The sequence below is a fragment of the Martes martes genome, assembly GCF_963455335.1.
Source record: "Martes martes genome assembly, chromosome: 3".
Lineage (NCBI taxonomy): Eukaryota > Metazoa > Chordata > Mammalia > Carnivora > Mustelidae > Martes > Martes martes.
The window spans coordinates 60831272-60903360 of NC_137890.1; the positions used below are offsets into that span (position 1 = coordinate 60831272).

General features: G+C 45.8%; 1 protein-coding gene across 1 annotated transcript; it reads right to left on the reverse strand.

The window, feature by feature from the left end:
• Positions 1–20274: 20274 nt before the first annotated feature.
• On the reverse strand, positions 20275–40287 carry LOC308340485 (uncharacterized protein C13orf42; the record flags this gene model as incomplete). Its single annotated transcript, XM_080799687.1, has 4 exons — positions 20275–20386; positions 21012–21252; positions 22785–22932; positions 39871–40287. The coding sequence occupies 4 exons, from the start codon at positions 40285–40287 to the stop codon at positions 20275–20277; spliced, it is 918 nt and encodes a 305-aa protein (XP_080655813.1).
• Positions 40288–72089: the final 31802 nt, after the last annotated feature.

Genomic DNA, 72089 nt, shown 5'->3' on the forward strand with positions numbered 1-72089 from the left:
AATATAAGGCTATATTTCATCTTTGTGTGTGTGTATAGATAGATATATTTGTTTCTAAGGGACTAGATTCTCAAGAATAAATTCCCTAGAATGAAATTACTGCTTTAAAGGATTTCATCATCGTTGCAGCTTTTGGGACATTGGTCAAATTGCTTTCCAAAAGGGCTGCACTGACTTACGATGCCATCAGCAATTACCCATGGCTGCATCTTCACCAGAACTGGTTGTTAATCACTTCAACGTTTTATAGATTTCACAGACAAGGCAGTGCCTAATTATTTCAGTTTGCATGCTGTTGATTAACTGAGGAAGCCAATCATTTCTCCATATTTTTTAAATCTTCCCTCTTTCCAGGACCAGGAAATCTCAGAGACCCATCACTCCAGTCTTCTAACATTTTAAGGCTGGGAGCCTCCAAGAAGGCGGACAGATAGCACAGGCTTTCAGGAGTCAGACAGGAGACCACTGAAGAGGTAAGTAATGGTATTCAGCATTTGCTGGGTGGAAGCAGAGAGGAAAACTGTAACATGTAACTAAAGAATGCCTAAAGAGGGGGGCACCTGGGTGGCTGACTCTTAATTTCAGCTCAGGTCAGGATCTCAGGGTCATGAGATCAAGCCCTGCGGAGGGGGCCCCATGTTGGATGCTGAGCCTGCTTGAGAGTCTCTCTCTCTCCCACTCGAAAAAAGAAAAGAATCCTAAAGAGGGATTATGGCTAAACTCCAAAGGAATACCCCTCTTCTGTGAGGTTTTGGCAGCTCATTTTATGTACATTGGAAATAATGTGGTTGCTTTTTCTTCTGTAATCAAGAAGAGCATATAAGAATTTATTCATGAAGTTAAAGGTAGAATACTTACTCACGTGGGCTGGGTTTAGGAATTGAGACAAATACCTTTCTTAAATGCAATACAGTATAGCAGGTTTTTTCTGTATCTAGTTGGTATGCTTAAAGTACTTGAACTGATGTCCCCAGTAATAACCATGTGTCTTAATCAAAAAGTTAGTAAAAACCCATGACCTTTAAAAGACTGGAGTCTTGCCACCGGGGATTCTCCATCTTTCCTTAAATATACTTACTTCAGTTTTTCCCAGGTCTCTTCACCAAATTTCTCTGTCACAAGGGATTGCAGACAGGTGTTGATAAATCCATACTAGAATACAAAACAAGAGGGAAAATGTGGATAATGAAGCACAAAATCCCTAGTCATAGACATTTGAACAGTTTCTTTTAGGAAAAGTGCAAAGGTATCTTCTTGAGAAAATGAATTATACTTCTTCCCTCTTTCTTATGAGTTTATTGGTTTGACAGTTCTGCTTCTTCTCAACTTAGAGAAGTCGTTTCACAGAGAAAATCTAGGAGCTAAATTTAAAATCAGACTAGAATTAGGGGCGCCTGGATGGCTCAGTGGGTTAAAGCCTCTGCCTTCGGCTCAGGTTGTGATCCCAGGGTCCTGGGATCGAGCCCCGCGTCGGGCTCTCTGCCCAGCAGGAAGCCTGCCTCCCCCCCTCCTCTCTGCCTGCCTCGCTGCCTACTTGTGATCTCTTGTCTGTCAAATAAATAAATAAAATCTTAAAAAAAAAATAAAATCGTACTAGAATTAGAAGAGGTTCACTGTCATCATCTCCAAAATGGGAAATCATTTCATTAGAACAAAGAGTTCAAAACACAACAGGGGGCATGTGGTGGGGGGTTAGAGATGGGGACCAGGAAGGGCACTCACCTCACACCATGTCAAAAAGGCAGCAAAAGGATGATTTTCTTTTCTTTATGAAAATGAGTTAGGGATGGTGTGTTTGTGTAGGAAGACATCAAAAGTGGAGGAAAATAAAGGGAGAAAAAACTAACAAGAAAGAAGGAGCAATGGGATTAGCAGAGTTTTCTACCCGGTTTGCTCATTAATCTGTGGTCTTCCTTCTTTCCTCCTTCATATAAAAAAAATTTTTTTTAATTAAAAAGGGCTAATCAGTGCCTCTGCTTGGTGAAGAGGAGTACAACCCATGCAGGCCACCCATCTCCACAGCATGGGGACACCTAACCTAGGGGCTGTGATGATTGGATTAGATTTGAAACCACCAAGGGAACTCAGTTAAAAAAAAATTTTTTTTTTCATCAAGTAAAGAATCCTTCTGTCTCACAAATATCAGGCTCAAGATTTATCTTATAAGTTTGGATCTTTATGTATGGGGATTTCTTAAAGGGAAAGAAGCCAATGCCACCCAGAGGAAGAGGGCTCTGAGCTCTGAGAGCTATTTCTAGGAACAGAATGTACACTGTGCTTGGCTGTGTTTCCAGGTCCACACCCCAAATGTAGTCTTCTCCCTTCACCCCATCTCATCCTGGCTCGACGTGTGCCCCCAACGTGTGACTCATTGACAAGACCACACCGTAGCCTGGCATTTAAAGCATTCTCTCAAACCACCGAAATTAATGTTTCCATGATTCCTGCCACTGCTGCCTTAGGCTTACCCAAAACACCTTCCACCTCTCCCCAAATACAGATGGCCCTTCCCTGACAGTGTTTTCTCCCCCATTGCTCAGTCACTCTGTGGCAAGTCTTGGCTCCATTGTCACCTTGTTTCGAGAACCCATCCCACTTCCTCTGCCACATACTGGCTGGCATTCCCTGGGTCCCAGACTCACCACCGGACCCCTCTGTGTCCTTATCACCCCAGGATTGTTATGTTACCATATCACATGTGCACACACATATTTCCTATTTATCTATCTACACACCCATCTATCAACACACCTTTGTAAGTTCCTTGGGGTCAGGAAGTAGGTGCAATTTATCTGTATTTCAACTAAAGCGGCAAGATGGCATCTGGTACATAGTAGGTATTTAATAATACTTACTGAACAAATGAGTACTGAATTGAAGCCTGGAGTTTGAAAGCATGAAAATGTTTGAATACCTCCAGGCATTTCAAATCAATTCAGCGTTAGCAAAGATAGCAACTGTTTATCCTAGCTATGTTGGCAGGTGAATGCCGAGGCCAATGAAACTATCATGCCTGCCGCCCAAGCCTCGTAGTGTGTGACAAGGGGAATCAGCCGGTGGGTCATAACCACATGGGATCACATAGCTCAAAGCTTAAGGACTTTAGGGTCAGTAGGTCGTGCACTCTAGGACCAGCGCTGGGTCTTCGGCATTCGGTGGTCTCTGAAGCCAGTGGCATCGGTTACCGTTTGGGGGCTCTGAACATCTAGGTCAGAGAACAGCCCCCTCACCTTCTGCTGGTCATAAATACGCTTTCTCCTGAATGTTAAAATCGGGGGACTTCTTCCACCCCTGGAGAGAGCAGAGAGGCAGGGGACAGGCTGGTCCTGCATCTCTGAGAGGTCTTTGGTACATGCCTCTCGTGCACCAGCTCACGGGGAGTCTCACTGAGACCCACTCTTTGGACATTTGACGGCATGACTGGAGTGGACAAAAACGACAGATAGCTCCCAAATTCTCTAACACTCAGGAACCAGTACCCTTAAACCAGTTACATCATTGGCTGGTGGCACCTAAGTCTTTTGAGGGCTCTTGGATAGTAGCTGTGGTACCTTTAAGAAGCATCAGTGTTCAAAAGAAGCAATTGTTTCCTTTTTAGAAAAAGTCAGAAAATGTTAAGTTTAGCTAAGTATTTCTCCTGCAAAGATCACTTTGCACCATCCCTATCTAATCCTGCTCCTGGGGCCTGCCATCTGCTGTCTGGGGGATGGGGGCCCCCTAGTCTAATCTGGCCTCACTGAGCCCAGAGAGGGGGTGTGGCTTAGAGGAAACAGCTTGCGCTTGCTCTGGAGCCAGATGGCTTTCCCTCTCTGTGCCTTGGAGCTTCGTGGCTTTGGGTAAATGGTCTACCCTCTCTGAACACGCTCTGTTTAAGAGCTAAGCTGAAATAGAATCGATCACCCTTGTAGTACTCTTCTTAGGGCGATAGAGGAACGCTGCCGGCTGCACAGGTTGCTAGGCGACCCCACATTTTACCAGCTGTTTGACCCCGCACCGTCACCAAGTCTCATTCATCCTCAGCTGTTTCGTCTGGAAAATGGGGATGAGCATGGTCCCTTCCTCACTGGTTTGAGGTGAAGATTAAATGAGGTTGTAGGTATGAAGCAAATGCTCCTGGAAAGGTTAGCCATTTTTCTTTGAGAATGTGCATCTCGAGCAAGAGGGGCTCCACACATGGACACGAAGGGGAAGGGAGGACAGAGGACACCGGGAGGCCCTTACCATGTTGCTGCAGTGGCTGCCTTCAGGTGGAAACAGTCATGGGGGAGCACCAAGCTCCCAACTAACCCGTCAGCCCCCAGTCATTCAGAAGAACGCCCGGCATCTCCCACAGCCTGTCTTGTAGCCTCTGGGCGTCCACAGGGAAATCAGGAGCTGAGCACTGACCCTGCAGCTAGAAGCTAACTGTTGAGTCCTTAGTCACGGAGGGAGGAAAAAGTAAAGCTGCCCCCACCAGCTAATGCGTGGGACCCACTGCCAGGTTCCCCTCGGGGTGCAACTCCCTGGTGCTAATTCCTTGGGGGGTTCAGCTGGAAACCTGAAATTCTCCCAGAGGTGCCAATACAACAACAACACGGTGCGGGCAGCTTGGAGCTTCCAGGACCTCGAGCCAGCAGAGCCCCCACCCCAAGCGCTCCCTGGCAGCTCCCCTCCTGTGGCAGAAGGCTCAGAGGGCCAGCACACATCCTAATCCTGCTGGACTCTGGGGCTGACTTTGGCTTCCCACCCAATCTTGCTGCAAATTCAGAAACTCACTTTGCTCCCTCTCCCACTCAATTCCCCCGCAGAGAGGTTGGCATCTCATGCTCTGTGACGCATTCTTTCCCAGCTTGGCTGAAGAGGGAGGACAGGATTCCTGAAGCCCAGGAGGCTTTTGCAAAGACATTTGTCCTTTCATTTGACAGATCGCAGCCAGTCACTTTCCTGTGTGATGTCACCATGGGGAGCACCTGGGGAGTACAGAGGCTGAGATGTGGGCTCTGCTCCCACGTGGCCAGCCACAGGGCCCTCTGCCCCCAGAGCACTCTTAGAACCCTGAACTTGACTTTCAGGATGCCCCTGGGATCCTGTTGGAAGACTGCCTTGCGGATGAAATGGCCTTTTGAGGTCTTTTTAGTTCTTCTCTAATTAAATCTCCTTGGATGTGGTCCCAAGTTGGCAGGTCTTGACCGGAACTTGACTCTATGATGTTATAATGTGAGACTCCCTGGTGCCTTAAAGCCTTACCTTCCTCCCCATCCTCACCCCATTCAGGCTCTGGTAACCTCTCTCCTAGGGGTCTATTTCCTCTGTATTGTGATCAGAGGGGAGAACCCAGTCCCCAACCACATCCAATGAATAGCGCCTACAACACCTCTAACAGTCATGCTGGCTTTGGTGTAAAAACAAGAGTAAAAGGGAATACAATGAAGCTTAAGGGGTTGGGGAACCCCTTGAGGTTGCAGGGCTCTGCGGAGGTGTAGGACAGCCCCATGGATGCAGCACATGGCCATGGCAGCAGCTGGTGAGCCTATGATGCCAGGGACAGAGGCATGTCCCTGAAATGAAGCCCTCCTTAAAGGACAAGGCATCTTTAGCTTTGTACGCCCAACACGGAACACAGACAGTCAAATTCCAGACAATGTTGAAAGATTTCTCCCCTCTCAGGAGTCTCTCCTTCCCCACCCCCTCCCTCACCCGCCCTCAGATCCCTCTCCTGGCCTGCCCCTCCCCCACCCTTTCTGCATCCCCCTTAGAAAACTCCCCTTGCCTCCCCACCCAGTAGGCTCCCTTGTCTGTCCCACGCCCTCCTGCCTTCCTCACGCCACCCGCTCCATGGAAAGACCTAATACTCAGACAGACTGGAACTCCTTTAAGACCCTTCTTCTTCCTTTCTGACACAGAGACTGCTTATTCTCAAAAGCTAGCCTCTCTCTCTGTTATTCCTGGGCGGAAGGAACATGTGTTCAGGAGGAGAAGAAAAGGCTCTGGACTAGGTGATTTCCATAATTATGCTTCCCAGGCCCCCACCACCATTCATCTGACAGTCTTTTCTCCCCTGCCAAGTGGGCCTGCTCCCGCTCTCTCTCTTTTGCACCCCCCAGCCCTCAACCCTGCTTTTTCAAACACGCCAGCACGCTTGCATTTCACAATAAGTAAATGGTAAAAAAAAAAAAAAAAAAAAAAAAAACTCTCCATTTTCTTTCTCATGCAGCAGATGGCAGGTCTCAGGAACTTGGTGGAAATTAGGCTTTCTGATTTTCTAATAAATTTCAGTATCTCACACAAGCACAAGCTGGTTCTGATTCTGATGTTAAGTGCCATATGGCCTAGCATTCGTGGGCTGTGGCCGCTTCATCCTCAGGGTAACAAGGAACAGGGGATCTTTCCTAGAACAACGCGACGGAGCTTGTACGGACCAACTGGATCCGTCGGTGAATACCGTTTGATAACAATATTGTATATGGCAGGGGAGCAATTATCTCTCTTTTATGGTATGTGTTAATTTCCACTGCCAGTTTTCCTAATTACAACTGTCACTCAAAGGACGACTCTCTGTAAATACCCTGTAAACATCTGAAAAGACATAGGCCATGCGTGCATGGAGGAAAACGTCCCTGGATTTTGAAACTGTCTGGAAATTGGCTGACATTTTTTGTGTTTTTCAATGGCATAGGCAGCCTAGTGAGGAACTTCCCATATATGGAAATTCCCTTCTCTCTTCTGGGACAAAAGGGGGCCCCTGCCCTGACTGTAACTGTTGGTCTGAAGGTCACTTTCCACTGGTACCTCTTTTGGTCTTCAGGGTGCTGCTGGGTGACCTTTGACGAATGCCTCCACCTGGGTGGCTCACCAGCCCACACCCCAGTAAAAGGGTAAACCGTCTCCATCATCGCAGAAAGCTCCCTCGTGCCTTCTCAATCAGCACCTCCCACCCCCAATGACTGTCATGATCATCTCAATAGATTAGTTTTGCTGGCTCTTGAACTTCAGCACTTCGTGTAAATTAAATCATACCGCATGTTCTCTTCTGTATCTGGCCTCACTTTTAACCTGTGTTGGGTGCATTGAAGAAACTCATTCCCCAAATTGGACATCACGTCTGTAAACACACACTCATTTACACATATTTTATGATATGGAATGAGATCCTATAAGGTTAACTCTCATCTCCTGTGGTCTACAGCCTAGGTCTCAGGTGTAATGAGAAACCTAAACCTTTCATTTTGTACATGACAAGGAAAGGGGGTGGGGAGGTGAGAAACCATAGAAGTTTGCTAGAGTCAATCTGTATAGTTTGATGAAAGAAATGAGAGCAAGAGGGCAAGGAGAGAGTATGTGAGCAGAAGATTTTCTCTGATAAAATATAACCATCATCTGGTTTTTGTTTGTTGGTCTTTGCATTTCTGGAGCTGTAGCTGCCTTACTCTTGGTGCACCCAAAAGGAGGAAACTGAGATTAGCTAGTATTCACCTGGCTTGCTAAGAGGGACTGGGACATAGATGGGAGCACATCGGAGAGACTGAGAGAGGTATTTCCGTATCAGCCCAAGTCACAGAGCGTTCTCAGAAGGGTGAGCCCTGCATAACTTTACTCACACCCCACGAGCCGAGGGCCTGGCCTAGATTTCCTCCGTGGGGGGACTAAAATCTCACTAAAAGATGGCTTGAGGTAGAGCTTGCTTGGCTGAGGCAATAGCCGCGAAATAGAACCAGATTTCTTTCAGGCATGGTTTCATATTTGGAACTTCGGCATGCAGAAACAACAGGGTCGGGGCGCCTGAATGGCTCAGTGGGTTAAGCCTTTGTCTTTGGCTCAGGTCATGATCTCAGGGACCTGGGATCGAGCCTCACATCGGGCTCTCTGCTCTGCAGGGAGCCTGCGTCCCTCTCTCTCTGCCTGCCTCTCTGCCTGCCTGTGATCTCTGTCTGTCAAGTAAATAAATAAAATCTTTAAAAAAAAAAAAAAAAGAAACAACAGGGTCACTTAGCAGTATGAATCTTCAGGGAAAACTTTCCAGAAGACAGGCTGGTTCCTTTTTTTCTTCCAGTTTTATTGAGAAATAACTGCATCTTGGTTTAAGGTATACAGCATGATAGTATGATTTGCATATGCTCTGAAACGATTACCACAATGGGTTCCGTGAACATCCATTTCTCAGAGAGATACAAGAAAAGGAAAGAAAAATAGAAAAACAATTTTCATCCTGTGAGGAGAACTCACAGAATAGACTTCTTTAAGCACTTCCCTACACACCATGTGGCAGGGGCGGCTAGTCATCATGTTGTACGTTACGTCCCTGGTGCTTATTTATCTCATAACCAGAATTTGTACCTTTTGACCACCTTCCTCCAACTTCACCTCCCTCTCCCTCCCCCTCTGGTTATCACAAGTTTGATCTCTTTTTCGGAGTTCTTTTTTTTTTTTTTTTTAAGATTTTGCATATATGTGAGTTCATACAGTAGTTTCCTTCCTTTGTCTGACATATTTCACATAGCATAATGCCTACTGGGCCCATCCATGCTTTTGCGGATGATAGGATTTCCTTGTTTTTAATGTCTGAATACTAATCCACGGCGTGTGTGTGTGTGTGTGTGTGTGTGTGTGTGTGTGTGTATGTGTGTGTGTATGTGTGTGTGTGTACCACAACTTCTTTATCCTTTCATCCACTGGTGAACACTGAGGTTGTTTCCATGGCTTGGCTATTGTAAATAATGCTGCTGTGAACATAGGGATGCAGCCATGTTTTCAAGTTGGTGTTTTCGTATCTGTTGGATATATTCCCAGAAGTGGAATTGCTAGATGATTCGGAGGTTCTATTTTTACTTTTCTGAGGCTCCTCTATACTCCATACTGTTTTCCATAGCAGATGTACCAATTTACAATCTCACCAACAGAGCACAAGCATTCCCACTCTCCATATCCACGCCAGCATTTATTACTTCTCGTCTTTTTGACGATGGCCATTCTAACACATGTGAGATGATATTTCCTTATGGTTTGGATTTGCATTTCCCTATTGCTTAGTGACGCTCAGCATCTTTTCATGTACCTGTTGGCCTTTTGTATATTTTCTTTGGTGAAAGATCTATTCAGATACTTTGCCGGTGTTTTAATTGGATTGTTTCTGGGGTTTTTGTGTTATTGAGTTGTATGAATTCCTTATATATTTTGGATATTAACCCTTCATCAGATATACGATTTGCAAATATTTTTTCCCATTCTAAGATTGTCTTTTCATTTGATTGATGGCCTCTTTTGCTATGTAGAATTTTTTTAGTTTGATGTAGTTCTATGTGTTCATTTTTTATTTTGTTGTTTTGTGCTTTAAGTGTCATATCTTTAAAAAAAGGTCATTACCAAGACCCAGGTCAAGGAACTCTATTCCTATGTTTTCTTCTAGGAGTTTCATGTTTTCAGGTCTTATATTTAAGTCTTCAATTCATTTGAGTATAGTTTTGTAGGTGGTATAACATGTGGATCCAATTTCATTCCTTTACATGTGAATATCCAATTATCCCAGCACCATTTATTGAAGAGACTGTCTTTTCTCCATTAAGTACTCTCAGCTCTCTTGTCAAATATTAATTGACTCTATATGCTTGGGTTTATTTCTGGGCTCTCAATTCTGTTTCATTGTTTTGTCTGTTTTGATGCCAATACCATGCTATTTTGATGACTATAGCTTTATAGTATAGCTTGAAATAGGAAATGTGTTGCCTCCTGTTTTGTTCTTTGCAGGATTTCTTTGGTTGTTTGACATCTTTGGTGGTTCCATATAAATTTTAGGAATGTTTTCTCTTTCTGTAAAAAATGCCATTGGAAGGATACCTGGGTGGCTCAAGTCGGTTAAGCATCTACCTTCAGCTCAGGTCATGATCCGGTCCTGGGATTGAGTCCCACATTGGGCTCCTTGCTCAAAGGGGATCCTGCTTTTCTGTCTCCCTCTGTTTCTCCCCCTGCTTGTACTCTCCCCCACACCCTGACAAATAAATAAATAAAAACTTTTTTTAAAAATGCCATAGGAGTCTCGATAAGGATTTCATTGAATCTATACATGGCTTTTGGTAGTATTGACATTTTAACAACATTAATTCTTCCAGTGCCCGAACACAGGAAAACTTTCCATTTATTTGTGTCTTATTGGGTTTCTTTCATCAGTGTCTTATAGTTTTCAGAGAAGAAATCTTTCATTTCCTCAAATTTATTCCAATGGATTTTATTATTTTTTGATGCTATGGAATTATTTTTTGGTAAATGAAATCAATATATTTCTTTTCAGAAAATTCATTGTTAGCGTATAGAAATGTTACTGATTTTTTAATGTTAGTTTTATATTCTACAACTTTACTGAATTCATTGATTCAATCTAATAGTTTTTTGGTTGAGTCTTTAGAATTTTCTATATATAAAATATCATCTGCAATAAACACAATTTTACTTCTTCCTTTCCCATTCTAATACCTTTTATTTCTTTCTCCTTTTTTGTGCCTTCCCAACACTTACTGTTATTATTATTTACTTATTTTTACCTGTTATTTCTTTTCCTTGCCTGATGGCTCTAGCTATGACTTCCAATACTATGTTGGAGAAGAATGGTGGGAGTGGGCATCCTTGGTTTGTTCCTGATCTTAAAGGAAAAGTTCAGCTCTTTACCACTGAGCATGACATTATCTGTGTGCTTTCCTATATGGCCTTTATTATGTTGAATTTTTTCCTTCTGTAGCTAATTTGTTAAAAGCATTTATCGTGAATGGTGTTGAATTTTGTCAAGTGCTTTTCCTATGTCTGTCGAGATGATGATATAGTTCTTTTCTTTCATTCTGTTAATGTGGCATCTCACATTGATTGATTTCTGTATGTTGAACCATCCTTACAATCCAGGAATCAATCCCACTTGATCATGGTGAATGATCCTTTTAATGTGCTGCTGAATTCAGTTTGTCATTATTTTACTGAGGATTTTTTGCATCTATATTTATCAGGCATATTGGCTGGCGATTTTCTTTTCTTATAGTGTCTTTTTCTGGTTTTGTATCAGGATGATGCTGGTCTCTTAAAATGAGTTTATGTTCCTTCCTCTTCAGTATTTTAGAAGAGTTTGAAAATGATTGCTCTTAATTCTTCTGTAAATATTTGGTAGAATTAACCAGTGAAGCCATGTGGTATGGGCTTTCCTCCATTAGGAGAATTTTTATTACTAATTTAATCTCCTTACTAGTAATTAGTCTATTAAGATTTTATATTTCTTTCTTTCTTTCTATTCTAGTTCTTTCTTTCTTCAGTCTTAATAAGTTTTATATTTCTAAGAATTTTTCCATTTCTTCTAAGTTGTCCGGTTTGTTAGCATATAGTTTTCTCATATAGCCTCTTATGATCCTTTGGCTTTCTGTGGTATAGATTGTAATGTCTCCTTCTTCATTTATAATATTGCTAATTTGAGCCCTTTCTTTTTTTCCCCCTGGTTAGTCTAGCTAAGACTTTGTCAATTTTTTTTTTATCTTTTCAAAAAACCAACTTATAATTTGGTTAGTCTCTTCTATTTTTTTCCCATTCTCTACTTCATTTATTTCTGCCCTAATCTATATTATTTCTTTTTTTCTGCTAACTTTAGATTCAATTTGTTCTTCTTCTAGTTCCGTAAGGCTTAGAGTTATGTTGCTTACTTGAGATCTTTCTTCTTAATGTAGGTGTTTATTGCTATGAACTTCCCTCTTACTACACTTTTGCTGCATCCCACAAGTACTTGTATGCTATGTTTCCATTCCCATTTGTCTTGGTTTATTATCTAAATGTCCATAATAAGTGCTTGTTGGACTCTTGTCACGCTGGTTGTGATACTAATAGCTCACTTCTACCAAGCCTCACTACGTGCCTGGCACAAAACACTGTAGGATGAACTACATGAAATTGCTGTTCTTATGAGCCGGAGACTTGAATACCAGCAGTTTCATTTGGCTCCAGTGAATATTATTTCATCCTTATCACAATCCTACATAAAGTAGGTCTTATTGTCATTAAATCCCTTTAAAGACGACAACATTGAGGTACAGAGAAACTAAGTAGCTTCCTTAAGCCAGTTAGTTTAGGAGGTGGTATGCAGAGTCAGTCCCAAGTCTCTATAGCCTCCAAGAAAAGAATAAATATGGTGGATAATAACCACCACCCCCCCCCTTTTTCTTTTACAAGAAACTGAGGACTGTCTTGAAATCAAGAGGTATCTTCAAAAAATCTTTTTCCAAGGAAGTCAAACTCTGGCCCATGGAGGCCCACTTTCTTTCATCTTCTATGCTGGTGGATGACATCCTACTTTGGACCTGGAGTTGCTGCAGTGTTGTGAAAAAACCCTGGAAAATGGGTTCTGAATGTGGAACTCTGGGTCTTTCTATCACAGACCAGAGCCTTCCCATTAGAACTGAGGAAAACAACAAAAGCTGAAGTTTTTCCTCTTTGAACCCAGTTCATTTCCTCCCTCCCTAGGAGCCCTGTGCTTTCTGGCAATGGTATCTAAGTCATTCTTTTTTTTTTTTTTTTTTTTTTTTTTTTTAAAGATTTTATTTATTTATTTGACAGACAGATCACAAGTAGGCAGAGAGGCAGGCAGAGAGAGAAGGGAGGAAGCAGGCTCCCTGCCGAGCAGAGAGCCCGATGCAGGGCTCGATCCCAGGACGCTGGGATCATGACCTGAGCCGAAGGCAGCGGCTTTAACCACTGAGCCACCCAGGCGCCCCTGGTATCTAAGTCATTCTGAGAGGGTGTGTTTCTTTCTCTTTCTGTTGACATTTCAAGCCTTCAGGGATATAGAAAGAGGGCCAACAGAATTATTAGGCGTGAAGTGCCACCATGTGGCCAAATGACCACATACCAACAAGCCCGCTGTGTACTTGCTCCACTGCAAGGAGGCCATGGGATGTGGCTTTGAATGCCCACAAATCCAGACATGTGGTAGAACACAGCTCAGCACACCGAACTCAGGTGTGAGTCCTCCCTCTGGAACTGTTTCCCAAGGTCTGGATTAATCATGAAAATGTCATTCGTCTTCCCTGAGTGGCAGTTCCCCTCAGTGTCATACGGTGCTATGACTTCCGAGGATGGGAGTCCAGGAACAGTGAAGTGAAGACACATCTGCCTTTCCAAATTACATACAGAAGCCACGCAAGAGTGGAGATGAGGGGTCAGATCAAACAATAGCTCTGACACTCCTGTTAAGGCTCACTGAAGACCAAATTCAGTCAGCTTCCAATCTACCCTAATCCATACTTCCATTTAATTTTGGGGACAGCTGCAAATGAATCAGATGATCAGTCTGGGGGCCATGATCATTCTGTAGAGGAAGCATGACAATTAGGGATTGTCACATTGTAATCAATTGATCATAACTGATACACTGCTATTTTCCGTGGGCCTGTAATAGTGTTGGTGGCAGTATTTTCTGTGTGCTTGCTCTGTGCCAGACACTCCAGTGTTTTAGGGGCTCCTACACCCCCACAAGGGAGTTACTTGTGCCATACCACTTGACAGTCAGGAAACTGAGGCTGAGAGCAGTTGAGTATCACATCCAAGGCCAACTGGCCACTGAGTGGAAGGACCCCAGCCAGACCTCTGACTCCAGAACACATTCTTAATTTCACATTGGTTCCGTACTGTCTTCTTGCAGTTATTTCAGGAAGCTGTACTACCTCTAATCATGTCTAACACATTTCAGGATTTCTCTTTTACTGGCAGAGTTTTTGACTCTCCTAAGTGATGGCAAGTCATCATCCCTTAATATGGCCACAGTTAACAATTACCGTCTACAAGGCACTTTACTGGGTGGCCATCATTTATCCCTCCCTGTAACACTGCAAGTTAAGAACTAGTATTATTGTGCCCTATTGTCATTTGAGAAAAGCAAGGCCCAGAGAGCCTGCGCCACCAAGCCACATATACACCCCAGGGGTGGGGGGTCTGTAGAGGGCCTCCAAGTGAGAGCAGGTGGTTGCTCGGCAGAGGAGGTGTGTGAGGGCCTGACCACCCCCTCCCCGGGCGAGGGACACCTAGCCACTGCACCTGCCTGCCAGATCCTTGCTGCCCTGGTCTGTTACACTCCACTGCTTCTTGGGTGCTCTTGAGTTCTAGAAACAGCCAGAAGGAATCTGGAGCTGGGTTTTGTGAGTAGGGTCAGTGAGCTCTCTGGATGTAGACAATACCATTTTGAATCAAAATCAAGACTGTTTTTCTTACCCGGCTTTGGTGCATGGCCTGCTGTCCCCACACCACCTCCCTCCACTCTCTGTGCTCTCTTCCCTCAAACTCGGAGCATTATCTTCACCTCATCCAGTGTTTTTCCTTGCACCACAGACACTCCTTCTCTCCCGAGCCTCTAAATGTTGGCATACTGCCACTCTGCCTCACAGCCCTTCAGATCTCTCCTTGATATCATAGTGACTCCATCTCTCATGACTTCAGATTCTGTCTCTGGGGTGGCAGCTCTGGGTTTTGTACTTCTAGATCCAGGCACGCCCCTGAGCTCTACACAGAGGTGTCTAATCTCCCACCTGGAAGTCCACAGAAAGCTCTGAGTTAACAGCTACAAAATAGAACTCTTGATTTCCCTCCCCCGTCCCCCTCCAGAAAAACCCCTGCCGACCAGCCCCTCTGTTAATCCACTTCATAAATCATACCTGTGGTCACTAGCACCTCGAGCTAGAGCCCCATGTCTCTGTATCTAGTTCCTGGCCAGCCTAAACACCTATAAGTACTGCTTCAGAGTCTCTCCCAACCCAGCCATCTTGTCGCAGCCCAGTCCTCCCATCCATGCCGCCAGCGACACCTCCTGTCTGGCCCACAGAGAGTGACCCAGCTGGTGTCCCAAGTTGTCCCTTTGAGCCCTTCAGTAAAACCCCCACCCAAAAGCCACAGATGTCTTTCAAAAATTAAATCCGACTGTGCTACCCTTCTGTTCAGAACCCTCCAAGGACGACCCAGTACCTTCCATCCCGCATCCTCAAGGTCCCCCGATGCCTTCCTGCCTGGGGCCCTCATGCAGGCTCCTTCCTTGGCCTGACCAGTCCTTCTCTTGGTCTCACTCAATCCCTTGCTTGTTCAGAGCTCTGTTCAAGTATCACCACCTCTGCAGGGCTTTCTCTGACTAAAAATCCCACCTCCTGCCCTTCCCATTCTCCATTTTACTTCACAGAATTGATCATTCCCTGACACATTATTACGTTTGAATATATATGCATGTAGCATATGATTGCTTGTTGCCTGCACGCCCCTTCCCACCAAGTTTGTATAACCTCTGAAGGCAGGGAGTTGGTTCTATTCCCAGGGCCTGGAAGATATTCTCAGGGCCTGGAAGATTTCTGAGCACATACGGGGGCTAAACTAAGCTACTGCCCTCACGGAGCTCCCAGTCTAATGGGGGCAAGCGTGCACAAGTGAATGTGTATGAGAGTATGTGTGTAAGTATGTCTGTGTGTGTGTGTGTGTGTACACAGTCATGTGTTAGATCACAGTAGACACAGAGCAGCCAGATAATACATAGTAGAGGTTAAGATCAGTGATAGTTGAGATAGTGTGGTCAAGAAGACCTCTCTGAGGAGGTGACATTTGAGTATCTGAGAATGACAAATGAAGCTATGTGGGATCTAGAAAGCCCTTCCCAAGCCACCCTGCCCCAGCCAGCTCAGATGCCCCCCTTACAAGTTCCCTGTGACACCAAAGGCCTTCCTTCCAGAACTTACTTCAACTGTGATTCATGTGTGCTGGTGTAACACTTGGATGAAGTTATGTGTCTCCCGCAGACTGAAAGCTCGGTGAGAGATTCTGTTTATATTATAACTCCAGACACAAGCTGGGACATAGTAAATGCTCAATATTCTTTTTTAAACAACAAACAAATGGATAAACAAACATGGGCAGTTCCCCCAAGAGAATGACCAGAAAGCTTTGACACACTCTGTGGCCTGGGAGGTCAACCAAAATGGCTACATCAATTTATTTACAAAATGTGCCTGCCCAACCTCTCCCCTTACCACCATCACACTCCTCCTGCCCCTTTCAAGGAGAACTGCCCTTACCCGTGCTGTTGATGAGGAACTGGGGGATCCAAGGCAGCCATATTTGATTGGAAGGAGGTGGGAGCAGATATCACCTGAGAATGCATGTGACCCACAGGGGACCATAGGCAAGATCCACCACAGAAGTCAGACCAGGGGCCTGAGGGCCTCTCTTCCTGAGGCTGTGAGGAGCTTAATGGTTTAATCCCACAGCATTTCAGGGCCCACTTCCGGACTCACCACCGCCCGCCCCCACAATACACACAGCTATACTGCATCTTCTGGGGCTTCTTCTCTCCACTCTTCAGCTCAAGGTGTGGTAAAGCTTGACTCTTGGACCCGTCTGATCAAGTCTCCTTGATTTCTGTCAATCCGACTTTCCATGGCTGCTCAGTAGAAATCCTGCCCTTCAGTCAAGGGCATCCCCTTGCTGGCTACTATCCTTTCTGACTTTTCTGGTAACTATCCTTGTGCATGAAATGACAGCCTTTAGCAGTCCTCTGTCAGAGTCTAAAGCTGTCTTTCAAGAGAACCTCCACCGTGAAGCTCTCTGTGATACCTTGAGCTAAGTGCATTCTCTGCAAGTGCAGAGCTCCTCTCGTGGGTAGACTGAGATCCTCGATGAAGCAATAAATGCCCAGCACTATCTGCTCCATGTTCGTGCTATCTTCCCCTATAGGAAGGTTGCCTATTACCAAATGGCAGAAAGTGTGTCTTATATTATTTTGCTTGGTATATAGCAGTTGCTTACTAAGGACTTGATAGGTTGATTGAAGGGAAACATCCCTCTTGACCATCAGCAATGTTTATATAGACTGGCTATCCATTCCTCCCCCTTACAGGATTGAAGTACTATGTGTTTTCACCTGGTGATTTTGTGTAATCAGAAAGTCTTTCCAAAATAAGAGGCTGTCAGACAAGACAGAATTTCATTTTCACAAAACTAGAGGGTAGGGCACCTGGGTGGCTCAGTGGTTAAGCCTCTGCCTTCGGCTCAGGTCATGATCTCAGGGTCCTGGGATCGAGTCCCGCATCGGGCTCTCTGCTCAGCAGGGAGCCTGTTCCTCCTCTCTCTCTCTCTCTCTGCCTGCCTCTCTGCCTACTTGTGATCTCTCTCTGTCAAATAAATAAATAAAATCTTTAAAAAAAAAACTAGAGGGTAACAAATGGAATAAAGAAACTGGGAAATGACAGCTAAGTCAGAGTTCACCATGGATTTGAGCAGTTAGAATCAAGCTTAAAAGGAAAGTGGGCTGGGTTACAGAGAAGGACGAGAACACTTTGTGACACTGTGTGGGGGGGGGGGCTGAATATGGTCTCCCCACAGGAGGTTCCGCATCCCCAGAACCTGTGAATGTTACCTTATGTGGCAAAAGGGACTTTACAGATTTGATTCAGTTAAGGTTTCTGAGATGGGGAGGTGATCCTGGGTCATCCAGATAGGACCGATGTCATCACAAAGGTCCTCAGAAGGGGCAGGCGAGAGATCAGAGTGAGCAGGTAGAGATAGGAGGATAGAAGCAGAAGACTGGGGTGATGTAAGGCAGAACCCATAAGCCAGGCACGCGGCCAGGCTCTGGAAGCTGGAAAGGGCCAGGGGAGGGATACTCCCTTCAAAGCCTTCCGAAGGAGTCAGCCCTGCCCAGACCTTGATTTATCCCAGTCAGATGGATTTAGGTTCAGACCTCTAGCCTGTTAGAGGATAAATCCGTGTTGTTTTAAGCCCCTAAAGTTGTGGTAATTGTTACAGCAGCAGGAAGAAACTAGTTCACCATGAAAAGGCCATCAGTGAGGAGGGGAATGGTGTCTCCTGTGAGAACCGCTCTGGGCTCTGTGTCTGAGAGTGGGCTCCAGAAAGTTCTGTCCTGGAAGCCCCACGTTCTCAGTGGCAGACCTACCAACAAGGGGCAAAGGGCTGGGGATATACCACTCCACCTAAACTCTCCATGTATCTTCCTCTGTGAAGAAGACATTTTGTGGTGAGAGCTAGAAAGCAAGGTCTAAAGAACAAGCCCAATGCCAGGAACTCACATTCTCTTTTTGGACATTCTGTCTAAAGAAAGGTCTATTTCCATAAATCAAAACCAAGACAATCTGGAGAACCACAGTGCCTCGAGGAGCAGCTGATTGAATAATTGGTCAGTTATCACTGGGAGAAGAGAATCAATCAAATGAGCCGATTTTGCTGAATTGACTTTTATTGTCTTAAATTTTATTTATCTCAAGACCCCATCTCAGGATTCCCTAGACAAAGCCCAGACCCTGGGGTTTATCACCAATTTCAAATACCTAAAATCATCCCAGACACGCCAGCCTTCTGTTTCTGAATCATGGAATTTTTCAGGCAGTCTGTGTATAGTCTCATTAAAGGCAAAAATATACAAAATGTGAAGCAAAAGAGAAAAGTACAGCTTCATGCCCCATAAGCAATATATGCTTAAAAAAAAAATCAAGACTCCAAACATCCTCCCTGTCCTGTTTATTTTTTTCTTATCTGTAAAAGCAAAATGTACACAGAGTCTTCACCACATAATGTCAGGGTCGAATCCATGATAAACTGTAGTCTGATAAGAGGCAGGGTCAAGAGACCTTCATCCTGCAATGATCCTCAGTGGTGAATTTTCATTTGTGGGGTTTCAAAACAAGGCCACATTTGGGGAAAAGAAAGGTCTGTGGCAATGTTAACTTGGTGTGCTTTAATGCAGTTTATAAAACAAATCTCCCAAACATTTATTTTTCAGTCAGGCTTCTGGCTAGAGTGGGTTTAGGATAAGCAACAAAATGAAAGAAACCTCCCAAACATTGACATTGGCACTCAAAAAGAAAATAATAATAAAGACAAGTATTAAAACATTTCCAGTATATTTTCATCTAAAATGTGTTGACATAAAATTTCTAAGAATGCCTCGTAATTATTAGCGTGTTGTTGTTTTTTTTCCTTCATGTAGGAGTTACAAATACTTAGATTTAGACAGCTGGGTTCACACAGATAAAAAGTTCTTTATTAAAAAAAACTCAACAATGAGAAAATCATTACATGAGCCTGGCAGAAGAAAAGCTCTCTTCTGCTCTCAGACTAACCTTAGCCTAGAGCATTCTGGGCTTACTTTGGATTATTGGTTTGTCCTCATCTGTCTCCCTCCCTTATCCCCATGAGCACTCTTGCATTTATGAGTGTGCACCCACCAGGTGACTTCTTTATAAAAAAAAACACCAGAAGAAATAGTAAGAACGAACAAAATGCAATGTATTCTCCGAACCAGCGGTCCTCAAACTCGAGCAGGCAGAAACGCAAAAAGTATGTGAGAAATGCAAAGAATAGGTTTAAAAGGTAATTCGGATTCAGATAGTTACTAAACTCACAGGTCCTTTCTAGTCCAAAAGAACATAAGGATGCTGATTTTCCTTTTAACTGGGGGAGGGGAGAGGCACAGCCTGCCATCAACTGGTTGCAGGGGTGTCTGTGAGGACTGTCCGAACAAAAATTCGAAGAAAAGCACCGCTCACCTCCCGCCATCCCTAGCCCACCGCCTGTGGGAAATGGAGCTGGGTTTGGGGGCTGGGGGAGATAGTGGGGTCCTGAGGCAGGGCCCTAACACACTCCTTCCCATGCCAGGGGACTGGCCCCATCTCCAGGGTAATCCAGCAGAGGTTTCTAGAACACCGTGAGAGTGTTAGCGCAGAAGGAGCTGCTTCCTGAACTGCGATCTGCACGAAGGAGGGGAACCTCTGTTTGTAACCAGAGTGTTTCTGAGCCCCGTAGAGACCGGAGCTGCCTTCCTGAGGACTTTGGCCCAGAGACCTCTGGGTGGGCTCATTTCCTGTACTGAACACAACATTAGCAGCCGCTTGGACAGATGCACAGAGAACTGAAAGGGGGAGGCCAGGTTAGTGAGCTGGGACACTCCCACTCCAGGCCTTCCATTCCTCCTGCTGGTAGACCACCCAGGCTGTTCCTACCTGCTAACCTGCTGTGCCAGGCGAGCCGGACTCCACAGTCTCCCCAGGCAGGTGCTCTGGGAGGCCGCAGGTGTGTTTGGCACTAACTGGGCAGCAGCGGGCAGTGCTGCTGGGCTCATGAGCTTGACTTGGCTCCAATTTCCATTTTCAACCCTTCCAAACCCCTTGTGCTGTGCTGAAAGCAGCCCGCTTCTCGGCGACCCAGCCTGAGTCAGGCTGAATGTCTCAGAGTCAAGGCACTGTTCGCTCCCAGAGTTTCTCTCGAAGCAGCCACTGCCCTTTGGGGTTCTCAGCCTCATGGTAGTCCCCCCCCAAGAGACGCCAGGGGCTCCGGCGCGAAGAGCTCCGTATCCCATTCCATGTCTTCTCCTGAGACGTTGAAGAGGATTTGTCGGGGGCTCCCCAGGCTGGAAGGAAGGAATGAGGCAGACGGTTTAAGCGTGGTTTGGCTAGTTGCACAGAGAAGGGACGCTCTGAGCCACTATTCCAGTGGAGTTAACAATGGTAACTGGTCTTGGGAGAGTTGGATCTGGAGGGAGAAAGGCCAAAAGATGGTAGCAAAGTGGCCAGGAGGGGCCCAGCCAACAAGAAGTTCTCCATCTAAGTCAGGCCAATGCCTTTCCAAGGCAGGGGCATCTGATTAGTTTGGTGCTGGTTCCCTCTTGGTGCTATGCCCAACTCAACCCCAACCGCTCATTAAAAATCTGTAGCACAAGGTTGTCAGTGGCACAGCGGGGGTGGGGAGACAACGAAAGAGGGTGGCACAAAGCATGTGGCCCAAGAAGGCCAGAAGGAAGGGAGGCAGATCCACAACCGAAGTGACCATGAGGAGTGGTGACAGCAGTGAACCAGGCTGGAGTGTGAACATAGCTAGGAAAAAAACATCTTTAACAATGATCTCCCTCCCCCCAGAAAAGATAAGAATAATTTTGGGTATATAGGCTGGGGACTCAAGTCACCTTAAAGACCACCCCCCAGGAGTCTGGAGGACACGAAAACATCTTGGCTGAACGATGTGGTCCGAGCACTTACTCTTTTTTGCAGGCTTTGGGCTTAAATTTCAAGGTGTTGAATGCCCCTTCCACAGCCTTGGGCAAGTAAATGGGGTGCCTCTCGAGCCTCCTCTGAGTGCCAATGGTCCTGCACTCCGTGGTCCTTCGAAACTGGCCATCTGTCGCATGCACAGCGTGCACAGTGATGTCCTCGGAGTGCCGGCGTGGCGCCCGCAGGATCCAGTTGGAGTGCAGGCTGTGCACCCGGGAGCTGGTGGCAACTGGAAGAGAGAAGCCGGAGACCCGGGAAAGGAGGACTCTCCCTCAGGGAGGAGCAGGAGAGAGTGCCTCGGGCTGAGAGCCCACGACAAATGCACAGATCCCACAGTAGGTTCTTAGAGAGGATGGGAAAGGCAAGCAGGGGGGACGATCTGTCCTGACCCTGCAATTATGGTTAGGGAGACGGCGAAATATTGATGTGTTCATTAAAAATAAGGACACAGATCTATGTGTACTGACTTGGAGAGCCACCCACGATGGACTGCAAGTAGTGAAGTGAAAAGAGCAGAGGACAAAATAGCAAAGAGATCCTGTTTTCCGCATCCTTGGTGGATTTTTGCTGTCCTTTGGCCCATGTCCTGGCTTTCCCAGGCCCTGCTGTCAAGAAGAGGGCTGGCCTCTGTCTGGGACTGAGGGGCTACAGTCAAGGAGGAGGGCGAGCAGAGGCCCCTGCAAGGAACAGTGAGCTCGGAGAGTGGAAGGGATCATCTGTGAAATTCCATGAGAACCTAAATGTCACAGAGACAGGGCTTGGAGGCCCGACCAACTAAAAACCACAAGGATCTATTCTTTGATCTTTTGAGCATTAAGTAAAACACTCAAGAATTATGTAGTACTGGTGCCAAAAGTTGGTCCCTCAGCAACTACGGCCAGTAACCCCTGAATAAAATCGTCATCAATGACACCAAGGAGGGCAAGTCAAAGATGGAAGAAACTGACAGTCAAGTAATGGAATTTAAAGGTGGGATGAGCTCATGAAGTGGTAGGATTGCTTGCTTTCTACCAGGAGAGAGCCAGTGATGCAGGCTGGCAAGGACAAACGCGTCAACCGCAGCCCTTAGCTCAGTCCCTCTCCAGGCACCCAGGTGGGCCCAGCAGGCCCCCTGCTCCTCTGTGCATTGTCCTCAGAGCCCTGAGCATGAGGGCCTCAGAGGGCGCTGTGGGCAGAGGCAGGACAAAGCAGATGAAGGGGCAGTCAGGTCCAGCAGAGAGTGCCAAAGGAGCTCAGGTAGAGGGAGAAGCTAGATTTTTAAATACAGATTCTCTGCTCCTTTTTCTTCTTAAAAAAAAAAAAAAAAAAAGTGGTAAACTACAGAGAACCTAAAATTTACCATCCGAGCCATCTTTCAGTGACCAGTCCAGTAGTGCAGAATATATTCCCACTGGCCAGGGACGGCTCTCCAGGACTTCTTCCTCTTGCAAGACTGAAACTCTGTCTTCACACCCATGTCACACCAGCTCCCCCTCTAACCCCTTTCTTTAGTGCTTTGTCTCAGCCTTGGCCAGTGGACCACAGGAAGGAGTTTGGGTCCAAATACGTGACAGTTGTCGGGTAGGCTGGGTGGCCGCAGGGATAGCTAAAGCAAAGCCCCCTCCCCCCGCCCCCAGGAAAAGAGCAAGCCCTGGGCGGGACTCCGGAGTGCAGTGTGGGTTTCCCTTTACTCGGAGTTGGGGTTCCCCATAGCTCTTCCACCAGCCCACTCCAGAGACCATCCCCCACCCACCTCCTGCCCCGCCCCGGGCGAGCGCTCACCATCAAAGTCCACATCCTCGTTCGGGGGCTCTGCCTCAGCAGCCTGGGGCCGCTTCTCTGTATCCAGCTCGGCAATGATGGAATCAAAGAAGGCCATGGCCTCAGCCACATCAGCGCTGAACTGGGAGTACTTTTTTGCGGTTGCTTTCTGCTAGAGGCAAGGGGGCAGGAGAGAGAGTTGCCTGAGCCAGCCTCTGAGCACCCACACACAAGCAAGCCACCACCGCCAAAAAGAACGCAGCGTCACTGAAGCTGAATGTACGTGGGGTTATGAATTTGCAGAGTTTAAACAGTGAATTTAAATGAGCGCCCTGGGGAAGGAGGGTGGATGGCCCCATCCACAACTGTGGTGTGTCAGTGGGTTTCTAATTGCCTCAAGGAGAGACAAGTAAATAGTAAGATCTACCTCGTTCTCACTGTTATGGATCTTTAGGCAAAATACTTAGTCTTCTTTTGGCCATTTTCCCCTCAGGTAAACACCCGATTAGGGGACCGTGCAGCTCCTTCCGGGAGGCAATGAGGGGCTCCCAGCAGGAAAGAAAGGACAAGGTAGATTGGAAATGCTCTGAAAGAGCTTTCAGGACCCAAAGTGGCCAAACTTGGGCTCAAGTCATGGAATAAATTGAAGAAAAATTAGTATGATTGTTTGAAAAATATAAGGAATGATAAAATACGGAGTTTAAAAAAAAAAGTCTACAGTGTGCCTAACCAGCTTCCAGGCTCTGTCCCGATCTGTTCTTCTTCATGATCTCATTCCTCACCACGGTCTTCACAAAATCCCACCAGGGGAAGTTCAGGCCCCCTGGTGCACCTCCATGGAGAACTCTCAGTGAAAAGCACAGAATCATCGTGGGAGCCCATGAAAGACCATCAGAGGAATTTAGGAAAGAAAAGAACTCAGGGAGGATAAGAAGGGACAATGTGTGTTAACTCCGGCTGTTTGATCTCTGTAGAGTTATTTATTTTATGTGAGCATTTTTATTTTATTTTTGCTTTATTCGAGTAGAGTGAACACACCATGTTACATGAGTTTCGGGTGTGCAATGTAGTGATTTGACAAGTGTATACAGTAGGCTATGTTTACCGCAGATGTACCTTCCAGCTATCCCATTATATTACTATTATAGTATCATTGATGGTATTCCTTATGCTGTGCCTTTTGTTCTCATAACTTATTCATTCCATAACTGGAAGCCTGTATCTCTCACTCTCCTTCACCCATTTTGTCCAACTCCCCATCCCTCCCCTCTGGCAACCATTAGTTTGTTCTCGTATTTATAGGTCTGCTTCTGCTTTCTGTTTATTCATTTGCTTTTGTTTCTTTTTTGGATTGCACTTATGAGTGGAATCATATGGTATTTGTCTTTCCCAGTCTGATTTATTCCACTTAGCATAATACCCTTCAAGTCCACTCATGTTGTCTCTTAATGATACAATATTATCTTTTTATGGCTGTGTAATATTCCAGTGTGTGTGTGTATGTGTGTGTGTGTGACCACATCTTCCTTATCCATTTGTCTATTGATGGACACTTGGATTGCTTCCATAATTTGGTTATTGTAAATAATGCTGCAATAAACATCAGGATGCCTATATCTTTCCAAATTAGTGTTTTGTGTTCTTTGGGTAAATAATCAATAGTGGAAATATTGGGTCATATAGTACTTCTATTTTTAATTTTTTGAGGAACCTCGATACTATTTTTCACAGTGGCTGCCCTAATTTACATTTCCACCAACAGTGCACAAGAGTTTCTTCTTCTTTACATCATGGTCAACACTTGTTTCTTGTCTTTTTGATTCTAGCCATTCTGATAAGGATAAGGTGATATCTAATTGCAGTTTTGATTTGCACTTCCCTAATGATGAGTGAATTGAGCATCTTTTCCTGTGTCTGTCGGCCATCTATATATCTTCTTTGGAAAAATGTCTATTTAGGTTCTCTGTCCATTTTTTAATTGAGGGTTTTTTGTTGTTGTTGTTGTTTTGAATTGTATAAGTTCTTTATACATTTTGGATATTAGCTCTTCATTGGCAAATATCTTCTCCCATTCTCCCATTCACTAGGTTGCCTCTTCATTTTGTGGATGGTTTCATTTGCTGTGTAAATGCTTTTTATTTTGATGTAGTACCAATAGTTTATTTTTACTTTTATTTCCTCTGCTTCAGGAGGTATATCTAGAAAAATGCTTCTATAGCCAATGTCAGAGAAATTACTGCCTGTGCTTTCTTCTAGGATTTTGATGGTTTGGGGTCTCACATTTAGGTCTTAAATCCATTTTGAGTTCATTTTTGTGTATGTTGTTAGAAAGTGGTCTGGTTTCATTCTTTTGCATGTAACTGTCCCTTTTTCCCAACACCATTTATCCAAGAGACTGTCTTTTCCCCATTGTATATTCTTGCCTCCTTTGTCTTAGATTAATTGACTTTATAACCATGAGTTTATTTCTGGAGTCCCTATTCTGTTCCATTGATCTATGTGTCTATTTTTGTGCCATATGTGGGCATTTTTAGAGGGCGATGGTATTAAAAGTGAATATTAAATTACAGGCTGGAATGTTGGGAAATGAAATGATGACATCTGTAGGTACATACAAGATCTTGGTGAAATGTATACATTTCATACTACTAAAAACATTTTTAAACAGAAAGGTTTTTTTTTTTCCTTTTATATTTGTAAGGCGCTTTCTTAGAGAAAAGTTTGAAAAAGCCCAACAGACACTTGGATCTTTTGTGTTATAAGTGGAATACTATCCACATATACTTAATCCTCCCCCTTCAAAGAGCCCACTAAAATGAAACCAGGAGGGCAGAGAGAAGAAACCCTAATGACAAAGGGAAGAAGAAAGAGGCCATCAGTGAAAGATATATTTCCAGAAACTTCTGGCAGTTGCAAAACAACTGAAGTGGGGGAGATGTGAAAGAGCAAAGGGACCAGCCTTCTGGAACATCATGGGTTGGGGAAGTAAAAGGGTTACAACTGGACCCTTGGGAACTTGAAATGCACCAGACTTGGCAACACCAGGTACACTAAGGGTTCAGAGTGGGGAGCAGGACTGAAATCAGAAAGACTGGTTGGCATTCTGTATGAGCACAGCAGGCCAGGCCACCAGGCATCCTTCCTGCAGGCATATGACAGGAGGGCCCATCTCTAAAGCAGGTCTTGATACTTGTCCTCCCTGTGGTTTTTCTTAGTGGTCCCTTTGCCTTCAATGTCTCATCAGGGCTGATTCCTACTCATCCATCAAGATGGGCTGGGTCAACTCATTCTCCACTTGGACACACTCCTCTCCTGGACTGGTCTCTCCTCTAGGCTCCACGGTCTTCAGTCCCTAACCTAATTCTACTATGACACCTATCATTTTAGAATTTTTTTGTGTGAAGTGAAAGATAGAGAAACAAAGAATGGAGAAATCCACACAATCTGGACTGAACCCCAAAAGAAGGATGAATATTATTTAATAGGGATGCAAAGTCTGTAGGTCTTTGTATCTCAGCGCCCGTGGAAAGGGTGTCTCTGAGTCTCTGACTCAGAAACTTCCATCAGTGTTGGGTTTAAGGCAAGAGTCTCAGTCTCATATGTGGGCATCAGGTTCTTTTTCATGGAGTCACCCTGCAAAATGATCTAAGCTGCTCATTCCTCAGTGTCTCCAGGAAGTAGACTTTGGCCAGTAGCTCAGAGCAGCCTGAATCCATCACTTTCATTTATTAAAGAATTTAGAAAAGAGTCAGCTTTGGTGTCTTAACTACCAAAGGCTCAGAAATGAGAGAGACCGCAACTATTAGTTATGTTATGTCAAGGAACTCTTGACTGTGGCCTCTCGAAAATCTCGTAAATCCAGAAACTCCTCAAGTGTTGTCCTTCGAGGATCACATTTACAAGTTAAAAAGGAAATCATCAGCATATATGACGACTTTAGCCACCACACTTTCTGTCCATCAAAACCAGCGGACAAAGGTCCTTTTAGCTGCACACTTGCTGGTCATCCCAAATATTTAAATGTAGCGTTTGCCTCCAAAGCCTCAAGCTTTAGGATTTGAGACTCGGGTCTCCCTCCCACACCTTGCCCTGTCTACGAGGTTGAGAAGCGATTGCCTTCAGGGCCACCCTGACATAGAAGCCCCTCAGCCAGCCCAGGAGGGTCCACTCTTCCAGGTCCTACTTCTGGGGTCTCTGCTGCTCCGTCCAACACATTCCCATTCTAAAACTTGCTTCTGCTAGAAGAGCCTATAGATCTCAGTGTGCCTGGAGAATGAGACATTGGTGACTTTATCTGTGGCTGACCCATATTTACCTGTGTGGCTGAGTCTTATCCCAAAGAAGAGCTCCCCCACTTGCCACAACTGCCTTTGTCCGTTCCCCCTAAACCCTTCATGGAATGAAGTAGGGACATAAATAAGTGCAAATGAATAAGCTCCGCTCCTCTCCCTGTACCAACAACAGTGTAGAGGAGCCCCCACAGGGGTGCACCCCAACATCTACCTTTCCCTTCCAGTCCCCAAACTTGACCTAAACCCCCTCCTGGGAAGGCCTTCCCTCAGCTTGTCTTCCTGCAGCTTTGATTTGCTTCCTGGGTTTCATGGCTGGGTAGGAGTCAAGGATCTTGCTTATCTCTCTATTCTTTCTTTTTTTTTTTTTTTCATATAAGCAAATGTGAATTTATATTTGTGTTTACCCACTTCCTTAAAAAACAAAATGAAGCCTACGAGATAGGGCTGTAAACATTGCTTTCTTCACTCTGTGTAACCTGAGGACTACTTCACAGCAGTAGACAGAGACCCCCCTCCGCTCCGGGAACCCTGCCTGGCTCCCCATCGTGCGGACCCACTGTCAGAACAGACCACAGCCCCCTGTCGTCGGCTCTTTGGCTTCTCAGTAATCTTCGGCTATCCGAGTTAGTGCTTAATGCATATGCCATTTTGCATTTTGCCAATAATACCCTCGCTTGGGGTAGGCGTCTAATTATAAGTACTCTACTCTCTACGTATCTGCTTGATGGAGAGAATGGGAAGCATCAAGCCATCTGGCAAATCAGTCATACCTTAAGTGCACGTTCACGTGTCTCCAAATGAAGGCACCGTGGTGACTTTCTGAGTCCCAAGGCTAAGCTACACATCTGAGCCTTTTCCAGTCATGGTTTAAACCCAGGCTGACTCTCGGTTTGGTTTTTTTCTTTGCGTCCCCACAGTTTCTGTTGGCCTTTTCTGCCTCCACTGCCACATTCTCTTGGTCTCTAGCACAAGAGAGACAACAACCGAGGCTCAGGGTTCAGGGCCCAGGCCAATATCACAGGAAAATCTACTTCACGGGGCAGTAGTTGTACAAGAAGGGACACCAGGCGTCCACACCCCTGGGTGGGATGCAGTACAGTGTTCCCTCTCTGAACTCAGAACTCTGGCTAGAAGAGGATTGCTTCACTCCCAAACTTGGCTTTTTTCTAGCCCAGAATTTTTTAACTACTTCTCTGGACAACCTTCCCATTGCACCTGCCCGGGGCCCCGTGTCACAGGCCTCATGTTCCCTCGCTGTGGGCCCCACAGCAGCCCTGGGGAGGAGGCACGTGGGCTGAAAGCAGCTTGCCGGCTCCATTCCCCTGTGCCTTTCCCATGGAACCTTTGGTGGCCTCGGGGTTATCATTTTCCAAGCCTTCCTATCCCACCCCCTTCACACCAGGCCTGGGTCTCCAATTACTTTTCCCTTTGCACTTTCCCCAACTGAACTCCACTACATTTCTCATTGTCATTTCTGAGACCCCCAGTGCAGTGTATGATATTTTCCTGCATTTCAATCATCGGCCATCCTGCCTGGTTTCACCTGCTGTTTGGGTGCCTGGGTTTCTCCCATCCATTCTTTTTCTTCTAGGATCTGTCACTATTTGTCTGCAACAGGTCTGGATTCTACAAATTGACCTTCCCGTTCAAACAGGAATATCGTGTCAGAGGTTAGGTTGTGGGGGACGTTCTAAACCCACCCAAAGCCCAGAGGACCACCCCTAAATGTCTACCCTCCTCTCACCTCTCCTACTTGGGTATCCCCTCACCTCCTTTGGAGGGCCAGCTCCCATGTCACCTGCCCCCACTGCAGCAGACAGACAAAGGCACATCTCGTCCATGCCCGTGTTCTGACTGGCGCAGACAATCCATTACCGCCCATTGTGTTCTCCTCATTAGCCCCACATGAGACCAGCAATCTGTAACCTCTTCTTTGGCAATGCTTTGGCAACTAACACTCATGGATAAGACTCCCATGATAGCTCACCACCAGCCCCTGCCTATATAAGAAAGGTTGTGAGATATACACAACTCCCAATATTCTGATTGAAATTCTACCTGTTTCTCTGCCAAGGAAACTCAGCATATCAGTGTGGTTCCAACAGTGATGCTGAGGGTTGTAGCTTGAGACAACGGGCCATGTCAGGGCAAGCAGACTGCCTTTCCACCTATGAATGCTAAGTGCCTAGTTCAGGGTCAGGCATGGAGTGGTAATCATTCATTGAGTGAATGAATATATGTTATATACACGCCATTACCTAAGGTTTATACTCTCCAATCAGCTTGCATGTTGCCTATGTATCCTTTTGGATTTAACTTGGCAAATATTAAGAACTCCGTGCTCTTGATTTTTATGGAGTACTGGTAATACTCTGTTGAACAAATAATATCTGGAGATATGAATGTCAGTAAATTTCCAGGACCAGATGTGGAACTGGTGAGGACTGGAGAGACCACTTTCCCTTGGATCATTCTGTTGTGTGAAACTATTGCAAAACAGCTCATACTTATCCACAAGCAATTTAATATCACCCAAAAAAGGTGGGGGCTTTTGAGGACAAGCCCTAAAAGCTCTAACACATCTTCTTCACCCTCTGCCATCCTTGGGATGGATATTTAAGACCAAGTCCAAGGTGATATTGACCTTATCCCTTTTATATTACAACACCTAAGAAAGTGTGTACCCGCAATTGAACAGGGGGCTGTGAAGAAAGAATGGGAGTTTATGGAACAAGGACTGAAACTATGAGAAACAGCAACTAGGAAAAGGGTATATCATTGGAATTTAATTACATACATACATATATACCTACATACAAAATTTCAATGAAATTTAAGCTAAATGTTACACTTGCCTGAACTGAAAAAAAAAATGGTGAAATAGAAAAGAGAGCTGAGAAAATCAATCCAAAGAGATAAAAAGAAGGAAGAAGTTGTCATAAACTCTAGTATAACTCGGCTTTGGCATCACCTATCATAACTAAAGGCTACAATCATTTTGGAAATGGAGCCACACGGCTTCTGTCTTGATCTTAGATATCACAGACTCATAGGTTGATAGGCTTGGTCTTTTTCCTCTCTGCTTTTTAATCTTAAGGACACTATTTCTTCTGCCCACACCTGGGAGCTCCTCTCCTTATATGTCATCTAAATGATCATTCCACTTTAACAAAACACCGAGCGGGAAAAAAAATTGCTCACACTTATCAAACAGTTAGAAACCTGATTAAGTTGATTTGAATTCATATCCTTGAAGCATTGTATAAAACCAACACATGCAATAAGTGAAACATCACAATCTGCAGAGAGAAGGGATGAATTTATCACTAAATGGTGGGAAACTTTGCTTCTTGGGGAAAATTCAAGTTGGATTCTCACTTCCCACTTCCTGTCAAAATACACTGCTGATAGGTAGAAGACTTGGTTTTTTTTTTAAATGGAGCTATCAAAAAAGAAAAAAAATGGCAAATACCCAGCTGACCTTGAGACATAATAGGCTTTCCAAGCAGAAAAGCAATGGAAGAAATATCAAAGATAAAAATGGGTATCTTTGACTACATAAAAGTCAGTAGTATTTATATACCAGAAAATGTCAAATAAAATTAAAATATACATAGTAACTTGGAGAAAATATTTTTAGCACCTATGGCAAACAGTGTGCTCATATTCTTAATATGAGTTCATAGAAATAAGAAATCTTTAATGGATCCAAAAGAAAACTGTAGAAGGCTTGAATGGGCAATCCCTTAAACAGGAAGTACACATTGGTTTGATAAGTTAAAAGGGTCCTTCTTTGCTCAAGCAATAATCAAAGAAAAGTACATAAAATAATGCAATTTATTACATCAGTGAACTTTATAAATTAATGCAATACTAGGTGTTAATAAAATGCAGTAAGAAGTGCTTTTTAACTCACTACTGATGAAAGTGTAAATTATAAAATGTTTCTGGAAAGCAATATATAGAAGAATCTTTAAAATTGAATGACCTTTAAACTTTGTCCCATTAGTCATACTTTTAGGAATCACTAAAACATGCCTTATAGATAGGATGTATTTATTTGTAACTCTTCACAATTAAAGAATGTGAGCTGTTATATTTTTTGTCATTAAAACTTTAGTTTTCAAAAACTAGTTAATGAGGCAGGAGACAATCCACAAAATATAATATTAACCGAAAAGAGATTATAAAAAGTATGTGGTATAAGCCAGATTTAGTAAATTCATACATACACATACATTAGGGTTGTCAAATTTAGCAAATAAAATTATAGGACAGCAGTTAAATTTCAATTTCACATAAAAAAATGAATAATTTTTTAGGGTTAATATATACCAAATATTGCATGGACATAATTATACTTAAAAAAATCCATCACTTAATCTTAAATTCAAATTTAAATAAGCATCCTTTGTTTTAGCTGGCAACCCTAATTTACATATATGTAAATATGCAGGAAATAAATGATTGAAAGAGAATATACCTAAACATTTTATAGTAATTATCTCTAAATGGTAGGATTCTAAGTTATTTTTATTTCTTATATTTCTCTGTGTTTTATAAATTTTATCTAATATAATTTTATCACCCAAATTTCTTTTTAAGTTTACCCAAAATGTTTTTTTTGATGGTGGTGAACTCTGATCCATTACACACTGGATATTTTAATTATTAGGATATGATTCCATATGAATATACTCAAACTATATTCTACTCCACTAAAAATAAAAGATAATTTTCTAGTCAGTGAAAACAACAAATCTACTATTCTTTCAGATCTTCCATCAAACTGTGTAAGTTTTCTTCTTAACTTTCTTAAGGGCGCCTAGGTGGCTCAGTGGGTTAAGCAACTGACTTCGGCTTAGGTCATGATCCCAGGATCCTGGGGTCCAGCCCCGCATAGGGCTCCCTGCTCAGCGGGGAGCCTGCTTTTCCCTCTGCCTCCTGCTCCCCCTGCTTGTGCTCTCTCTCTCTCTGGCATATAAATAAATAAAATCTTTTAAAAAATAAACCTTCTTAAATTACAGCTGGAGTTTCTCAGGTTATTGGTTTATTGAATGTCTGCTATGTGCCTGGAGCCACGCAAGAGGCTGGAGATAGAAAGATAAATCAGATGCAGTCCTCTCACTCAATGAGCTCATGGCCAGTAGCAGAATGTACAAATGAACAGACAATTACAGTGCTGGGTGCTAAGTGCTGAGATGGGGGGTTCAGACTCAAGGAGGGGAGGAAATCCACTCTTCGCTTGTGGATGTGAGAAGTGGCTTCCTAGGGAAATGCTTTCTCCTCTGTTAAAAGACAAGAAGTTAGCCAGGTGAATTGGGTGTGGTAGAGAGGAAAAGGGGAAGAGGACGTATTATTTCTAGGCTAAGCAAACAGCATGTGCTTGCAAGATAGGTTGGGGAATACATTTATCCATCTTGCGGTCTGACTGAGAGGGGCTGCTGGAACTATATGCTTTGTTATCAATCATCATCATACTGTTTGTCATCTTGTGGAGAACTCTGCCAAGCAAAATAGAATATTCGTTGCAGCTCATATTGAATTAGTACCGCCTTTCAACTCTGCAAACCAGATATAGGCCAAGTGATAGAGACTCTCCCAGTAACTGACACTCCAGAAAACCTGCATTTTAATAGCACTGTGTTTGCACAAAGTCTCCCCAGCAGATCTGAAAAATAATTTTCAGAGGTGTAAAAACAGATCTAGAATCTGCCTTCTATCTGTATGAAGTTATATATGCATATTATACATGAAAGATTTGGAATCTTTTTAGATGAATTGGATTCAGATCCTTCTGCCATAGAGGAGGAAGAAGTTTCTATTTGCTGTTGACATGGTCTTATATGATGATTCAGGATTGGGTGGCCTCAATAGAAAATTGACTCTAAAAGCAAACTATTACCAGAATAAAACCACTTGAAATAAAAATCAATCACTTTTGGCAAACATTCTCCAGAACTCCATTGGTTCTTTTTAAACCATTGTAGCAGGTGAATTTCTTTAGCTGGGGTGGGGTAGGGCAGGGTGCAGGGGTGGGGTGCACTTTGCAGTTAGTTCATCCAGACAAACATATCAGGAATCCAAGCTGCTCAAAATTAGATGACCCATAAGAGAATTAATAATGTTTTCTTCTGCCTGCGGTGGCTGACTGGTAGCCCTCACTTCAGAAAATGTCCAGCTCAAGCTATCTGGGCAGTGTTCAACGGGGCACTGCCGCCAACCCCTGCTAACAAGAACTCTGGGCAGAGCGAGCCTTGTCTCGAACTCTTCCTCTTCACCAACCATCAAAACCCAAGCTGTTCAGCTCTACAGAAGGAAGTAAGTTCTGACACAGGCAACAACATGGACAGACCTGGGAAACATGCTGAGTGACAGAAACCAGTCACAGAAGGACAAATGCTATATGATTCCATTTATCTGAGGTTCCAGAGTTAGGCAAATTGATAGAGACAGAAAGCATGACAGAGGTTACCAGGAGTGGGGGTAGCAGGAAAATCAGGAGTTACTCTTTGGGAAGGAGACTTTCTGTTTGGGGTGACAAGAAAGTTCTAGAAAGGAGAGTAGTGGGCAATACACCATTGTGAATGCACTTCATGTCAGTGAATTGCACCTTTAAAAATGGTTAAAATGGAAAAAAATGACTAAAATTGTAAATTTTTTAAAAGTTCATTTTACTTAAGAAGACTTTCACATCTTAAGAAATAATCAGACCTTTTATAAAAAAAAACATTCTCTTGATTTCCTAAATGAAGTACTTTAGGGCCTCCCTGACCTCTTAATGGATTCATTTTCTAGTGTACTACTAATACATTGTGTAAAGTAGTCTAAAAATGTATTAACTAAGGCTTCATAGTCTTTCAGATGAAGTAAACGATCATTTGGGAAAATTCATGAAAGACTAGTGTGAAGAACTCTGATTATTGTCTGACAAGTAACAATTTGAAAGGGGTCCAGTGTTACACATTTCTCTCTAAAAAAATTTATATAAAATCCAAAGAGAAACACTTAATTTCTTAAGGATTCATTGACTGTGATATACTCCATTATCCATAAGCTGGGGACACCTAAAAAAGCACTCATTTAAGGGGCTAAGAAGTACCATGTGGAAAATGGTAAATATTATGTTCATTTCACCACAAAAAAAAAAAAAAAGCTGAAATGGGTGATGAAATGTTCTAGAATTAGATATTAGTGATAGGTTGCACAACTCTGAAGATACTAACAACCACTCAGTAATACACTTTAAAGGGTGAGTTTCATGGTATGTAAATCAAAGCTATTATTAAAAAAAAAAAAATCCAAGCTGAGAGAAGCAGTCTTTATGAGGAGTGGAAAGATAGAAGTCAAGTATCTCAGAGCCCCTCCCAGCAGCTGGAAGAAATTACCTAAAGAACTAGGTGAAGGGGGGAGACACAGGCTGAAGCCTGTCATGTCCCAGACAAGACCCCCAAAACAGATGGCAGAAGATGCTGAGACAAGGGGGGCAAAGAGCAAGAAACACGACAGGATAGCTTTCTGCTTTTTACAGACATTTTTCTGTAATGGAGAACTCTCTCATGGAAAGAGTTCTAACAACTTCAGAGGCTTTGGACAAAGATCGTCAGGCGTCTGAATTCCCCGCTGGGTCCATAAGGGATGGTCAGAAGTTAGGTACTCGGGTGCCACTGCCTGGACCCTCACTAAGATGCAAGATGAGCTTGTCGCAGCAGAGGCTCTGAGAAGTCACCACCAGAAACGTGTGGACTGGTTTATTACCTTCCTTTTCCACAAGTGCGACCACCCACAAGGACAGGGACTTTGACATGCTCACCAGTATTTAGAACAGCTCCTGACACACACCCTGTTCCTGACAACAATAACGTGTTGAGGAAGGGAGGGAGGGAGGCAGGGAGGACATAGCTATTGATGAGCTGTTACTTAAAAATTACTGAGGGCATCACCAGCCCCATCTCTCGTGGTTTCTGCACCAGGGCCCATATGAGAAATTCTGCAACGTAAAGCTGGGGGAAATAAAATCTCACTTCCACTAACCAAAGGGTATGAGTTCTTCCTCTTAGAATTTTAATAAGAATCCAGCTCTCTTTATGGTAGCTTCCAAGAGATACAGAGCCAAACTCCTCCGTAGCTGCTGAATTATGATCTACACAGCCTTGATTTTCTGTTGATGTTTTATTCTCTCCCAGTTGTCCCATTTCTGCGGCTGCTTTATTCTGCCGGTAGGTGGCTCCTCTCAGATACTTCGTAGGATGAGTGAGGAAGAATGAAAGTGTTTCTGTGGAAATGGTTTGAAGATACAGTCCGCCCCACTGTGAAGTTCCCCTTGTAGCTGAGCTCACGCTGTCTGCCCAGCTTTCTTCCTAGTGCAAAAGTAGACAACACACACTCAGGGTTTCGGTGCTGCAGGGACCAAGAGTAAAAATGGAGTCAGAGGTAACCGTGTGCAGGAATTGTGTTGAGACGGAGGGAAATCTGACTCACAGATGGTGGGGAGGAGAGAGCTCGATGCTTTGGGTCCGGGTTTCTCCTGCACAGGGGAGCCCGGGCCACGCAGCCCCCATGAGAGAGCTTCTTCCCTCGCACGGAGTCCACGCGGGACAGGAAGCACGTACCTCCCTGATGACTCTCCCTGGCCAGGGTGTGCAGGATAAAGTAGCCTCCTCACCTCATCCTGAGGGGCCACACACTCTCATCTGACAGATATTTTACATTTTCTGATTGAAAGGCACAGTGGCTCCATGGGCAAGCGTGTGAGCTCTGGCACAATGCAGACACAGTTTAAATCCTGGCTCTCTCTTCACCAGGTGCACAGCCTTCCCTAAATCGCTTCCTGTCTCGGAAACCCAGTTCTCCCCTCTGTGGACTGGGGCGAGTACTTGGCACGTGTGGAGAATGGTTAGAAGTCAGGACTAACTGCTGATTGTCACTGGCTGGGCCTGGGGGCCATGGCTGAAGAGCCCGGCTGGGGCACGAGGAGGAGACTGGCGGGTGCCTCTTTGCTGACGGGAATGTCCGAGGTGCCCAGGACAGGGGCTTGGGTGGCTTTGCATTATTGGTTCAGAAACTCCGTGCTCCAGGTCAGGACCCACTTCCAATATGCTCTCCTTCTGACACTTGAATTTTGCACCATTTTGCAAACTCTAACACTGGAGCATCTAAACAATGAGTCCCAAACTATAGCTCATACCTGATGCTGATACAAAAATTCTCCGTGGTAGGTTTTTTGTTTTGACTTCAAAATGTTGCAAACCATGTGTTTCATTCATTTTCGTAATGACCTCCTGTTTGGAGGGAGGAACGGACTGTCACAGGGCCTGGCTAGGACCCTCTCAGTGCAGGGGCTCAGGAGGGCTTCCCCATAACCACCCCCAGGCTCGCCTCCCTTCTGGCCTGTCCTCACTACGATCCACACGTTACTCGTCCCGGCTCGCTCATCTCCACGGGGCTGGGACCCCAGATCATTTGGCACCCTGATGTATCGTTCCTTAGCCATTGTTAACATTTCAGCAGGCCCTACTGCAGCGGCTTACCAGGGTGTGAGAAAATGTGAGTCTGGACCCTGGAGTGGCTTGGGGAATAAATTTAGTGTGTCATGACCAACATGCAAAACAACTAAAAAAAAATAGTATCAAGTGTTTTGGAAAAATATCAGAGTACCAAACAGAGAATAGGAATAACTGTATCTTGTGAATTTTTGTTTTGGTTGTATTGAATAAACTAAGTTAGTATCTAAAATACATATTTTTTCTTTTTTTAATTTAAATTCAATTAGCCAACATATAGTAATCATTAGTTTCAGAGGTAGTGTTCAATACTTCATCAATTGTGTATAACATATATTTCTTACTGACAGTTTTAAACAGAACAGCCTAAAAACCATTATCTTTTCAGAAAAGAGAGACAGACAGAGGAACGTAAGTTCTGTGGCCAGGCTGGGGGCTGGTCAATTCATGAGGAGGGAGGAAAGGTCTCCACGGTGCTGTGGTGCCCAGAGAACACCGCTCACTCCCTACCCCAAGGCCAGCGCTTCCGTCATCTGTGCACAAAAGACCAGACTTTATAAAGCATTCATAAGTGACCAGTGGTTGTGCTTTGGGGACAGAAAAATGACAAAGATGCTGTTTCAGCTTGATCACGCATACCAAAGTGGCTGCCATGCACCAAGGAGACACACAAGCAACATGCCACGGGAGAATATGATAAAGGCTAGAACAGAGACGTGTTTAGACTAATGGGAGAGAGAAGAAAAGGCTAATTCTGCAGAGAGCTGTGCTCATTTCCTAGGGCCACCATAACAAAGTCCCACCCCCTGGGCCACTTGGAGCAACAGAAACTTATTGTTCCAGTCTGGAAGCCAAAAGTCTGAGGCCAAGGTCTTGTCAGGGCCATGTTCTCTTTAAAGCATTAGGGAAGGATGTGTTCCAGGCCCCACCCAGTTTCTGGGAGGTCCCTGGCTTTGTAGCAGCCAACTCCAGACCTCACCTAGGGTTCCCCATGTGTGTGTGTGTGTGTACGTGTGTGTGTGTCCATCGCAGTTTCCCCTTCTTATAGGACATTGGTGTTGTCAGATTAGGGCCCCACCCTAATACCCGCAATCAACTAGTTTTATCTGTAATCAACCTAGTTCCAAATAAGGTCACCCTCTGAGGTACTGGGGGTTAGGACTTAAACATATGATTCTGGGGAAACACAATTCAGCATATAATAAGGGCTCAGGGGAAGGAATGGTGTTTACCCCAAACCTGAAGATCAGCAGGCATTTTCTACAAATGCAGGAAGGGGATGACATTCCAGAAGAAAGGAGCTCTCGGGTCCCCTGCTCCTCCCACCCAACCAGCCCTGGAGAGGGCACCCATTATATCTCAGGTACACCCAGCATCCTGATCTTTCTTTAGGAGCCACAAAGGAGAGTGCTGGTCTGCCGGAGGCTAAGAAGCCTCCCACACCTTCCATGCAGAGTTAGTAAGCCTTGGAAGGCCTACTGTGTGCCAAGTCCTATCACAGACAGGATCTTGCTTTTGCCTCAAGGGGTATGTTCTTATTTCCATTTCTATGCTACAGAAACCAAGGCCCAGAGAGGCCAAAGGTTTGCTTTGACAAAGGTACACAGCTGGTAAAGACCCCACTAAAATTCAGGTCTTGGTCTGACGAACAATAAAGCCATTTTAAAACATTTTTCTGGGGGTGCCTGGGTGGCTCAGTGGGTTAAGTCTCTGCCTTCAGCTCAGGTTGTGATCCCACGGTCCTGGGATCGAGCCCCACATTGGGCTCTCCGCTCAGCGGGGAGCCTCCTTCCTCCTTTCTCTCTGCCTGCCTCTCTGCCCACTTGTGATCTCTCTCTCTGTCAAATAAATAAATAAAATCTTTGAAAAAACAACAACAACACTTTTTTCTGGTCACGTCATGGTGAGAGGCATCTCCCGAGGAAATGTGCCCGTTGTGTCCACAGGGCCAGAGCTGGTGTTCTGTGCCTCCCTGGGCCCTCCCTGGGGCTTCAGACTGCTGAACTAGGAGGAGTGCAAGAAGGAGGGGAGCCAGGCTTTCAAAAGAGACAACTGCATTTGTTTTTCTTTTTCAGGAAAATGTGGTGACTGGGGGGATTCTAACCAGAGTCGAGAACCCCACGATATCCAACTATGAGGGACTCCAGAGCCCCCTGCAGCCCAGTCTGTCATGGGAGGTGACCCTGAAGGAACTGTGCTGGCCGGTCACAGGGTCCGTTCTGGAACTCAAGAGTAGGTACGGGGACACTGATGTATTTGGGGGGTTAACAAACATGGTTATTTAAACCACTGCCACCTGGGATAAAATGCAGACAGCTGAAACCTGTGGGGGGAGGCCAAGTCCTAGAGATCTGATAGCTGGCCAATCAGTCATTCAACGGTAATGGGGCCTCCACAGCCCACAGCGCGCTCTGCAGAAACAGGATGTGGGAGAGACAGGTCCGCTGTCCAGGCATCAGGGAAACTATCGGTGGGAACTTCAAACAGCCTCAAGCCTCAGGCATTTGAGGGGGGAAAAAAAATTGAAGACTGAAGGAAGGAGTGCTCCAAGGAATTGGAGGTCCTGTCAGAACAGGTCACCGAGCCTCCGCTTGCCCCTCCGGGACACAGGAGTCTGTCGCAGCTCCCCTGTGGCATTAGTGGAAAGCTCAAGGAGGGATACTGTGTACAAACACCGGGGTGAGTAGCAACCACGAAATAACTGCCGGGACTTGCGCTAATTTCCTGCTTGGACTGCCCGGGCTTGAAGCCTCCAGGGCCCTGCAAAGCTCTCATGCCCTCTCCGTGAAGTCACAGGGTGTCTGGAGACTGCGCCTGAGTCCCCAGGAGGCCGGGGCCCAACCCGCAGATGGAGCCCCTCCTCCAGCCTTCGGCTCCCGTGGAGCCAAACACCTCGATGTCAGAAAGCATCTCGTTCCCGGGAAGAGCGCACGTCTCCCTGGGATGTTCAGGGGCCGCCCAAGCGTCCTGCCGTCCATCAGGCGGGCGGCAGATGACAAACACGACATGCAAACATGCAAACGCAGCGCGCTGACCCCAAGCCCAGGTCTTGCCCCAGGCTGCCCTGCACATACCGCGAACTCCCGTCCCCAGGGCCTCCCCCAGGAAGAGAAGCAGCAGGGGACGGCCACCCTGCCCCAGGCCGAGGGGAGGGCGGTGGAGAGTCTCTAAGGGAGGAAGAGCTGGGGCTCCGAAGGTGCAGATGAGTTAAGTGGCGCGCGCGAAGGAAAAGGGGGCGAGCCAAGTCCCCCGCGCGCACCTGGGGCTCTCGGAAGAATTCTCGGCGCAGCTGTGCGTCTCAGCGGCGCTTACCTTTCTTTCTTTGGAGGTGGGCCGGCCGGGGCCCCTTTCCGCGCTCTCAGAGGCGTTGGAGGAGGGGGAGGAGAGGCCGGGGGCGCGGCTGGGCTTCAGGTCGTGCAGGCTGCTGAGGTACTTCTTCCGCAAGGCCAGCAGCTCCTGCAAGTACTGCAGGCAGTCCTGGGGGCGAGACAGCAGCCACGCCCGGTCCCCCTCCTGCTGCAGGCAGTACAGGCTGCTGTCCATGCTGCTGGTGCTTGTGGACGTCTTCAAGGACTCGCTGAATTTCTCCCCGTGGTCCCCGACCACGTACATGGAGCTGCTGCGGGTCAGCCTCACGGTGGGGCTGGCCGGGTCGCAGCCGGGACCCGTGGCCACCCCCGCCTTCCTCTGCGGGCCCGAGTTAAAGATGGAGTGCAGCTTTCTGAGCATAGTGCTGGATTTCTCCCCGCGGGTGCCTTCCAGCTGCCTGCGCCGTGCCACTTGATCTAGCTGGGGGGAGACGAGCCAACACGCAGGCCTCCCGCCATCTGCCTGCCAGGAGGCCTCGGATCTCCGGAATCCCAGAGACGGCAGCCGGCTGGGTCAGGCGGGCAGGCTGGGCAGCTCTCCTGGGGGGCACATTTCCATGCCCCAACCACGGTGCCATCCACCACCTGGAAACACAAGGTGGGGCCCCGGGAGCTTACAAGCAGGAGGCCTGGTGGCCTCTAAGCCCCGTTAGATGCGAGGACCTTCGATGCTCTTCCACGGGAGGCCCCAGCTGGATGTGACCTTGCATTTCCTGCTCCGCTATTTTCTCTCCTGCTCCTTTTCCATGTCTGGATGTGGTCTCCCTCCGTCTGGTTTGATCTCAGTCTGGATTTGTACGTTTCCACCTGGGCCAAGCTGGCTCTGGTCCTGAATGCCTAGCGAAATCCTACCGGGCGAGAACACCGCGAAGCCAAAACTCCTGTGTTGCTTGAGGTAAAATCCAGTCCCCTGCGAGAGGCCAGGGTGGACAGAGCCAGAGCCGTTGGCCCGAGGCTCTCAGATCTTCGATAAGCTGGGCCCTGTCCGCGTCCTGCAGGCGCGTCACCCTGCCGTAACGAGACCTTGCCGCAGTTACCGGATAGCAGCCCATTGTGGAGACAGGAGGATTCAGGTGTCCAGACCACAGCTTTCTGCACAAAAGCCTTAGTGAAAGGAGGGTGGCCACCGAGATGGGGCAGACCCGTTCTTTAACTTAGCTAAACACATTTTTCATTTAAACAAACTAGTCAGAATCAGACACAAACTATTTTTCCAAGAGCATCCTCTGAGTGCACTGGGATCTCAGGGATGTCCCCTCAAGGATTTTTCTCAAGCTAATAGGACACATGGTTATTGCCTTCATTTCTCTACACAGCCTGGTTCTCTCCCAGACTTCACTCAGAAAGCTACAGCCTATAAATCTGCAGCCCAGGCATTTGCTTAAGCTGGGATAGGTGTTAGAGGAAATCCACAAGACCCCAGAAACAGGTTGTGGGGTGTCACTAGCTATGTGTACCTGCATGGTTTATTTCTGCCGGGTTTCCATTTTGTTTGTTTTTGCCATATGAAAGAGAGAAAGTGTTAGTGGTTTTGTCAGATCTTCAAAGAGTTCAGTGTCAGTGGCACGTTAATTTACTGAACCGTCGTGGCATCCTTGGGAGAGAAAGGTCCTTTCCATTCATTATTGGTCCTCAATTCACAGATGAGGAAGGTGAGCCTGGAGCAGTTAGGAGACTTATTAAGGTCTAAATTGGTGAGTGAGAAACTTGTCCTCAAACCAAACCACCCAGCTTCAAAGGCCGGCATGCTGGCCTTATGGCCCCCCTCGGTGCCATGGACCTGTGACGTCACACCCTCTGAGGTCCTGCCCATCACTCTGGCTTCTCACCGGCACAATATTGAAGCACTCAGAATAAATGAGCACTCACAGAATTTCTGCCTAAAGGAATCCAGGGACTATGACCTTTCTCAGTAGCTTCTGCCAATGGACTTAGGATGATACTAATTCTACATGGATTTAGAAAAAGGTTAGATAAAAAATGAAGTCTGATCTATATCATATCCAGAATGTCCCAAGAATCTAACCTGTTGATCCCAGAGAATGAAACTATCTTCCTATGTATTTTTCTCCTCTCTGCTCCTGTTTCCCTGCTGGATTCTTCCTGAGGGCCAGATTTATGAAGAAAATTGATGGAAAATTCTAGTGACATCACTAGCAGAGCATTTCATGAATACTAAGGCACAGGACACGGGCAGGAGGTATGGCCCAGCTTGATGACTCTCCCCTCCTGTGTCAGACAGTCTCAAAGCCACCCCTTTCTCCAGAGCTCCTGCTGAGGAAGTCGAGGGGAGAGAATATGTTCTCCCTACAAAAATACTTGTCATCTCTGTTTGGGAAAGTTCATCTCCAATAACAACAGCCTTTATATCTCATTTAGATTTTCTCATAGCCTCACCAGAAGAAATGGGTGAAATCACCTTGTGGTCTTAAAAAGTATTTCTAAGGAAACTACAAATGCCCATCAGATCCCAAATCAGGGACCCCAGTTCTGACTCCTCCCTTGCAAGGTGGAGAATGCTAGGCAAGCACCCAGGTGGGGAAGGGAGAAGGGCCTGCATCCTTGCACCCAGACCGCCCCTCCACACCCGCTATAGACGGAAAGGACCCAGCTGGTCCTGGAGCTGAGTTCCCCACTCGGCACAGACCAGACGCACTCCCCATGTAGATATCAAGAGCCTTGAGGTTTGGCCAGAGCCCCAGAGAACTGGCATAAGGTGACTCAGTGTGTCAAACCTTGCTTCATTCCAGAATTTCTCAAACTCCAAGGGCAGAATCCCACGGGGAAGCAGAGCGGTCCAGAGGGGTCCAGAGGGCTTGTTCTGCAGCAATGCCAGCGCCAGGCAATGGTAGCTATGGGCAGGAGGCGTGAAGGAGGGTGTTGGAGCTTCTGTCTACTCCTACGCCGGGCTCGTCCCTGTTGCTGGGGCTGCCGCCATGCTCACAGCCCGGTGGGCAGGGCAGGTGGCAGGAAAGAATGCCCGCATGGGCCTCATGTGAAGTGGGTGTGGCTCACAGGTCTGCCCCCTATCATCTTAGCAAAGCCGTTTAAACCCTGAGCTTTGGTGTTTTCCTCTGCAAAAGTAGATATTACCTATTTCATAGAGTTGTTGTAATGATTAAATGAGGCAATAGAGAGGGAGCACTTAACATGTCATATTTGCTCAGTCCAAAGTGTTAATATGAAATCATACAATTAATAATTAATATAAAACTATTGTTACTACTATGACTATTTTGTGGTTTCCAGCGTACTTTCCAAACTATTGTTCCAGGCAAATATTCTGCACCCAGGCCTCTCATCCTTCGATATGTGTAAATATCTTAGGTTGAGGCCAGCCCTAGTAACGGTCAGCGCAGAAATCACTGGTTGAGCCCGCCACCCTGGCCAATGCTGGGTTTCCCTAGGATGCTAGCTTTCCAGAATGGCCCACTGACCTCTTTGAGGGCACATGGCCAGGCATTCCATCCCTTCCAGCACGGAGCGAGGAGAGCACCTAACCACGTCCCTCGTCCATAGCTGGGTGTGCTGACCATTACTGTGCTGTAACCCGTATGGTCTCAGGGTTGCTGCTTCTCCACTCCCACCACACTGCAGCTGTGCTTCCCATAGAGTCCTGAGTCAAAGCAGATGATCTGTACACTCGTCCTGTGTCTAGACATCCCATTGGCTGTGTCCCCAACATGCAAGAGACCCTGAGTCAGCACTTCCCAGCAGGCAGGTAAATAGAGAGGAGGAATGAAGGAGGGAATGCAGAGGAAGAGGGGGAAGCTGAGAAAAGGAAGAGATCAAATCGTCCGTGCTGAATATTTAATGAAGGGTAAGATTACAAAGCTTGACAACGTGGATCCCATGTCACGTTGGTCCATTTCCATAGCACATTGGAACATTTCACTTTCTGGTTATGCTATGAATGGAGAGGGAAAGAGTTTCCCCCGGAGACACCCTCCTGTGGCTCAGATGCAGGGCCCTGTGCCTTCGGATCTCTATCCAGTGCAGCACAGCCCCTCCCAAAGCAGAGTAACTCCTGCTGCCCTATGCTCGGTCCCCTGCGTGTGGAGACTGAAAATGGAGTGACAGAAGGCTCTCCGTGCCTTCGTGCTGTAACGTACTTGGAAATCCCTTAAAAATGTGCCAGGGAGTAAACATCAGATCCTCTGTGGTTCATAAGACTAAAAATGTTCCGGCACCTGAATACACAGAGGGTTGGTGACTGCACTTGTAGACGCCCCTGGAAGGCACCACTCCAGTTTGGGGTCTGCTGCCAATAAGAAGGCAGGGTGGGAGGTAGGCTAACTCAGAGGGGCCAAGATCAGGGACACATAGTGAGAGACAGGGCTGAAGAAATTTGGGGGGTGGCATCAGGCAGTTAAAAGAGACTTAGACTGGTTCTTTGACAGAATTAGTAAGCTCAATAAACCCCTGGCCAGACATATCAAAAAGAAAAGAGAAAGGACCCAAATTAATAAAATCGTGAATGAAAGAGGAGAGATCACAACCAACACCAAGGAAATACAAACAATTTTAGGAACATATTATGAACAACTATCTGCCAACAAAACAGGCAATCTGGAAGAAATGGATGCATTCCTGGAAACAAATAAACTACCAAAACTGAAACAGGAAGAAATGGGAAACCTGAACAGACCCATAACCAGCAAGGAAACTGAAGCAATAATAAAAAAATCTCCCAACAGGGGCACCTGGGTGGCTCAGTGGGTTAAAGCTGCTGCCTTTGGCTCGGGTCATGATCTCAGGGTCCTGGGATCGAGTCCCGCATCGGGCTCTCTGCTCACTGGGGAGTCTGCTTCCTCCTCTCTCTCTGCCTGCCTCTCCACCTACTTGTGATCTCTCTCTGTCAAATAAATAAATAAAATTTAAAAAAAAAAAAAATCTCCCAACAAACAAGAGCCCAGGGCCAGATGGCTTCCCAGGGGAATTCTACCAAACATTTAAAGAAGAATGAATACCTACCTATTCTTCTTCAAAAAGTTGTTTCAAAAAATTGAAATAGAAGGAAAACTTCCAAACTCGTTCTATGAGGCCAGCATTACCTTGATCCCAAAACTGGACAAAGACAACACCAAAAAGGAGAATTACAGACCAATATCCCTGATGAACATGGATTCAAAAATTCTCACAAAAGGTACTAGCCAATAGGATCCAACAGTACATTAAAAAGATTATTCACTATGACCAAGTGGGATTTATTCCTGGGCTGCAAGGTTGATTCAACATCCGCAAATCAATCAATGTGACACACTACATTAATAAAAGAAAGAACAAGAACCATATGATCCTCTTAAATGATGCAGAAAAAGCATTTGACAAAATAGACAAAGTACAGCATCCCTTCTTGATTAAAACTCTCCACAGTGTAGGTATAGAGGGAACATACCTCAATATCATAAAAGCCATCTATGAAAAGCCCACAGTGAATTATCATTCTCAATGGGGAAAAACTGAGAGCTTTTCCCCTAAGGTCAGGAACATGACAGGGATGACCACTCTCACCACTATTGTTTAACATAGTACTAGAAGTGCTAGCCTCAGCAATCACACAACAAAAAGAAATAAAAGGCATTTGAATCAGCAAAGAAAAAGTCTAACTCTCACTCTTTGCAGATGATATGATACTTTATGTGGAAAACCCAAAAGACTCCACCCCAAGATGCTAGAATTCTACAAGAATTCAGCAAAGTGGCAGGATATAAAATCAATGCATAGAAAATCAGTTGCATTTCTATACACTAACAATGAGACAGAAAAAAGAGAAATTAAGAAGTCAATCCCATTTACAATTGCACCAAAAAACTTAAGATACTTAGGAATAAACCTAACGAAAGAAGTAAAGGATCTGTACTTTAAAAACTATAAAACACTTATGAAAGAAATTGAGGAAGACACAAAGAAATGGAAAAATATTCCATGCTCATAGATAGCAAGGAAAATAAGTCAATCAGAGAAAAACAATTATTATATGGTTTCACTCATATGTGGAATATAAGAAACAGCCAGAGGATTATAGGGGAAGGGAAGGAAAACTGAATGGGAAGTAATAGATAGGGAGACAAACCATAAGAGACTTTTAACTATAGGAAACAAACTGAGGGTGGCTGGAGGGGGGTGTTGAGTGGGGGGATGGGGTAACTGGGCAGTGGACGTTAAGGAGGGCACATGATGTGATAAGCACTGGGTGTTTACACAACTGATGAGTTACTGAACTCTACATCTGAAACTGATGATGTACTCTATGTTGGCTAATTGAAATTAAATAAAAAAAACAAAGGACACTTGGAGGCCAGGTCAACACCTTTGATTTGATTCAACTGAATACCTTCAGTCAGAGCTCTGGGAGTCCATAACACATATTTGTGCAATTTAGAAGATATGCCCTTCCTAGGTGCAGGCCAAGCAAGCATGCCCACCTATGCTGGAGTGCACTGGTGCAGTGCACAACCCATATAACTGTATATGACAAACATGACTGATTAATAACTTAGAGCAGAAGATGTTGTAACAAATGGGATTGTGAGAAAATTCCCTGTACAAATTTTAAGTAGGATATCTGCAAGATTTAAGTAAAATTAGTGCTTAATTTATCTATTACTATGTACAAACCATCCAAAAACTCAGTGGCTTAAAACAACAATCGTTTTATTTTCTCACAGTTCTGTAATTTAGCAAGGCTTTGGTGAGCTGTCAGTGCCCCCCCTCCCCACCCCGCCCCGGGCCTGTATGCAACTGGTGGGTAGGCTGAGGCTGGGCTAAGCTAGGGACCTGGAACAGCAGGATCTCCCCCTCTTCACATGGGCCCTCCAGCAGGGTCTCCAGAATTCTCACCTGGACGGTCAGGCCTTTCAACAGTGCAAGGGTGGAAACTGTCAAGCCTTAAGGCCTGAGCTGGAAATGTATTCTCTGTTCTTCTGCCACATTCTACTGACTAAATCAAATCACAGAAGAGCTCAGATTAAGGGGAGGGGCTACCCAAGGATGTGCCTACTAGAAGACACGGTTTTCTGGGGCCAGTGTTGTCATCTGTCACTGTCTCTTAGGGAGCTATGGTGGCTAGCCAGGGGAGGGGGAAGGACCTCATTGGAGGACAGTGAATATTTTAAGGATTTTTAAAATATTTTTATTTGTTTTATATTTTTATATTTTATATTTATATATTTTATGTACATATAATATATATATTATCATATATCTTATATATTTATATTTTATATATTTATGTTATATATAATATAAATATATATATTATATATTTTTACATATTTTTAAGGATAATCTCCAAATTATTTGTTTGACTTGAGGTGTATTGTATACCCTGATCACCTTATCTTTCTAAGCACGTTCAGCTAAGATTAATGGCAAAAAAGATTACATTACCCAAAATCAAGTGTCATAAATCACTATAGGAATAGGTGTCCTTTTTATATATCTATTTATATATTTATATAAAGAATATACATATATGATCAGAAAATGAAAGTATTTATAAACTTAAAAATATTTTTGACTGTTATCATCTTGTTATAAAGTGCTAGTTCTGCAGTTCTGTAATTCATGCCTACAACAAATGGGTTTTACTGATACATCAAGCTCGAGGCTTATCAGCTCCCTGGAGTAATCCTTGCCTCCTCTTACTTCCTGATCAGTCTCAACATTGAGCATACGTCCTTGGGACCCCCGTGGGTCTCTATTCTGATTGCTTCTTTTTTTCAGTTCTGCTCTTGTTCCTGGTCATCATTTTTTTTTTAAGATTTTATTTATTTATTTGACACAGAGAGAGAGAGATCACAAGTAGGCAGAGAGGCAGGCAGAGAGAGGGGGAAGCAGGCTCCCCGCTGAGCAGAGAGCCCGATGTGGGGCTCGATCCCAGGACCCTGAGACCATGACCTGAGCTGAAGGCAGAGGCTTAACCCACTGAGCCACCCAGGTGCCCCCCTGGTCATCATTTTTAAGTGGCTTTTTAAAGAACTCTCTCTTCTTTGATCCTCACCCATCCTGTGTGGACCAATTCACCATCACCTGAAGCTGAGCCAGGGAAGGGGGCCGTGCTGCTGAAAACAGTGGGAGAAAGGAAGGTTGTGCTGAGCCTGTGTTGTTCACCGCACTGTCTCCTCCGCTAATCGGTTCTCTTTGGTCTTCTCCAGAGAGTAAGCCAGATCAAAGCCACATGTGGCCAAGGAGGACTCAGTGCATTGAGCCAGAAGCAAACGTCCCTCTCTTCCCCCAGCCCCCCTCACACTGCCAGTGCTGCTCACCCGTGTGTTATGTGTCAGCATCGTGGGCGAGTTTGGCTGTGGTAATAAATAATCCCCAAGCTCTCATTGGCTTGTGACGCTTTTACCCTCGGTCACACTCCATGTCCTTTGCAGGCTGGCTGGGGACTCGCCTCTTAGCTTCTCAGGGACTCAGGTTGACAGGAGCTCCATCCAGGGCATACCATGGCAGCTGGAAGATGGCGTGATGACAGGTGTGTCATTCCCAAGCCTTTTCATGCAAGTTACACACCTCACTTCTGCTCACGCATCATTGACCAAAGGAAGCCATACACTCTCTCCACCTTCCAAGCAGGTGGGGCAGGCGGGGGGAGGGGCGTTGGTGGGGGAGGTGGGCAACCCTAGCGGGGCCTGGAAGAGAACTGGACTGTTCGTGAATATCTTTTTTCTTTTCTTTTTTTTTTTTTGACAGAGAGAAATCAGAGCTAGGCAGAGAGGCAGACAGAGAGAGGGGGAAGCAGGCTCCCGCCGAGCAGAGAACCCGACGCGGGGCTCGATGCCAGGACCCCGAGACCATGACCCGAGCCGAAGGCAGAGGCCCAAACCACTGAGCCACCCAGGAGCCCCTGTTCATGAATATCTTAATAACTTCTGTGCATTCTCATGCTTTGTTTGTACCCTCAGTCTTCTCTTTCAGTACGACGTGAGCCGCTGCAGGGCAAGAATCAATTCTCCATAGTCCATCTGCCTCCATCACCTAACCCAGTGCCTGGTACGAAGAAAGTACTTAATATTTATTGAATTAATTAATTAATAACTTGTTTCACATAATGAGGAAGGAAATCTAAGAATGTTGCCAGTTGTCAGCTTTGCAGTACTACCGTCCACTTCTTTTTTTTTAAATATTTTATTTATTTATTTGACAGACTGAGATCACAAGTAGGCAGAGAGGCAGGCAGAGAGAGAGGGGGAAGCAGGCTCCGTGCCGAGCAGAGAGCCTGATGCGGGCCCGATTCTAGGACCCTGGGACCACGACCCGAGCCGAAGGCAGAGGCTCTAACCCACTGAGCCACCCAGGCGCCCCCTACCGTCCACTTCTTAGCGGAACTTCCTTTCCCAGAATCCCTTCCTTGTATCGCTGAGGCTTAGTTTTCTAAGGAGAGCAACTTGCCTGAGCTCTGGAAGGCGCAAGTGAGGAGAAGTGATTATTGTCAGGAGGTCACAGGGATCAGACCAGACACAAGGTTCACAGCGATTTCCAGGTTTCTTGGCGAGCACCAGATGTGGTGAGAGATTTCCCAGGGATTCTTGACAAGGGTAGCAGTTTCTCACCAAACTTTAGAGAAACACCCACCCAAGGTGTTTCAGGCTGCCCTTCTAGCTGTTTCTGTGACCTCCCAGCTGTTCTCACGCCCCAGCTCTTTGCAGCTCAGGTAAGCCCTACTTATTAAACTTCTGCTCCCAAAACATGCAGAGTGGCTTTAAGACAGGGTTTTCCTTTATTGTTCCCAAGACTTAAATGAGAAGGGTTTTTTGGTCCCACTTCAAAGAAACATGTTTCTGTGACTCTGTAGGAAAACCCTCTATGTAAGGTTTGCCATTCTTTTCCTCCTCCAGTCTGAGCTGAAAGGGGGGGTCTGAAGAATTGTTTCAGACACACAGAACCTGCTAGCAGCCTGCCTCGTCTCTCCATTCAGTGACAGCCTCTCTCCTGGGCAGAGGTGCCACTCTCATTTGTGACAAGTAAATTAGGAGCAGGTATAGCTAGAAGCAGTCCATCTTCCAAGGTTTCCAAGAAGATTGGCAACCACGCCAGAGACCTGTCCATCCTGACCTATAATTGCATTATCTTCTGACTAGATTCTCAGCTCCCTGGCTTGCCCCTTCCGGCAAAGTATGTTATTTCCCTTTTCTTGGATTCTGAGTGCCTCGCATATTGATGCCTCGTTGAATTGCGGTTTCCGGGGCATAGATGGCACTGTTCAGGAATGCATATTTTATCTCTATCCCCTTTAACTCCTTTTGAGTGGAAAATGGCTGGCTATTTCAATGCCGCAGCTCAAAGAGCTGATGGAGAGAAGCCTCACCCCTCTGTGGATTAAGCAACTACTGGAAGTGAATATTGACACATTTCAAAAGGCAGCAGAATTCTTAGTGCTTGGTGCTCGGCGCTTGTGCAGAATTAGGTCACTTGGGTTGCTGGCACTCAACCCCCCACCCCCACCCCACCACCCCACCCCCACCCCCGTCTATGAGTCCGCATCTACAGCCCGGGGGCTTATCTTTTTAATCAAGCAACAAATACTTACTAGAGGTTACTCTGTGCTCATCACTGTCCTAGGCTCTTTGGGGGTTTTCCTGTGCCTTCCCCTTCCCTGTCTCCTTCATGGTTTCCTCTTCCTCTGTCAGTCATTATATGAATACGACCACCACAGGAATAGCTAGTATTTCCTGAGCTCTTACGTATGGTAGGGACTGCAATTTTTCTCCCTTGGCTAAACATGCAAGTCTTCTGACTTCCACGAGAGGGCAGCACCTTCACACAAATAGCCCCGCTCCGGTCAGTGTGGGGAGCAGAGTGAGAACAATCCACGCCTCTGGAATAAAGGTAAACTGGAATGGGACGGAACCTGCCCCAAGTAGTGACTGTGTCCGCATTTCATGCGTGTGCCTATGTGTGTATGTGTATGCACGGATGGAGCCAAAAGTGTATATTCACATCTTAGAAGTTGCAGCTAGACACAGTCACTACTGAGTGCCCACCGCATACCAGAAATGGCGCTTCTTGCTTTAATGTGCTTTAATAAGGGATTATTTGCAACTAGTACTTTTACATGAAGACCAGTGCCACTGAAATGCATTCATCTCAATGCTTAAATGAAATAAGCATTTCGCTCTAATTTTGTTGGCCCCTTTTCATTGGCTGATAAAGCATCTTTTTGTTAATAATAACATAAAAAGAATAAATAGAGGAACTGCATCCAGGCAAACTCTCTTTGAATGATCTGGTGATGAGAGAGGGGTGCAGAGGAGAACATTCAAATAATTTCCTTGAAGTTAAGACATTCTTGAAGTGAACTGCAAATTTAAAAAGCATTAGCTGCTGATCCATTTGTTAAATTGCCCACATGCACCCAGGGTTCTGAGATGCTTTATTTGCAGACAGCAATGTATTTGCCAATGGGAGGTGTTGTGCAAAAAAGGGAGCCCTTTCAAAGGTCGAAAAGAGAGATGTGTGAGGGTGTTGACTTCATTTTCCTAGCCTGGGAAATGGCCTCCCAAGGGACAGAAGGCCAGCAAGGACAGGAGTGGCTTGCCAAGGAGGTTCTGGTCCACGATGGGCGTTGGCCATTGCTAGGTTTTTTATGGGTGTTTTTTTTTTTCTATTTTTCTTTTTTTTTTCTATTTTTCTTTTTTCTTTTTCTTTCTTTCTTTTTTTTTTTTTGACAGACAAAGACCAAGACCAGACCTGACTTCTGTGACAAATGAGGCAGTCAACAGGGGTCAAGTGGCAGGTGTGTGAGGAATTGTAAAAGATGAGAGGGGAGGAAAGGAAAGGAAAACTGCAGGGAAAACTGTAGATGCCTCTTGGAGGAATGTCAACCAGCAGTTACAAATTCTAGCATGTTCCAGGGATCAGCCTAGGCACTTTATTGACTAATTCAATCCTGACAGTAGCGATGAGGTAAGCTCCTTACAATGCCATCTCGAGGCCTCCTCGATGAGTACCCACTGCTTTTCCAGTCTCCCGCAGGAAGTCCTTTCCTCTCAGCTGGCCCCCAGGGCAGGGGGATTGGAGGCCGAGATGGGGAGCCAGCGGAAGGGAAGCAGATGTCAGGATCCAACAACCACGTGGGAGCTGCTGGTGTGTCTAAAGCAGAGGGGCTTGGTCACCGGGTGTTGAGGAGTCAGGAAGGCAAGCCCCTGACTAGGGTAAACCAGAGGGGAGCACGAGCAGGGGCAACCTGCCCTCCGATGCTGGGGGAGGAGAGGACGGGCCTCACAGAAGCCGGGCAGGAGTCCCAGGACCGGGAGTTGGAGGAGCTGCATCCACCAGCAAATGTCCTGCTTCCCTTCAGCCCATCCTCTGGGGTCTCACAGATCCCTGGGCCCGTCCTCGCCTGCGGGTCCCCCCCCCCCCCCCCCGCTGTGCCAGTGAGCTCACATTGCTGGGCCTCTCCTCTGTGCTGGGCACTTTTCTTTGATTTTCTCCTGTGGTCCTCAAAACCACCATGGGATGGATGACTTACTTCACTTGACTGATGGGAAGACATAGAGAACCTTCCACACCCACACCCCCCCAACACACACACACCCCACACAAGACACAAGATGAAACCCAGATCAGTTTGGACCTAAAACCCACGCTGGATGTGACCCGCAGAGAACCCCTGCTCCTCACCCACTCACTTCGTATTGCCGGGCCCAGAAATGGGGTCTCAAGAAACAGTTATGGAATCAGATTCTGAGTCACTTCTCCCTGGGAGTGAGGACTTTGGTCCATTTTGACAGCTGTCAAAAGTGAAACCATTAAATGCTGCCTCCCAGGGAGGCTCTGTGCCTGACTGTAGGCTGGGCCCCAGGGCCTGAGCCTCGGTGTCCGAAAAAACTCCCCAAATGATCTCAGGTGTCCCAGAGTTGGTCCCCACTGAGGAAGAGCACCACCCAAGGGACATGGGTGTGCTAAGACAGACCTCTTCACCCATCTTGGGGGACGGACAGTGACACCAGGAGGGCTGTGGGGACAGGAGGGGGACCTGCCCAAAGCCAGGCCCCCCAGAGGCCAAGAGCAAGCCCCAAGTGCTGAGAGTGCATTCATGTAGTTGTGCATCTACCGGGAAAACAGGCATCTGGCACCCGGTGTGCTAGGTGCTGGGAACACAGTGCTGGAGATCCTGTGGCCCTAGCCCTTGCAAACCTCCTTTGTCACTTCCTTGCTGCCCCTGCTCCTCAGGACATGGTGGGGTGGCCTGAGGGGAGGGGGGAGGGTAAGGAAGGGGAGTGGGGAAGAGCAGCACAAGTCAGGCACTTGGCCCCATAAGAGAGGAGAGCTGTGTGTCTGTGTCTCTGTGTGTGTGTGTGTGTGTGGTACAGCCATATATGTGTGCGGCTCTTGGTTATCCTGAAAACTAAAGAGAGTGCATGTGGAAATTAAACAAACCCATTATGCAAATTATTTGTTGATAAACAGTGTATATGTTCATATAATTAACCTAAATTATGCCCCACGCTAAACTTCTAAGCAACGCTCCCTAACTAATAACTGAGGTTTTAGATACTCGGCAATGGAATCAAAGCCTGAACCATCCTCTGGGACACGGAGCCCTGCAGCAGGTCCCGGCACACAGCAGGTCCCCGGCAGGCTGGCTGAGCCTGCGGCTCTAGGGTCCTGCCCTAGAGGGGCTGTGACCAGTGTCGGTGCCTTCCTTTACTAGGAGGAAGAGGAGAGGGACAGGACTGTCCTGAGGACCGTATGGCCCATTTGTCCCCCAGGCTGGCCTCTCTGTCCTTTTCTGTCTCCTATTTCTTGGTGCCCCTGGACAGAGGGGCAGCCAACCAACCAAGCACCAAAGGAGGGGTGGGTATCTTCCCTTCCTCCCTCCCTCCCTTCTTTCCTTCTTCCCTCCTTCCCCTCCCCCCTTCCCCCTTCCTTCCTTCCTCCTTCTTCCTTTCACTCGTATGAGCATTTAACAACATATATATGTTTCATCTGATTACAAAAGTAACACATATTCATTATGGAAACTAGAAATTTTGGAAAGGCACAACAAGGAAACCAGAAGTCCCAAGTAATCCTGTGATGGCTACATACACACTATCAGGCTCCATTTCCGAGCTCTGGTGCCTTCCACAGCCCACACCGGATGTGCAGTTTAGAAGCCTGCTTTTTTACTTAACAATATTCCCTGGACTGTCCCTTTCCTCAGGTTATTGAATATTTCTATTCAATTTCACTTCTCCTGGTTACACAGTATTCTATGGCACAGAAGAATCAATATCTATGTAATCACCCATGTCTGGACCCCCAGACACACCCCAGTTCCCCTCTCTCCTTCCCTACTTTCTGTCCTCCATTCTTGTGGAATGTAAGGCAGCTGGGGGCAGGCCCTGGTGAGGAGGGGCAGCGGGCCCTTTGACTCAAGCTTCACCTTCACAAAGGGTCTCAAAATAAAAATAATTGACAGGATTCCGAAATGCTATGCTATGGATTGAATCGTGTTCCCCCCAAATTCATACTGAAGCCCTACCCACCAGTGTGATAACACTGAAGGATGGGGCCTTTGGGAGGTGATTAGGTCATGAGGCTGGGACCCTCATGACAGGAATAGTGTCCATATAAGAAGAGACCAGATCTCTCTCTCGCCCACCTGAACACAAAACAAAAACAAAATGGCTCCCGTCTGCAAGACAGGAGGATGGCTTTCACCCGGAACCAAATTAGTCAGCACCTTGATCTAGGACTTCCAGCTCCAGACCTGTGAGCAATAAATACCTGTGTTATATTATTATAGGGGAGCAGGCTGACTGAGATGCGCTGTCACCCAGCTACACTCACCACACTGAAGAATGCTCACTACTGGACTTTAAATTTGTGACCTATTTTCAGACCACACCCTAGTGTACTATGATTCCATACCTCTATAAATCCTATTATTGTAAACAGTAGGATCACTTGCATGGCACATTTGGGTTTGTGTTAAAAGCACTTGTTTGCAGGCCCCTGGGTGGCTCAGTTGGTTAAGCGGCCAACTCTGGATTTCCTCTCAGGTCATGTTATCGGGGCCCTGGGATCCAGCCCCAAATCGGGATCCCTGTTCCGTGGGGAACCTGCTTCTCCTTCTCCCCCTGCTTGTGTTCCCTCTCCCGCTCTGTCTCTGTCAAATAAATAAATAAAATCTTCAAATAAAAATAAAATAAATCTTTAAAAAATAAAAATTGAAAATAAAAGCCCTTATTTTCAAAATATAAACATATAAGATGCCCCCTGATATGTTCATCTGTTGCGGAATTTCTAAATTGTTTATATAGTGGGTGTTTCAAAAACAGAAGTGGCCTGTTCTCCTCTGACACCCCTGCGCCTCTAGTTAAGTGTCTGGAGAATCAAGGCCTTGGAGAACCCCGCCACAATCTGAGAAAACAGGGGGCAGGGACCTGAGCCTCGGAGGGCTTCTCGCCCTTTCTGTACCGGGACTTCCGCTCCATCTGGAACAACACGGGTCCCCGGCGCCCCTCCATGGAAACTAAACCGCTCCTTGACAAGGGCCCGGTTTATCCTTCATCTCGGTGGGGGCCGGCCTGCATCTACCACGGAGCGGGTTTCTCAGCCTCCAGGGGCCCGGTCCGTGCAGTTTCTCTCCACCCCATGAAAGCTCCCGGCATTTCCCCGGCTCACGGCTCACCACAGGCCCAGAAGGCCCTTCCCGGAAGCCGGAAACAGCCACAGCTGCCACAGGCCGGACACCTGCAACAGCCCCAGGGCCCGGGCCTTGGGCTCCGTCCCAGGTAAGCTCCAGTCCCGGCCACCGGCCCCATCCCGGGTGCTCGGCCCGCGTGGGTGTGCTAAACCGGTTCCTGCTTCTGCTCTACACGGAGTCTACAAGCCGCTGTCCGACCTTGGGCTGGATGTGGTGGGGACGCCCTTCCTTATCCTAAATGCAAGGGACCTGCCACTCAGACTGCTCTCTGCGGTGGGACCAATCCTCCGGGGAGTCGTGGGCGGGCTCCGTCCCTGGGCACCCGGGGTAGAGGGACGGGGTGGAAGCGGCGCCCTGGGGAACATCTCTACTGTTAGCCTCCTCGTCCCGCTTACTCATCTGAAAGCGCCGGTGGCTCCTTCCAGGCCCGTGGGCCTTGGGTGCACAGTAGAATCACCTGGAGAGCCGTTTTGTGCCTGTGCCGGAGCCTCCTCGCAGGGCAATTCAATCAGCACCTCGGGGCTGCAACCCCGGCCTGCGGCTCCAGACGGCCTTGAGGAGCCCTCCATGGGGGGATCTTCAAGGGCTGCCTCCCAGCTCTGCCATTTGCCATCCCTGTAGGGTGTTCACAGCTCTAGGAGGCAGTGGGCCCTCCCCCACCTCACGCCTCTTCTCTCCTAATAAAGGGATCCGGGAAAGCAGATGCGTTTACGGTAAATGGAACCAAGCAAATGGAAATGAAACAGCACTTGATAACGCTTTGCATTTTCAGAGCACTCTGGACCCATGTGATTTCCATAACAACCCACAGCAAATTGCGCCCCTGTTACTACTTCTGGTCTAGAGGCAGGAAATACCGCGGGCTGCCTGGGAGGGGTCTTTGTGGGGGGTTTTCCACCACCCTGCATCCCAGCCCTTCATAGGAACACTGGAGCCCCTCCTTGATGGCCGGTGGGGCAATAGCCCCTGCCCCCATGGGGAGGTGACAACACGCATGGAAACCTACTCAATCATGGCAAGCTGTGATGAGCATGGCCAAGGAAACCCATAGGGTGCCATGCAGAGAACAGTGTGACAGTGGGAGGTAAAGGCTTCTGGGTTCACAGTGGAAGGCCCCACAGGGGAGGGGACGTTTAAGAGGAAAGCTAGAAACTAAAAGGGAGGCAGCCCTGTGAGGAGCCAGGAGACCCACAAAGGGACAGCAGACTGCCTGGTTCACAGGGGCCCCACTACGGTGTGAGATGGCCACCTAGGCGTTAGGTCTGCTGTGCAGGAGAAGGAAAGAAAGGACTTCCCTCGACCCCAGGGTGGGGCTTCTGGCTTATTGACCAACATCCACTACCCGGGGCAGGACCTGCCTGAGGAAAGAGAAGAATAAAACACCTCCACCTGCAAAGGGTACAAAGTCCCCTTGGGCTTGGGGCACCAGGACGGGGCAAGTGTGCTCCTCCTCCCTGGTTCTAGCCATTCCAGCCCTGACTGCTCCTAGTTGGTGCTATCATGCTGGAGCTGCCCAGTGCTGAGACTCCCAGGGATTCCAGAGTCTTCCAAGGGCCCAGGCTCCTCTGCAGACCAACTGCTTCTGTGACTCAGGATCAGGTTTTCCTTTACTCTGGGGAGAGGCACAAGGAACATCTTCCTGCCCCATAAAGGAAGCTTCTTTTCCTTCCCGTGACAGAGCATTTCCTGGGACGCCCACTGCTGGCCCACTTGCTAACAGAGAAAGTGCGGTGTCTGCGATCTGGAAGGGAGGCTTCTGCAAGGTGTGTCTTGAGCTCCACAGGAAGAGCTGGGCAGGAATTTCACCCATCCTGCTCATTTCAGCCCATGACTGCAGTGGCAGTTTCATATTTTCCCACTAGATGGGGCCCTCGATCTGCGTGGCTCACAGTTCTATGTATTTCATTTGTCTCTCGGAAGGCTGTTCAGAAATGTTTTCCAAAGCAGAGAGAGATCTTTTTCTACAGGAAGTGGCCATAAGCTGAAATTGGAGAAGCCCTCGAAATCTGGCTTCATCTATATCTTCCTTAATTAGCAAATGCGACAGGGCTGGAGGTGTTTGCAAAAGAAATCTAGCCAATCTGAACAGTGGATACGAATGTAGTTAGCTAGATAACAATTCCTTATATTAAAAAGCCGTTTGGAAAAGTCTCCAACTGGCTCTGCCTCTTGAGATAGGCCAGAGGCATTAACTCTGGACAATCGGGCTGAATCATTCAGACTGGTTACAGTGATCATTTTGCTTAGCTAATGGCAGCCTGCTTCCTTCTAGTTGTTTGGCCCCAGGCCCCAGACACACAAACCTAGAAGACTGAGGACCAAGGTAAGAATGAGGGTGATGAGGCCTTCTCTGACATTTGGGGACAGAGTTGAGATAGTGCTGGCATAACAAGAACAGAAAGACACCAACTCTGTCTTCGGAGTCTACATTCAGCCCAAGAAACAGAACTGTCCAGGAGACAGTACATGACATACATTTTTACATCTCTGCACTGTATACACTTCGCAGTGTATAAACAGAATACTTGACAAGTAAACTCAAACTCGGAAGTGGTGAGGTTCTCGTAGATACATAACCAGGTTTAAAGGAACCTCCCCTTTCTGAAATACGTTCATGGGACACTACAAAATTTGTCATCAGCATGCTTTGAAGATGATCGTGAGACAAAAAAGCACAATAAATTTTCACTGTTCACCTTTTTGCTTACTGGAAACCTGTTTGCAGGATGCCCCACATTTCCCCGGGATTGGGTTTGTTTTTGAAAGGTAGTCCTTGGGCAGTTGGTCATTGTGCAGACAAACATCTTTGGGTACCTGGTCACAGTACTTGATAATTTTCATTCAAATATATAGCCACAGGCATCACCTACTGGGAAAGTTGAGGGACAGAACTATTGAGCTTGGTTTTCGTTTTGTTTTGTTGAAGATTTTATTTTTAAGTAATCTCTACACCCAAAGCGGGACTTGAACTTACAGCCCCCACATCAAGAGTCACATGCTCCATGGACTGAGCCAAACAGGTGTCCCTGGGCTTTGTTTTCATAACGTGCTGGGAACAAGCTCAGGATGGTCCCTTAGAAAGTCAAGTTCGAACTTCTTTGGGGAAGGTAGCCTTTAAGAAATGTGCTTTCCTAAGAGTTCTGGAGATTGGCTGAAAAGCAATGTGAATGTACTTAATACTCCTGAACTCTGGGTTTTAAAATGGTTAAGATGGTAAATTTGATGTTGTATGTATTTTACCACAACTAAAAACTTTTAAATTAGAAAAAAAAAATTTTTTTAAGTGCTTCCCTTAACATACCTCTCTGTCCCAATCACCAGCTAAAACATACCAGCTCAACCTTGGCATAAATTCAGTGTAATTGGCATCTGCTCTCAGCAGTGCTATGAACATCTTCTAAGACTGTCTATCTCGTGGAAACTCTGGTTCTCAAGAAAGCTACTTTGGCCACACTGATAATGAAATGGACTGATCCAGATGAGCCTGTTCATTGCCTAGAGATGGCTTCTTGTGACACGAGGAAAGTAGTCACAGTGAACCCTGTGATAGTAATCATCTTTCCATCCCCAGTTTTTGGCCCAGAATGGATACCAAAGCTCAGTGCTTTGGGAACTGAATTCTTTGTGTTGACGTTGTCTTTATGTGTATGCCTAGAGTCAAAAGATTATACCAATGTCTTCTGAGTTGTCAGGAGTCAGAATTCTGGCTGAATGAAAAATACCAAAAATGCCACAAAAGAGGCCACAGAAAGTCTGTGCTATCAATTCCTCAGCTTTTAGGAGCCCTGCTGCTCTGAGCCATTCCCAAAGAGCCATGCATTGTGGTAGACAGGATAATGACACCCTCCCACCCCTATCCCCTGCCAAAAAAACCATCCACATCCTAATCTCTGGGACCTAGGGATGGATGGATTTAAGATTGCTAATCAGTATGAGCCGGGAAGATTATCTCGGATTATCTAGATGGACACTGTAAGAACAGGGGTCCTTAAAAGTGCAAGAGGGGTCAGGAGAGGAGGTCAGAGTGATGTGATCATGAGAAGGTCTCAGTACAGCATTGAACATGGAGAAAGGGGCTACAAGTCAAGAAATGTGGGCAGCCTCTAAAAGCTGGGAAAAGGAAACAGATCCTCACTCAGATCCATACTAGAATTCCAACCTACAGAACTCAAAGGAATAAATTTGTGTTGTTTTAAGCCATCAAATTTGTGGGCATTTGTTGCAGCAGCAATAGAAAACTAACACTTTTGTGAGCCAGGCACTGAGCCAGCTAACAGGGCTGCAAAGATGTCCCAGTATTCCAGGGACACATTGTGCAGGAGAGACAGAAAAATGCATACGTGTAGTTAATGCAACAGGCTACACACCCAAGTCCTACACCAAGCCCTGAGGGAGCACAGAACAGAAAGTGCTCTCTTTTGCTTGGCAAATCAAGGAAGGCTTCCTGGAGGAGGGGAGATATTTCAGCTGAGCCCAAAGCTGAAAGGAGAAGTCTATACAGCTCTGAGTTCAAAGGGTCCAGAGCCTTTCAGTTACCTGCCTTTGGGGACATGATTGTTGAACTGGGAAACATTTTATTGTACAGAATCATCTAGACCCTTGATCCTCAAAGTGGAATCTAGGGACCAGGAGCACCACCACCACCTGGGAGCTTGTTAGAAATGCAGAATCTCAGGCCCAGCCTAGCCTTACTGAGTCAGAGTCTTTATTCTAGTAAGATTCTTCCAGTGAGTCATATGAGCATTGCCATTTGAGAATCACTGCCCTCCATAACAACGTTGTCGTGCTCACCACACAGTGTGGAGAGAACAGAGACAGGGCTCCAGAAATTGCTCACATATCTAGACCTGATGGGAGGGATTGCACATAGCAGTGCTCAGGATGGTATGTCGTCGTTCTCAGCGTTCACCCAGATGCCACACACACGATCGGATTATACATCTCCTGTGTGCATACTAGACAGGCTTCATTTCAGAAAATCTTGGTCACAAATGTCACCCATTTGTTTCTCAGTAAATGTGACTTCAGTTCTAGGAGTCTAATGGAGCAAATTTTTCTCTCACTCAGTGACCTCAAACCTGTACTAATTTACTTTAATAGCTCTATCTTCAAATCACGGAGCCTCCATTTATTTCTCCTGCCATTAGCAAAAACAGGTCAGGATGACTCTGGCAAACCCAAGCACTGATGTTCAGGACTCACATCCTCAGAAATCCACAGACCGGCTTCCCGGGCTCCGAGGCTTAGACACTGCCCCTTGCTGGCTGTGGATGACACAGGATAGGGCTGCATCTTGTTCCCCGGGGAGTCCCGGAGATACTTCTGCTCCAGGGGTGAGAGTTGAAGGAAGGCTAAATCAAGGGTCCACTCCCCAGCACCCACTCTGTTAGAGTGACCTCTCCCCCGCGTGTGCCTGCAAGCTTTGTCTGGTTACTTGAAGTAATAGCAAAAGATGTTGCCCCTATGCCATGTACGCTGTGGGTCATTCCTAGTTTGAGGGCTGTGTCTCTCTGCCATGGTTACCCCTCTATTTGTAGATTCCTGCTGGGGATCCTTCCCATGCTTGCCCCATGCAGATGTGATGCCGATATTGGGTTTCCGGTACCGGGGAGGTTTCATGATGTTTCCGCAACACAAGGAGGACTGATTTCATGGGGGTGCCTGTAACACACCAATGGGGGTCCACACTCAGAAGGGATTGAGGTTTGATATTCTGTGGTTGCACTCTTAAAATCCTTACTGATGTCATCTTTGAGTGGGTGTTCTGTAAGTGAAGACTGGTGGGATCATTGAACACGTGCTGCAGACTTGGGACCTGGGCTGCCACAGCCCCCCTCCCACCGCCTCCCCAGCAAGCCTTCTCCTTCACTGGACCCCCAGCCCTGCCCGTGGCCACCGCCACGTTCTGCGCCTTAATGAGGGTCTGGGCATGGCCGCAGGGAGGGTCGGGGTCAGACACACGCTTCGTGCACACTGCATTATAGGATGGGATCCTGGCTGCCTACCGAAGTCTGCACCCATCCCACGAACCTCTGTGGCCACGGGAGCGCCACACTAAATACTAAACAGAAAATCATGACAGGCGGAGAGAAAGAGAACAAGGGAAAGGAGAAAGCTTTTCCCCTGCCTTTTTTTTTTTTAATTATGGCAAAATACACATAACAAAATTGGCCACTTTACCCTTCAACAGAGTTAAGCGCGTCCACATTATTAGTAAGCATTCACCACCCATCTCCAGAGCTTTCGTCTTGCAGAACTGGCAGTCTCCCCATTGAGCAGCATGTCCCTTATTCCCTCTCCCCCAGGCCCTGACAACCACGTTCTACTTCCTGTCTCTCTGAATTTGATTGCTTCATGTACCACATATGCATGGAATCATACTGGATTTGTCCTTTAGTGATGGGCGTCTTTTACTTAGCATAATGTCCTCACAATCAAGCCATGTTGTAGCATGTGTCAGGGTTTCCTGCCTCTGTAAGGATATGCCACATTGTATTTCTCCATTTATCCACTGATGAACACTTGGGTTGTTTCCACCTCTTGGCTATTGTGAATAATGCTTCTTTGAACACGGGTGTGCAAATATCTCTTCTGAGAGCCTGCTTTCAATCCCTTTGGATATGTGCCCAGAAGGGGAATTGCTGCATTATACAGTTTCCTGCTTTTTGAACAAATATTTTCATTTTGAACTGGGCTGTGCAAATTAATGTAGCTGCTCTGTGCACAACCAGCCAGACTATGAATCGCCAGCATCAGGAAACTGCTCCCAATCAGCCATCAAACCTGAAGACCGGAGACTGTAAATTCAGGACTTGCTAGTGTGACCATCCCTGCGGAGCAAATGAGAAAAACAAGCACTGAGTGAGTGTTTGCCCCAAGTCTCACCACCCATCAGGAACAGCACATACTGACACCTCCAGCTGAAGAACCTTCTGGAACTGGTTTTCATTTATCATTGTTTGCACTCATTGAATACATCTATGTTAAACATCAGCCAGAAGCCAGAACTAGTTGGGGACACTGAGGACAGAGCAGTAAATGAAGCAGACAAGGGTCTTACAGGCAAGGCAGACAGTTACTAGCTGCACATTGGACCATTTATTATGCCAAGTTCTGTAGAAGAGAAATGTGGAGCCCCAGGCCCAGGGGTGGGGAGTTGGCGGTGCATGGGTCATCGTCCCTGCCTTCGATGGGCTTATAGGCTAGATGGGGGAATTTCCAAAGTGGTGCATGTGGTGGTTTTGGGGTGTACATAAATATCTTTTGTTTTAAATAGGTGCATATTCACTTTAATGTATGTTTAAAAAACACATATTTAATACATCAAACCTTTGATTCTTAAATTATTTCTTAGGACGAGGCTCAGTTAAAAAAGGAAGTCATGTAGACAAATAAATATAAACTAAATCTACATTAAATATTAAAAATATAAACAAATAAGGCAAAAACTACATGGCTAAGACAAAAATCCAGAGATTGCAAATCAAAGGACTGCGTTTGGGAAACTCCATAAGGATTTTACAGACAAATGCATTTTTAATGCAGGCGAATTAAACTTTAAAAAGACTGTGGCTGGGGCTGACAAACTAAGTCCATGGTGCCAGGGAAATGTCAGCTATGGGGGGGGGGGCACGAACTCAGTCCAGACGAGTCAGGAAAGGCTTCCTAGAAAAACTCACGAAGTGAATTTCATTCCTCTTAATTGCTCCGCCCAGGTGTGTGTGTTTGGACTCTTCAGCTCCAGGTGGTGGAAATCCAGCGGAGCCTCTGGAGCGGGAGGGGTAATTTACAGACGAGCATGCGCAGTTGGCTCGCGGAGGTCGGCTCTGCTCTGATCTGAGCGTGTGCCTCACCTCTCCCTCTCGCTGCACACTTCCTTTCTCAGCCTGTGTTCACGAAGACATGGTGGAAGCTGAGGGCAACCCACATTTTTCAACTTTGGTCTCTTCCATTAAAAAGACCAGCGAAATTAGCATTTCTTACTTTTAAATCTCGACTTCTGGAAAAGTGTCTCTAATTAGGCCCCTAACAGGTGACCTTCCCAGCCATCACGTGGATCTGGGAGAGCGCAATTCCCGGAATCAGGGTAGGAATGGGGTTGGAGAGCCAGGTGGACAAGCTGACCACCGGAAGTGGAAAAATCCTTGTTGCGTCCTCTTCCTGATTCCTTGGTGTCCCCCATGAATGTAGGGATCACCCGCAAGCCTCGAACATTTATTCGTGGGTCACCTTGAGTTTAATCACGGGATAATCAGAAAGCTGAAGTGACAAGGGGCTTCAATTCCACCAGCTGGCCGGTGTGATCCAGGAGTTCACCTGAAAAAAGAGGTAAGCAGATGAGCCTACCAGATTTTTTGTTTATTTGTTTGTTTTTTGTTTTTTTGTTTTGGTTTGGTTTTTTACTGTTTAACCTGTAGGAGTGGAGACAGAGGGCAAACATGGTTTAGGCATCCTAATAATTTTACTTCGTATCTCAGAAAATCACTGGATTTGTCCTTTCCACTTACAGGACACTGCATCATGCAACAGAGAAACTTGCTGGTCCATTACAGCTCTTGGCTCAAGGAACTTGCCCAGGGCTGCAGGGCTGGGAAGTGCGGAGCTGGGACGCCAGACCCAGGCCCTCTGCTCCAGAGCCTAAGCTCCCAACCAAAGGGCCAGACCGCAGTTAAAATCTGGCTTCACTACTTACTTGGTATAAGCTCTCTTTAAATTATAAATTCAGTTGTAAAATGGAACAAAGGACACCTTACCTTAAAAGGTGATTGTAAAGACTAGAGGGAAAACTAATGTACCTATCCTTAGCTCAAAATAGGTATGACCAAAGGCAGTGACTGTTGTTGTTTAGAGACTACTGGCGAGGCTTTTGGCTCCCCTGCATGGTGTGTGTTCTGTGTGTTCCCACTTTCCACAGTGTAATTACCTGCCGAGGCCAACTCTTAATTAGGCTGGTCCCCTCCATGTAGGCAGTAATCAGTCCAACTGCTACCGGAGCCAGAGGTGGGAGAGTACAGCTTGATCAACACACTCTACTTACTTACTGACAGCACGCGTGGGGCTTTTGCACAGTTAAGTTATAAATTTTCCTTAACTGAGGAAGAGCACACGAATAGTAAAGGGCATGATCCTAAGCGTAAACTGAAGCGTGAGGTGTGCCTATGTCTAGATCAGGCTACAGAACATTTCCAGCACTCCCAAAGGCTTCTCCTGCCTCTTCTCGTCAACTCCTCCTCCACCCCCGAAACCCCTCCAACCAACGCACCACCCCCATGCCCCGCCCTGCCCCGCAAGAGGTAACCATAATTCTGACCTCTAGTGCCTTAGGTTCCTTTTGCCTGTTCTTGAACTTCAGAGAAATGAGATTTGGGGATTTTAATGCCAGTGTTTCCGTGGGCGCTCCTTGCCTGCCTCCTGGCAGGTGAGTGAGCAACTAACTGGCATTTTTAAAATGTTGAAGGAATAAAGCTGGCTTAGTAGAAGCTTCAGCAAGTGACGGGCTAATAAATGTCCACTAAAATTCAGAGTTAGGCAATTAAATGCTGACACCTGTGTTATGCCTCTCACGAAGACCTTGCCAAGGATTTGCATTTGGCAAGGATGAGAAAAGAGGAAGGCTTAAGCTGCAGCGGAAGCTAACACAATCTCATATCACTACCTTTACTAATATTACTAAGAGTAATGGCTAAGAAAGAAAAAAAAAGAAAACAACATTTTCCATATTTATTATGACCCAGTCCTTATACAATGGACTTTATATACATTCTTTCAGCGACTAGGTATTAGCCCCATTTTGCAGATGGGAAACCTGAGATTCAGAGAAGTTAAGAAAATTGCCCAAGGTCCTACAGCAAGAAGTGCCAGGATTTGAACCCATCTCCAGCAGGTCTCAGAACCTATGTTCATGGTCACTAGGCTATGCATAGAGGCAGAGGGTACCCTGAGAAGAGCTTTGGCAGTGGCCACAGGTAGATTCCAATTCTGCTTCTGCCTCTTACTGTTGGCTAACCAAGTCAATGACTTCTCTAAAATCTTCAAGCAAGAAAAGAGCAGGGAGAGATGACAATTCCTACCTTGCTGGTTTGTTACAGGAAGCAACAAGGTTTGTAATGTGTGTCTCTCACAGAAGGCACACGGCAAGTGTGAGCTGGTGAGATCACTGACCACGGTGCTCAGCAAGGTCATTCCCGGCCAAAGACACACCCATTGGCCATGGCGAGCCTGCTTCTCTGTCACCTTGTCCTTTCTAGACCTTCCAGCAGGGTCGGCCTCGGCCTCAAGTTCCCATACGACGCTTCGCAGACACGGCAGCAGCTGAGCACACACGCCAACAGATGGATCTGAACGACTTGAAGTAACCCATCAATTCAATGAAACAACTGTTATTGATTTCTGGGTTTTTTCCTCCCCACTGGTTGTTTAACTGAATTGATGGGTGTTCTCTGGAATTGATTGCACCAGCCAGTTCTTTTTGTGTGATAGAGACAAAATGATAGTGTTCCCCAGAAAATGAATAAATCTGCTCATTAAACAGAATATCCAGGCAAATTATTTTTTCCTATGACAGTGGTTTTCCTCCTTAGTTCCCTCGGCATAGGGAACTGGGAAATATTTAACGGGGCTTTCATTGCCTGTCAGTATGCTGATAAGCTGGCTCCCTTTTCATTTGCTTACTGTTCTCAGGGACCGATCCTATGCCAGAATGAATCCACCGATCTCTCTCTCCCCGCGCACACACACTTTGACCGGTTCTGAGTCACTGAAACCACTCTGTCATCTGTGTCTACCCTCCCCACCAACAGTGATACACATAAAAGCTGATTTTCAGCCTTAAATGAAAACGCGGTCTCTCATGCAAGTCAACGGTATGACAACTCTTGGGGGGGATGAATCACACACCTCTGATTTATATTTTCTTCCCTGGAGGTTGCTTTTCGTGGATTTCAGACAGCACCACACTTGTTTGCACTGACAGTGATGAAAAAAACAGATGTCAGGACAAGTACTGGAAGAACAGGGGAGACAAGGGTCGGGGGGTATAGAACGACAAGGAATGAAAGAGAGCTGAGTCCAGAGAATTCTGAAACCCTTTCTTTAAGTTGCTGAATTCTTAAGCTTCCTCTAACCCCAGGGAGAGCCTGGCTTGCTGACCGCCCCCCCCCGCCCCCCCGCCACACAGACTTTCAGGAAATAGATTATAATTGAATTTTTATTGACTTTCAGTAAAAAACCAATCTCTCTCTCTCCCTGAATTTTTGCTGCTGTCATTGTTATCCAATTGTTTTGCTGTGGTACAAGACTATGGTAATTAGCAGTGCAACACCCTGCCACATGCAATGAAAGAGAAAAGATCCTAAGAACATGGGGTCTCACACACCATAGAGCTCCATAAGCCAGTTGACTTGGAATATGCAATGTATATTTCACATTTTTATGCATTTTATTCAGCATGGAATGTCTATTCCTGGCAACTCATATGTAATATAGTGTGACATTAAGACTGGGTTGACACAATGCCAAAATTTAAAACTTTGATTTGCTTCTCCATATTGACAGGCTTTATGCTACACAAAAAATAAATCAGGAAATGAGCCTCCCTCATTGGAAACTAATGAGAAATTGTGATTTTGACTATGAAGCACTAGAAAGCAAATAATCTCTTAATGGTATTGGAAGGATATCCCTCAAAATAGCAGATGTAAAATGAGTGAGACCATCCATAAGTGGTGGTAATTAGGATGATGAGGATAATAACAATGAAAACTTTAACAAATTAAAAGGACATTCCTTAACTTGATTTTTTTTTTTTTTTAAGTATCTGCTAAACTCCCACAGAGTCCTGTTCTTAACTAGAGGCATTCTCTCTGGAATAAGGAACAGGATAAGTAAACCTGTGGCCAGAAGTTCTAGTCAACATTGTGTTGGAGATCTTGCCAGCATAGTAAGAAAAATAAATAAAATCTGCAAGCATTGGGAACAAAAAGCCAAAATGTCCTTTCTCACAGTCAATATGATTGCCCACAAAGAAAACTTAAGGGATAATTTATAAATAAGTAGAATTAATAAGTGGGTCCCACCCTGCTATTCAGTATCAAAAACAATATGCCAATACCCATTGGCTTCCCATATCTAATTCATTTAGCCAACAGATATTTATTTAGCACTTACTACATGCCACTGTTCTAGGTGCTTATCATATATCAATGAGTAAAACAGGCAAAGAGCCCTGCCTTCTTGAGTTTACCAGTCAGAGCCCCTTAAAAAATGTAATTGAGATGACTGGGAACAGAAAGCCTAGATGGTCAGCAAAGGCTTGCAACCTCGTAAACATTAGGGCTCTGATCCTGGTGGTTTGCTGCATTACATTATTTATCAGAATGCATATTGGCTTTTACAGCATCAAAGACCAGGTGGAGCAGAAAGAATTCAGACCACCCACGAGCCAAGTTTGGCCTGTGTTTAGCAGACAGAATTTTTTTTTTTTTTTTTTTTTAAGAAATCATACCCCTAGGGGCGCCTGGGTGGCTCAGTGGGTTAAAGCCTCTGCCTTCGGCTCAGGTCATGATCCCGGGGTCCTGGGATCGAGTCCCGCATCGGGCTCTCTGCTCAGCAGGGAGCCTGCTTCCTCCTCTTTCTCTGCCTGCTTCTCTGCCTACTTGTGATCTCCGTCTGTCAAATAAATAAATAAAATATTTAAAAAAAAAAAAAAGAAAAAAAAGAAATCATACCCCTAAAATTTAATCTGGCTTCGATAATATCAACTATTCAGCAATCTATATTCAAGCTTCACTAATTGTCTTAATAAAAGTTCTTTAGAACTGATTTTTAAAAGTCCAGAATCCCATTAATGCTCACACATTTAATTATGAGTTATATTGTCTTAGTCTCCTTCAATCTGGAACAATCCTTCCACCTGTCCTCCCATCTGTCCCCCAACCCATCCTTCCACATGTATCCAAGGCCTTAGCTCCCATCAGTCAACCCACTCACTCAGACGTCCTTCCCGGGTCCAGGTAACTACTCCTGCCTCTAGTCCCTCAGGTTCCCCCACTGTTTCTAACTCTGGAAGAGTGATTGATTGTTGACGTTCCTAAACCGTGTTCACATCTTCCTAAAATGTCCCATCATTAAGAGCTCCTGAAATGACCTAGATTTTCCTGTCAAGGCCCTGACCAACACAGGGAGAGAATACAGACAGAACTGGATCCCAAGGGTGGGCACTAGAGTCAACTTAATAGGTTGGAAAGAACAGGAACAGGCAAAGAACACCAAGAACGAGCAACCAGGGATATAGGAGAAAACGCAAGAAAGTATGGGTATCCTGGATACCAAGAGAAGATGATAAGGAAGAATGACTGACTCCCTCAGTGGCGTCGATAAGTCATGTGAAGTGAGGACTGACCGAGGATGTGCCGCTGGTTTGGCAACATGGAAGTCATTGACTTGACTTGGCAAGAGCAACTCGTGTGGAATGCTGAGGGAATACGTTCACGCATAGTGGTCACAGGGAGAAAATGAGGGCTGATTCTCCTAATACCTTCCCGATGGCAATAGGTAATCATAGTTTCTGAGAAATTAGATATAAATCTGTACTTAAGCCATGTTTTTAATCAGCACAGCATTATACTCCCAAACAATGATGACAGTCATCATTAAACAAGCACTAAGAGCCATACTCAGGACCAGGTGCTTTGCATATATATTTTTTAATCTTCATAATAATCCTATGAGACAGAATTATTATTTCCATTTAATTAGAACTACAGAGGATATGTCAGTAATCCAAAAAGGAAGATATGTCTGCTGTCATTGGAACTTACATTCTGGTGGCAGGGTTCAAATGCAGGATGGTGACACAGAGAAGCTACATCGTTTGCCCAAGTTCAAAAAGCTAGAAAGTGGAGGAGCTGTTCTTTCCAAAATTTTTTTACTTCAAGTTAGCAAACAAGTGAATTTACATTTTAAAAAGGTTGTTCAAAAAAATAAAGGAGGACTTGCAATTATCTGTAGGATAAAGCCAATCCAGGAGCTTGCTGCATTTGAACCTCAGAGGCATTGCAAACACACACACACACACACACACACACACACACACACACACACACAGGCTTTCACACATACTTGTCTGGGAAGGAAGGGGAGGGTGACCTGGGCATTGTGTGTGTGTTGGGCAAGTCAGAGGAAAGAGTAGATTTCTAGAAGAAAATATACGAAAGCATCCTTTAAAGCTGAAAAGCCCTGTTTTGATATGTGTCTAGAGGCAATAGTTATAAAACCCATGACTCTAGGATTTCCCCATTCCTTCCTTAAAACAAAGCCTAAGGTGTTAGCCACTGAAGACCATGGCAAGGGGTGGGGGTCCATTTGCTGCACAGGGTGGAGGCACAGGCTTGCTTGTGGGGACTGCAAGTCTGTGAAGCAAAAAGCAGGGAAGTGACAAATGGCCCTGAAATTCCATTTCCATGATTTAAAAAGTCTCAATGCTCCCTTTATTTTTAATCTTCTGGGTGGATCTCTCCTTTATATAGACATTAATGCCTAATTGTGCCTCAACTAATCAACACTAGAGGTTTCTGATTCCACCTAGTATGTTAGAAGAAACATACTTCTCTAAGTTGATTACCAGACTTTGGATATTCTGTACCTCCTGCTGCCTTATGGCTTTTACTTTTAATCTCAATGAGCTCTGTATGCTCAGAGAGAAGCTTTCAAAATCATTTATCATAAGCTTTCCAGCTGCTGCCTCTCAGTGTGTATGTCCAGCCAGAAGATGAAATTCCCATGAACAAATCTGGGTTCTAAGCCTTCAGCTATCTGTACAATACAGCTGTCCTAATAGAATTTTCAGAGTTTTGTACTTCCTAGAAAGGGCAGAAGAAAGGGACCCTTCGTTGTTGACCACTATGGTGTACCAGATGCTCTAACTGACATCTTATACATATTCATCACCATTTGTTAATTCTATTTCCTAAACAAGAAAACACACCTGTGGGAGGTCCAATTAGTAGGAAGCAAAATTAAGGTTTGTTTAGATTATCAGTTACTTAAATCAGATAAATAGTTTTGCATTATCCAATAGTTGTATATGCCAGAGATTGCTGGTTTTCCCCTAGTAACCATTCTCTCTTCTCTCTCAATTTTAGCTGAACAGATGGTTTCCCAGAATCAAGGTCACATTTTCCAGCCTTCCTGGCAATATGATATAGTCATGTAGCAGAGCTATGATGACCGGGAGGTAAGTGGAAATGGTGTGAGCTTCTTCTAGGTTGCTCCATTAAACTAAAAGGGCTTTCCATTGGTCTATATGTCTGCATTTATGACAGCACCATACTATCCTGACTACTGTAGCTTCATAATATATTTTGGATAAGGAGTGGGATACCTCCAGGTTTGTCCCTCTTTCTTAGGATTGATCTGGCTATTTGTGGTCTTTTGTGGTTCCATGTAAATTGTAGAATTGTTTTTCCTATTCCTGCAAAATATCTTTGTAATTTCGATATGAATTGCTTAGAATCTGTGGATAGCTTTGGGTAGTATGGACATCTTAACAACACTAAGCCTTCCAGTATGTGAGCACAAGATGGGTTTTCCATTTGTTTCTGTCTCATTTAATAATTTTTTTCATCAATGTTTTGTAGTTTTTAGTATATCTCACCTCGCTGGTTAACTTTATTACTATGTAACAGAATAGAGAGCCCAGTAATAAACCCATACATATGTGGTCAGCTGATTTTCAACAACAGTGCCAAAAATGCACCATGGGGAAGGATAGTCTCTTTGACAAGTGGTGTTGGAAAAACTGTACATCCACATGTACCAGGATGAAATTGGATCTGTGTCTTATACTGTATGCAAGGGTCAACTCAAAATGGATTAGAGACTTCAACATGAGACCCAAAACTGTAAAACTCTGAAAAGAAAACATGGGGAAAGCTTGATAACATCAGTTTTGGCTGATTTCATGAATATAACACCAAAAAGGACAGGCAACAAAAACAAAAATAAATGGGACCCCATCAAACTAAAAAGCTTCTACGCAGCAAAGAAAACAATCCACAGAGTGAAAAGACAACCTATTGAATGGGAGGAAATATTTGCAAGCCATATATCTGATAAAGGATTAAAATCCAAACTATGTAAAGAACTTGTCCACTCAATGGTGAGAAAACAAGCAATCCTATTTTTAAATTATGTCCATCACCCATTAGCCCATTACCTTTCTTCTGCTCTGATCTGGAACTTTGACCAGGTTTATCTACCCTGTGGCACCCTCAAAATTCTGGATCTCCCACAAAATGGCACTCACTTGCCTTATTAGTTAATTTTCAGGTGAGAAGCTAAGTCACAGTGATTTCTTCCAGTCCACTGTTTGCTCTCTTCCTGAATAGCAGATAATAATAGGGCAGTCCTAGGCACTGGAGCTCTTTCAGTGCTTTTTGAAAAAGAGGCAATACATTCAGGAGCATGTCTTCCTTTCACAAAGCTGCTTCCACTCTACGGGGTCTATTTTACCCCCGCCCCTA